Source organism: Ailuropoda melanoleuca, chromosome X (genome assembly GCF_002007445.2).
Source record: "Ailuropoda melanoleuca isolate Jingjing chromosome X, ASM200744v2, whole genome shotgun sequence".
NCBI lineage: Eukaryota > Metazoa > Chordata > Mammalia > Carnivora > Ursidae > Ailuropoda > Ailuropoda melanoleuca.
In genome coordinates this window covers 100,278,109-100,344,972 of record NC_048238.1, presented here as the reverse complement: position 1 = coordinate 100,344,972, position 66,864 = coordinate 100,278,109, and the positions used below count along the sequence as shown (strand labels likewise).

General features: G+C 41.3%; 1 protein-coding gene and 1 pseudogene across 1 annotated transcript; both read right to left on the bottom strand.

Annotated features, from left to right (window-relative positions):
• Positions 1 to 15,356: 15,356 nt before the first annotated feature.
• Positions 15,357 to 46,429, bottom strand: F9 (coagulation factor IX). Its single transcript, XM_011226388.3, has 8 exons — positions 46,298 to 46,429; positions 41,081 to 41,244; positions 40,853 to 40,877; positions 36,928 to 37,041; positions 28,895 to 29,023; positions 26,280 to 26,476; positions 17,663 to 17,777; positions 15,357 to 17,170 (listed from the first exon to the last, which is right to left on the bottom strand). The coding sequence occupies exons 1-8, from the start codon at positions 46,362 to 46,364 to the stop codon at positions 16,623 to 16,625; spliced, it is 1,359 nt and encodes a 452-aa protein (XP_011224690.1). The 5' UTR covers positions 46,365 to 46,429; the 3' UTR covers positions 15,357 to 16,622.
• Positions 46,430 to 49,512: 3,083 nt separating this feature from the next.
• LOC100466737 lies at positions 49,513 to 50,041 on the bottom strand (annotated as a pseudogene).
• Positions 50,042 to 66,864: the final 16,823 nt, after the last annotated feature.

Sequence of the window (66,864 nt, the reverse complement as noted above, 5' to 3'; positions counted from 1 at the left end):
AACAGTATGGTTGAGTATGTTTTTATTGGACCTAGAACTTTCGTGCTTATTATTTTTACCTGTGCAAAATGATACAAATCTCAGAAATCCTTTTGAGGGCATTAGTGGGTCTTTGTTCAGGGCCGCTGCCTTTCATATGTGCCTAGATGAATTTTCCATGAACGTAGTTTACAAATAACAGTATTTAAAAATTATTTTCATGCCGGGCTTTTTCTGAGTTTTTGCTTATAATTCATATAATAAGTTAAATTAGTCATGGTCTGTTATATTTTGTGTAATTCTCTTTTTTGCAAATAAAAATGAATTCTTCAAGTTCAAGAAACACACGTCCCGCTCTGTGTTTGCTCGTTCCTGCCCAAGCTGCTGTAGCCACCACTGTTAACCACTGAAGTAAAAAGTGCGTTCTGCACATCACAGAACATGTAGTTATGCACGTTGTTGTACAATCACATTGGTAATGTAATTTTTCAAAACAACCTTCCAGTCTCCAGGCAAATACAAAGCCCTAGCAGATTGTAGGAAGAGGGGCCCAGAAGACCTCCTGATTAGAAATGGAGATGTCATTCAGTTTCTCCATGAAGATGCTGAAGGTCAATGGTAGGTGTGTTCTCAGTGCTTATGGTGACCTCCGCCGGGGGCACACAGATATCTAATCAGATGTTCTGCTTTACATGTATCTTTGTTATACAGCCTCAAGAAGCAGAAATATCACATTTCTTATCAGTGTTTCATTTTCATTGCTTCAGCTATGCCTATATAGCTCACTGAAAGGAATGTTAACCTTTGGTGAGTGAAAAATGCTTTGAAAGAATGAAATGCTACGAGTCTGCATGCTCTTTGTGGGTTACCTTTGGCTCAGACATTTCAGCTGATAGATCTGGCTTGGTAATGGCTACAGTTCATACTACATTCGGTCACTTAAGTCAGTCATGAATTCATCACATTTTTAATGAATGCCCACTATGTGCCAGGAACCATGCTTTGCTACTCTATAACATAGCCACCCTTCTCTTTATCAATTCAAATATTGACTTCTTAGTCTCACCATTCTATTCTGATGCATTCGACTGCATACAGCACCAATTGCAAAGATGGTTCTGCCAAGTGTACTGTGTAAATACAGAGAACCCAGAGCAGGAAAGAAATACTGTTTGGAAGGGCACTGGATGAAGCTTCCATAAATCTTTTGGAACTTTTATGTGAAATAGTTCTGTCTCTGTTGTGTCAATAACTTGAACTGAAATGCTACATTGACTGTGTACTTTGACCCTAAAGGCGGAAGAGTACACACGTGGGTGAGAAGTAATGACGGATCATTAAAGTAATAACCATTTTTGCTAGTAACCTAAGTCCTTTGTAGGCTACTCAAAGGACTCAAGCACAAGGTCATGAAGGTCGTTGAATACATGCAATAGCTTTGTGAAAATTTGAACTGCAATGCGATGTATTTGTTTTTTACTACCTTACATTACCATTGTTGGCTCCTAATTCCTTTATTATTTAGGTTGGTGAAAAATCTAAACAGAAGAAAAGAAGGTCTGATTCCAGGGAACGCTGCACAGATTTTAATCAGTGACTATAGGTTTCGGAATGCCAAAGTGACAGGTATGATATGAACAGACTGTATTCTATCTGTTTAAAGGCTAAAACTTTTAAAGCTCTACCAAGGATGCAGTTGAACCTCTCTGCACTTAGAAACAGAGCTGCAAGCCTGTTACGTTTGCTGGGATTGAATTTGTTCCTGTAACGGTTTTAAATTAACGAAGAAAAAATTTTAAAACATGTTAAACTTTTCCCTACATGGTTGATAGGTATGGAAGAGAGTTTCAGATACTGTGGTGTCCTGTAAGAGATCCTTCAGAGCTAAATACTGATGATATGCTTTTAAGGTACCGGCCTTAATGTCTAAGAATGCTTTGCCAGTGTGTTTCCACCCAGTTCTAAGAGCACATTATTTCCTTATGGTAGCTTTCAGCTATGCACACGCACATGTGTGCGTGCACACACCTGTGTCTATGTCCAAGGCTTAATGTATGAAGGTAGTATGAAGCAATGAGTGCTAACCTGATATTCCTTTCTACAAACTCAAACCTTAATACAGAAAATTTCTGGATTTTAAAATAAACCAGTATTCTTGTACATTTCCCCCCTAAGTAATACTGAACTATCTATAAAGAGGTATCACAAAAAACAAAAACAAACAGACTTTTTTGTGAACAAGATTATTATCATGTGCACGTACTTCCTTTGAATTCCTAGTTTTGGACTTGTATTAGAAGTCTGGGTAATGGTACACTGGGTTGAAATGAATCTGATACACCGGGAGTGACTTTTTTGGTTCTGAATTTCATTTATGACATGAAACAAAATCTACAGGTGACAGGGCTCAATATAAATATCCAGACATATGGGAGCCCCACAAATAGGGTCACTTCTTATTTGTTTTTTTTCTTTTTAGGTGATCTAAATCTGGATCGCCTTTCAGAGTTTTTCTGTACCAGTTGTTGAATTATTATTACTATTTTTTAAGTAGGTTCCACGCGCGGTGTGGAGCCCAATGTGGGGCTTGAACTCATGACCCTGAAATCAAGACCTGAGCTGAGACAAAAGTTGGACGCTTTATCGACTGAGCCACCCAGGCACCCCAGTTGTTGAATTATATGGATAATTATTGAATTGCTGAATTATTTAAATAATTAGTAATCAGAAGAATCTGACATATCTGAACTAATTGACATTTACTTAAAACCTACACCCAACACTGCAGAATACAGCATTACTTTTAAGTATGCGTGGAACATTCACCAAGATAGATCATAAGCTGGGTCATTAAAATAAGTCTCAATACATTTCAGAAGAGTGCAATCATATAAAGTCTTAAAAAGCATTATAGTAGAAATTGATATCTGAGGGCGCCTGGCTGGCTCAGTCAGTAGAGCATGTGACTCTCGATCTCAGGGTCGTGAGTTCAAGCCCCATGTTGGGGGCAGAGCCTACTTAAAAAGAAAAAAAAAGAAATCGATATCTGTAGGTCTCTGGATATTAAATGACACACCTCCAAAGAACACATGGGACAAAAAAGAAAGCATGAGAGAAATTCAGATTATTTCAAATTTGTTGTTTAAACACTTGTATCACACACTTAAGAATCAGTGTGATTCACCATATTAACATAACAGAGGGGGAAATTATGTCATCATTTCAATAGGTGCACAAAAACGCTTGACAAAACTACATGCTCCTCCATGACACAAACTCTCAACAGATGAGGAATGAAGGGAATTTCCTCAGTCTGATGATGTACGCTCATGAAAAACCGCAACGAACATCACACTTAACGGTGAAATATTGGAGGCTGTTGCCCTGAGATTGGGAATAAGCCAGGGATACTCACTCTCCCCATTGCCATTATAGCCAGTGCCGTACCTCAAGATAAAGAGAGAAAACAAGAGGAAAAGAAGAGGCAGCAGATCACATATATGTACAAAACGATACGGAATCTCTACACAAAAAGACCCTACCAGAAGTAATAAGTGAATTCTATAAGGCCATAGTCTACACAATCATTATACAAGATAAATCGTTATTCTATATTCTGGCCACAAAGAACTGAAAAAACCCTGAAATTTCAAAAAATAATGCCATGTACATTAGTAATATAAACTGTAAAATAAACAGGAATAAATCTACCAGTAGATGTCTAAGGCTTCTGTACTGACAACCACAAATCACTTCTCAGATACATTCAACAGGACCTAATAAAGGGAGAGAGACACCAAGGTTAAGTATTGGAAATCTCAGTGTTGTTAAGAAACCCGTTGTCTCCTGATTGACCTCTAGAGTCCATGCAGTCACAATCTGAGTAGCCCCTTCTGGGAAAAAAAAATACAGATTTATTCTAAAATATATATGGAGAGGCAAAAAATCCAGAACAGAAGAACCCCCCAAATCTGGAGTACTTATATACCTGATTTCAAGACTTACTATAAGTCTACAGCAATGAACGCAGTGTGGTATGGGAGTTAAGTATAGAAAAATAGAGATTTCTAAAATAGGTCCACATACACATAATCGATGAGTGTTCAATCAAGGTACCAAGTCAACTGGGTAGGGAAAGGAAGGTGGTTTTTACAAGTGGTGCTCCAGCAATTGGGTATCCGTATGTTAAAAGAAATGAACCTTCATCCCTACATCTCACTCCATATGCAAAAACTAATTTGAGTTGGATCATAGACCTCAACATAAAACCTAGAGTCAAAGTTTCTAAAAGTATAGGACAATATCTTCTTGACTTTGAGCAGTTAACAATTCTTTCTTGTATTACACAAGGCAGAAAAAGCACTAACTCTAAAAAGAGAGTATCAGGCAAATAGAAATATTGCAGATGCTGAATTGAGCACTTTACCACTTTAAAAATTTATATCTGTTAGGGGGGCGCCTGGGTGGCTCAGTTGGTTAAACATCACACTTATTTCAGCTCAGGTCATGATCTCGGGGTTGTGAGATGGAGCCCTGTGTTGAGCTCCATACTGGGCGTAGTGCCTGCTTCAGATTCTCTCTCTCCCTCTCCCTTCCTCCCTGCTCCCCTAAAAAAAATTATATCTGTTAGAATAAGATAAAATCTAAGCCAGTAACACTATGAGGGCTTTCAGAAGCCAAATAGTTGTAATGAATCACATTTTCCCCAAAATTTCACTGATTCCATTTTCTACATTGAAAAGATAAGTTTGAAAGAAAACATGGCCAGCTTTCTGCTAACTGCTTTATGCTTAGTTAAATCATTAATGAGAGAGAAGAAATATGTGTCACTTAAAGTATGTGTTCAAGAAGCAGTTTAAATTAACGTATATAAATTGTTTTTTATGAAGCAATTAAAAAACCAATAAAGCCATGTGGGTCCTCGAAAATAATGGCCTTACTTGTGATCAGGTCTCCAAGATTCAAAACTGAAAACACCAAGTGTATTCATCTAACTTCCATATAATATGGGAAGACTCGGTAGCTTTTCCCTAACTTGTATCATCATTTTAAATGTAGAGCCAGATGTCCTCCTACTTAATTCAGGACAAAGTTAATGACATTTTAGCTAACTATAATGTGGGACATGTAAAATTACATATTTGATTAGTTTTAATTTGAAGTGATTCCATTACTGTAACCGATCGCGGTAGATTGAATATCACTACCCTTTGAAAATCGCGTGGCAAAACGACAACTTGAATCTGCTTTGGGCCTCTGCTTATGTTTCAGGCGATAAAGAGCTTGTATGTTAACATCTATCCACTTTAGTTGGCAAAAAAACCACATTCTTCTTCTGTAGTCATTTTTATTTTTTCTCATCAGTACTGTTTTTCAAGATCCTTTTCTTTTTTTCAGTGCCATTGGGAGGGTGGAATTGTAATGAATTGATAGATCATCAGCATTGAAAGCGTTTATTACTCTCAGCATGGCAACGCTACTAGATCAAAGGACTAGGTCCCCTTGGTCTCCATTCTCTAGAAAGTTCCGACTTAAGATCTTGTAAAAGTATACAGTCCTTTCAAATAACATGCATTTATGACTTAAGTCAGTTGACAAATTTACACTTATTGGTAGATTTTTGTCGAATGCTATAATGTCAAGTGGTCTTGATCGAGATCTAGCCTATTACATCGCACTGGGCACGTGCCAGTTCATGGATTAGGAAATTACAGTTGACCACATATGCAACTGTCAGTAGCATTTAGGTTTAAAAATTGACATTAGATTATCTTATCTGAAATCTGGCAAAGACAATGTAAAAGTCTCTTTGCAACTTATATGCTTACCATGTTTCCTGTTCTCTATATTATAGCACACAGCATAATTCATATATTTATGAAATGCAGTTTGTCGGAGATGTGAATTCTGTTTGTTTTGCTTCCAGTGAAGTTATACCGTTCATAAAGTAGATGCCTTTAAGAAATAATTTTGTAACAGAATGACGACTTTCATAGTCAGACAACCAAGACATCACCTTTGAATCCAGGATCAACCTTTGGAATCCTCAGATTTAGCGTTAGAAGCCCTAACATGGACAGTTTGGGCCTTAAAAGTCACTTGAGTGTTAACACCATTCTTCGTTATTTTGTAGATGCCGCTCTGAGTAACACAAGGAAACTCAGTTCCCCTTGAATTAAAGGAGAATGAATAGACTTTTTAAAAAAGATTTCCTTTGGAGGTGTGAACTAGATTTTATTTCTTAAAAGTGTGACAGGCAAACAGCACAAGAGTCAGGATGCTCTGTGCTGCCCATGACATTCACAGAACTTCCTCAGGACTGAGGAGGACTTCGTCCTTTACAGTTTGTCTCATTCTTGCAAGAACCATTCAGATTTCATCTCAAAAGCAGAAATCAATGCTTTTGAACACGTGCAGGTAAAAAGCTTTACCTGTAATGTTTTACATAACTTTTCACTAACAAAACAAAACAAAAATCCAAAGAGAGAAGAGAGAGAATCAGAGATTTTAAACCACGTGGTTGGCTCATAGTTTATTACTCACTTCTGTTATCTAGCAGACTGTAACGTACCAAAGGGACATATGGTCCGAAGGACCTCTTTTGCACTTTGGTATTTAGGGTTGTCAGAGCTGTCTTATGGTTCTGGGAAGATCCAAAGCCAAAAATCCTGTAGTTAGGATGTGTGGAAGTTTACATTTTATGCATCGAAATTTAGATCCACCTATCACAGCTTTAAGTTAAATATTCATATTTGCACAAGAGGTGTTCCTGTAACAGAGTCCTACGTTCCGGTGTCTCGAGTTGCTTTTCACTTTTGTAGAAAAACCTATTCTGGTAAAGGTGTTCTTAAGTTATAGTGTGTCTCTTCCTAGAGTTTTTCTTTGATGATACATGTGTGGATGTCTTTCTTTTAAACATGTAAAAAGTGTGATCACTTGTTTCAAAGCCCAGGGCCAGCTGTTGCATGCAGTGTTGAATTTATGCTTGGAGTATTTTGTATTCTGGACCAGTGAAGACAGTGGTTTGAAATTGCTGCCTTTTGAATCATGGATTGTGAGTTTTACTGTCAAGTTGGCATATTAGGTGCATGTTTTTTTATTATTGGTTTTACAATAAACGACAACTATATTATACGTAAATTTATCTTTTAAATAGGTTTGTGTGTCATGTCAAGATCGTAGTTTATGCCAGTGGTATCATTTGATGTAGCAGTTTGTATGACAAACCAATTGTATTTTATTCAAAGGTACCTGCAAATTATAGCTCTTCTAATGTCCAATTTGCTGAATTTATGATGGGTGATTTATAACTCATTCATGAAAATGCCCATATATTTGATAGTTCACTTAATGCTTCTATGACAGTAACAACAACAAAATGAGATTAAAGTACATTTCTTTTGTGTGCTGATCCTGTGGTTAGAAGACAGAATCTGGAGATAAAATGTTTGAATGATGATGCCCCTCTGTACAAAATGTTTTAATTTAATGGTATTAAACTAGGGATTTTAATCCTTTACGACAATACTGAGTTCTATAGATTCAAACATTCAGTTATAGTCTTTTAATGTCTTAATCACTGTACAATGAATGCTACATTTGTATATGTATTTGTATATGGAACCGCACTGTATTAATTTTATTGGGCTATAAATGTGTGTTACTATAAAACATAGCAGCAATTTCCCTTTACGTCTTCAAAATTTAATTACATTGTAAGTGTACTTAAAATGTAAATGTAACTTGTGTTAATTCCACATTAAAAATATTCAACCTTAAATTTATTCATGTATTTTTTTCAGTTGAGTATCAATTATACATTGAAATCTCCTTTCCTCTCATTCATTAGTGACACCCTAAAGGCACCATAAGTATTTTGAGTTAAATGGTTACACTCAGGTTCGTCATAACGCCGTCATAAATAAAACAATGCGAATGAGCTCAACGATAGCCAGATACAACGGAACAGAGAAAAGAAACCAGAAACAGAGTGTTGTGTATATGGAATTTGCTGCGTTACTGGATGTAGCACTGCGTGTGGGGAAACTGGAGACTGTTTAATAAATGATGCTAGGAAAATTGGAAAAAAAAATAGATGTTTACCTTCAGCCTTGCTTCATGATTCTCTGAGAGACAGACAAAGACAGGGAGATCTGCCTAGAACTAGGGTAAAATGTTTCGCTCAAAAAGTTTCTTCACCCAAATTTGTAGGATAGCAGCAAATGAGGTTTTGGGGTTTAGATAGCCACGTTTATGAATGGATATTTCTACACACTGAAAAACAATCTGCTTCCGTAAAATGGAGCCCAAGGAAACCTGGAAGACACTTGAGTATCTGCGGTTGTATTCAGAACCATTGCTTGCTTTCGGAAAGGGCTCGTAGTTGGGTGCCCAGCTCATTAGGGAGCTAGAACTTTGGGCTTAATACGGAGAAGGAATAAAAATCTATCAAGTTAGTTTGACTCAATCTTCCATGTTTTTAAAAACTGAGAATGTATCAGATGCCTCAGTGAGCATCCCATCACAGAATCAAATATTTCTTTTGCCTTTAAATTTATTTTGAGTCCTTTTGAGGAAGTGTGGTCCGTGAACTAGTTAATAAGTTAATCCATCTCCAAAGAGCTCTTTGAAAATTAAAATGTGTTTTTATTCCTGTGTTGGCCAAACAGTAAATGTTATTGTTGACATTTCCAAAATTGTGTGCAAATCTCAGACTACAGAGTATAGAGTTATGAAAGCCACCCTGACATCTGGGTGGCTACAGTATTCTCTTAAAAAGAGAACATTTCTCTGAGTGTATTTTGTAAGTGTAAGGGGGTGTGAGAAATGCGCCACTTGAGAAATTAGTGATTTTGTTTGGGGCTTAGTCAGAAATCAATCCAGTTTCACGCCATAGACTTTCTCTGAGAAAAATGCTTATTATTGATAGGTATTAGAGCACAGGAACCTGCTTCCCATGGGGGCAGCAGACTCGAAAGTACTTAACAAATCAAGTCACAAGCAATTGTGAAAGCAAGTTATTTTTATTACATTTTAGTACATTTCTGTACATGGATTTGGAAGGGTTGGTTTGCATTTGGTTTCATGGGGCCTGCCCAAGGACAGTGAAATACTTAGGAACAAAGCAGCGTTAAAGAGAAAACCTAAACCCTTTATATTGTTCAAAAGAAAATAATAGAAGTGACAGCAGACTTTTCTTTTTAGTTCAAAATGTATCTTACATATTAAAGCTCATGATGTCTTCACGTCTTGAGTTCTCCTTTGCGTTCAGTGAGGGCCTACCTGGTATTTGTTGGTCACCTCATTAGCATATATTGGGAACAGCCAATGACGTTGAACTTCATGAAGATGTATTCCTTCAGCTAAATGAAGTTTTACTTAAACCCAACGAAAATAAAATAGAAACCGTTTCAAAGATACATTTCATCTGCATATTTGTGAGGTAGACTCACTAACTTGCTTACCACCAAAATGGGCAAACAAGTACAGTTCACTGAATGACATTTTATTCGTTCTCGATTGACTTCTCATAGATTGTCATTGTAAAAGAACACATTCACTATCAAACTGAGATTAAAACTTAAGTGAAGTAATCACAGGCCTCAAGAACCTCAAGACGATCTCTTTACTGAGCCTGGGGAACATACAGGGCTATACCTACCTATACATTTACAACTAGTTTCAAAATACCCGAATTCAGTGCAAAACAGCCATTGTACATGCAAATAGTAGTAGCTTAAAAATCTGCCGATATTTCTAAAAATACCAAGTGTTGGGGAGAATATGAAGCAAGAAGAATTCGTACCCATTGTTACTGGGAGCATAAATGGGTACACCCCTTTGGCGAACAATTTTCTAATACTAAGTGAAGCTGAAATGAATACCACATAGCTTAGCAGTCCCATTGCTAAATATCTGCCCCAGAGAAACACACACATGCTTGAGGAGATGTGTGCCAGAATGTTCATAGCACCATTGTAAAGAATTTGGAAACAACAAGAATGACCATGAACAGAAGAATGGAATATTACGGAATATCCTACAACAAAGTACTGTGTGGAGATAAAATGAAAGATCTAGGGAAAAAAAGAGAAAGATCTAGAGCTATGCTATCAACATCAATGATCTCACTGGAAACGGCACTATAGATAGAGCATTCACATAAAATTTTAAAATATGCAAACTGGAGGGGTACCTGGAGGGCTCAGTCGTTTAGGTGTCTGCTTTTGGCTCAGGTCATGATCCCGGGGTTCTGGGATTGAGCCCCACGCAGGGAACCCACTTCTCCCTCTGTTTCTGCCCCCCTACTCCTGCTCCGTCTTTCTCTCTCTCATTCTCTCTTGATCTCAAATAAATAAAATCTTAAAAAATATGCAAAATGTGTACTTTTAGTGGATAATTTAAAGGATGCTAAATAATGATGACCACCAAATTAAGGATGGTAGCCACCTCTGAAAGTAGGGGGAGAGAGAAAGAGAAGGAATGGATGGGTGTTCATACTTGTGAGTTCATGGTACTATTATCTATACATTTTTATGCGTCCAAAACATTGTTACTGTAGAAAAGCATGCTCACTTGAACTCAGTACTGGAGAAGTGCAATCTAATGTCTTACCTCTGGGTGATTGAAAGGTTGTGAAGCCCTGCACAGAATTTATATTCCACTTATCTCTGTGGGATTTTTTTTTTTTAATCTTACATGCTGGCTGAAAATAACCATTAAGATCTCTTTTCCACAGTCTTTGTAAATATCTTACTAATTACTGTGAACTAACATGCCAGCAGAAAACCACCACAGAATAAACCTTTGTCAACCTAACGTGTGAATGTGTTCTGTAGGAGAAATATTTGCATTTAAGAAATGTTTTATTTTACAACATAATGTAAACTACCTGTTGCTATCTGAGAATAACTTTAATGGTCTGACTTTTTAGTATTTTTAACTTGTGAACACTATCCTTCCTTAAATAACTTTTATATTTTAATTTACAGTGTTATTTAGTGCTCACTCATAGCAATAATTGAGTAGCAGGACTGTAAAAAAGCAAATAATCAGATTGTGCCCATTGGTATGTTAGTAAATGTTAAACAGTGGAGTCTCTTTAAAAAACAAAAACAGGGGTGCCTGGCTGGCTGGCTCAGATGGCAGAGCATGTGACTCTTGATCTTGGAGTCATGAATTTGAGCCCCACGTTGGGTGTAGAAATTACTTTAAAAATAAAATCTTGGGGCACCTGGGCAGCTCAGTCAGTTAAATATCCCCCTCTTGATTTAGGCTCAGGTCATGATGTCAGGGTCATGAGATCAAGTCCCACGTTGGGCTCTGCACTGGGCGTGGAGCCTCCTTGGGATTCTCTCTCTCCCTCTCCCTTTCCCCTCCATGCATGCATTCTCTCTCTCTCTCTCTCTCTCTCTCAAAAAAACGAACATATTTGCAGTGGCGTAAGTGTCCCTGCCATGGCAGATTTCAAGCCACTGACATGAAGTCACTGTACTGGGAGTTGGAAAGAGATGTGCAAAGTCGGCATTTGTGAGTTGGCATAATAAGCAAGTTCCAGCACACCACTGATGTTTTTATGAAATACACAGTGGTAGGCCCACAGCAAGTACTCACTAAGATTTCTTATTAGACTGTGCTAAGATTTCAGAATTATAACCCACCCTTATGTCGTATGTAGCTGTCCTTCAAGTGTATCTATAACACAAGTTTACATTTTCTAAGCCAAGGAAGCAGAGATTCTGACCTGAAGCGTGACCATCTAGGACTAGAAACAGTATATGGAAGAGTATTTGGACAATGAAAAATAGGGGAGGCATATTTTAATTGGAAGAAATGAAATCCTTGTGGCCAAGAACAGAAGTTTGATTCAGATATAAAACTTTAAAATCCAAATTAAAGCCAAGAGCTGACTCTATAAAAACAAGATACAACAACAGAACACCTACCTAAATGAGGATACAAAGCACAGAGGAGAGGAAAAGGCCAGGGCTATAAGCATAGTCTTCTAGGCTCATCTTTTTTCACATTTCCTAGAAATTAGTGTTAGCTCTTCTTTACATCCTTTGAAGGAAATGATTGTAGAAGGTCTCTCTCTCTCTGTCGGTCTGTCTCCCTTTCTATGGCATATTCCCTTATGCGTTCAGGATGACGATCTCATTCCTACCTTAGGTGCCTGAGTTTTGCATTGATGTGGGCTGTAGTAGTTTTGTCCTCCCATTTCATTCATGTATTTGTTCATTCATTTAACAGGCGTGTGCTGAGTTTCTCAGAGACTTGTTGCATTCTTAATTTGGCTTCTTTTAGTGCTGAGTTTCAATATCATGAAAATGCATGCTTATTTTTGTCATATGTTCCAAGAGGAAAATAGATTTTTATATATAGATGTTCACCAAAGCATGTAATGTCTAAATCATGGGATCCCTTTATGAGGTCGGTGCTTAAGCCACTTCACGGTTAGAGATCTGGAGAAGTTAGTACCGCGTTTCTAAAAGTTTAAGAACGACAACATTTGGGAGTTTTACAATTTAGGCAATTTTTATAAATTAAGATCTCATATTTGATATTGCAATGAGGCAACCTTTTGAAAAGAAGTTTTTGGAATCAAGATTATCCCTGTTCTTATTTCCATCCTTCTTTGGACCAAGAGGGAAACTCCTACCAGAGGGAAATGATCTGGCCGGGAGTTTGAAATACTGCTGTCGTTCTGTGAGGGTGTGGAGAAGATGCTTTGGCCCTGTTCCAGAAGCTGTGGCTTCTTTATCTATCTGTAAGAAAGTCTGCCGTTCTTCCTTTCTGCTAGAGGTTGAAGTAACTCTGGAAATCTCCAGGCAAGCCATAACTTCAAGGATAGGGTAAAAAAAAGGTCTGCCTTGGAAGTACTGTCAAAGAAAATGAGCCAAGTGGTCTGTGTACCTGCATAGGTTGAAAGTGTGGGGATTCCACAGTCTTTTGCCTCCTGTGACTCCTTCTGTAGCTTCCAGAGCTTGCAGAACATACTGATTTTTGTGGCTTTTAACCAGGAGATTTCTAGATGGCATTAGCCTCAGATTCGGAAAGAGCCCTGATTTCCTGAGTGCTTTGCTCAGACAGGCCTGCCAGCAGCTGAAATCGGTTTGCGGGCCCCCCACGGCTGCATGGCATGGTCAGAAGCTCAGCTGCAGTGGGCCTCCCAGCTTCTGGACTAGCCTGCTGTCTTCGTGTGCCACGTGTGTCTTAGCCAGCACAGCTGCCGTGAACCGAGTGGAAACGGCGCTAGAATGCGTGTGTGCCAGATGACACTGACAGACTTGTTCTAGAAGTCAAATGTCCCATCTGGAAGGCCCCATGCTCACAGCTGGGCTACAAGCCAGACCGGGCACCGCAAGTGTGTTGCCCATGTACTCCCAAGTGCCTGCTAGGAGCCGGCGGCTGCAGCTCCAGCCTGGTCTTTGCCCGCCACTCTGCCTTCCGGACTCCTGTGGGCCTTGAGTCAGTGCACCTGCTTGTCAAGTAGAGCATCCCTGGTAGGAACTCCAGGCGATTTTCAGTCCCCGGTGTGCCGAAAGGATGGCCACTGGCGTGAAAGTCCCCGGCTGCCCTAAAAATAGACGGTGCTCCAGTTGAATGCACTATATGCTTTCATGGTTCAGAGCAGGAGACCTGAGTTCTAGTCCCGACTCCGCCATTGCGTGACTCTGGCCATGGCCGTGGCCTCTACCACCCTCCTCTGTTCAATGGGCAGAGTGGTTTTGATGGTGTCTTAAGGGCCCTTGCAGCTCTGACGTTCTTAAATTGGACGGCAAGGCTTTGGGAGTTGTTGAGAAATTATAATTAAGTGACTTTGTGAACTGGTCTGCCACGGTTTACGAGAGTGGGGAAGAAAACCCTTTCTTCTTCCCTTGACAGAGCAAATTGGACAGTCCTCTGCTCCTGCCATCACAAAACAACTAATCTTCCGAAGAACCAAAACCAGCCCTACTTAAGCAGCAAGTTACAATGACTGCACTGCATTAACACACTTTTCTTCACTCAGCAAGAGCTCTATTTTCATCTGTCACTTCCAATATTGCAGCAGCATGTTTCCGCCCATTTAGGTTAAGTAGCTACAGCGATTTTGAAAGCACTAATGATTCTTCCATGGCGACTGCACATGCCCCAGGTAGTCTGGCGAGGCCCTGGCTCCCAAGTCGCTGGCTCACAGGTGGGCTGAGGGGCCCCACGTGTGTAGTGCTGCAGGTGGCTCGTGATGAATCCAGTTGTGGGTGAGCTCACGGGAAAAAGGATAACTGTGGCTCGGAGCTTTATGGGCCCAGGATCTTCTTTCTCTGCCACAGGGAAGACCAATCACAGCAGGTGTAAAGCCACCCCCATCTCTGCCTTTGTCAGGGGTGGTCTCCATGGCAACCAGGCCACAATGGCACCCTTCTACCAACTGGGGGGCTACAGATCTTCAGTCATTCAAATATGAAGTAACTTGTTTTCCTGTGTGAATCTGTATCCTCCTCCAACCTAAGGCAGACAATTGTTCACAAAACCTGAGTCGCATTCATTATTGTTATTTATTATGGCCTCCTTTCGTGATACTCAATACAAGAGTATCTGGTATATATCTTGTATATATCTTGTATATATCTTGCTCTGGGATAAACAGGGATTCAGATACAGCTAACACTGGTTGGGCATCTACTGGGTAGTAATGTAGCAGGCATGGACAAAGCCATTTATATACATTATTTTAGTTAACTGACAAAATACATAAATGTGGATTCAAATTTCATGAACAGATTGACGTTCGGCACACAGTACTCAGTCCTTGAATATTTGTTGAATGAAGGAATGAAAGACCATGAAGTCACAGACTACCAGTGTCAACAAGGGCCTTTGGAGAGCATCCTGTCAAACTCCTTCATTGTACAAATGGAGAAATCAGAGCCCCAAATGTGGAGTGATTTATTCAAGGCCATATCCACAGCTATTTAAACTTGATTCTGTCCCAGGTGGATCCAGACCACTGTCCTCTCCAGGGCACAGAACACACCCCCTCATATGAAAGCCAGATGACGGCAGAGCATCAAAGCTGTGATGTGTCCTATTGCACAGGGACACGTTATGCTCAGTGTTCTGCTGAATGTGGTGTTCACAATACTTCTCTATGAATAATGCAGCAAGAAACGCTTTTTGAGAAATTTGAAAATACATTAATTGGTACTTTTTTTTGAAAGACTAAAGTAAAAAGGTATTAACTAGAAGAACTTGAAAGAAATCAGCAAGAGTGAGGCCTGGCTGGGGGTGAGGAGCTTATGGGGTCAAAGCGGTCCCAAACATGATTTTGTCAGTGGTCTCACATATCATGAAATACAGGATGACCGATTCACATCAACCAAATTCACGAAAAGCTGTGGTATGAACCAGAACGCCAGTTTATTAATTCACAAAGGGAACCATTCGAACACATCAAAGTACTTGTGTAGGCTGGTCAGCAACCCTGTAGACGATTCAGTACGGAAGGCCTGATTATAATCAAACAGTTGCATGGAGGGCATGAAACCAGAAAAGGGGGAGCGAGCCCCCGGCACACCCTTCTCCACTGTGGGGCTATGCTAGTTTAGGAGACACGATGCTTATGTTCTCTGGTCTAGGGCAACTTTTTCCTTAGCCCTGGATGGTATTGGAGACACATTGAGGAATTTTCCTTGAAGACTGTACTAGCTATAGATTGCAAACTGACTGTTTTTCTCTTTCCGTTAACATTTTTTCAGATGGGGGACGAGACACGTGAGTTGATGTCACCCTTCTTATTTACTTCTATCACAACATAATGGCAAGCTCTTAGGGAACTATTCTGATGGGTCATTCCTTCCATGATGTATGTATTTTGATAACATGACTCTCTCAGAGGAACTTCTCCTCCAAGTTCTTCAGGCACCTTACTTTATCCCTGTGCTCTGAAAAGCAAGTCAAAGACCAAACTGAAAGCAAATCTGGGTTTGATAGACATGTATAACTGTGGACAGCAGTAAAACAGTCTGATGTGCCCCTTCCCTCCTTTTATACCACGTAGGGAAAAGGGGGGAGCGAGAGAAAGAGAGAGGGAGGAAGAGAGAAACTGAGTTCGGGATTAGGAAACGGAAGAGAAAGAGGAAGCAGGAATAAAAGTACAGAAAAGGAATTGGTGTTTCCTGGTGAGTTTCAACCTGTCAGTTGCTCCTGTGTTCTTCCTTTATGAGTGCAGTGCTGGCCTTGTCATGAACTAGACCAAATATCCCGGATATAGGTCGAATACATTTTGATGATTTTGGTGGGAGAGGTAAGAAAGATCTGGAACATGCAACGCTGCTAAGGAGGCAGAATCAAAGAGTTGCCCCAGTGGAGAAACTTAATGCCTGACGTGCAAGATGAAAAACTTAACTTCACAGGTTTGTCAAGGGCTGGACCTGTGGGAATGGTCACAATTTCCTATCACAGTACATTTCTCTAGTGATTACATTTTCTACTCTACGTACTCTAGTAAAATAGGAATTCTAGATAGATTTCTCCCCATAAAAAGAAAAAGCAGTATTTATAGAATGTATACGTCAAATCTAAAGAGATAGGCAAGTGGTTAGTAAAGGACCTTGTCCAGTTTCAACCTCAAATATGTCAACCTTGGAAATACATAATTTTCTTTAAGTGAGCTTTGTCTTTTCTTTGATCCAGTTGACATACCGGGACACCTTGGTATATATTCCATATTTTCCTTTCGTTGCACACTCTTCACCCCAGCTAATGATTCCAGTTAAGAAACTGATGCCTTCCACTTCGGTAACATGGGGTCCCCCACTATCTCCCTGGCATGAATCTTTACCTCCCTCATGGAAGCCAGCACAGAACATGTTATTATAGATGGTGAACTTTGTGGAGCGAAGGCATGTGGCTCGGTCAACAAGTGGAACTTTAAGGTACTGAAGAATTGAAGCTGATCTCCCTCTGTGGAAGACTCTCCCCCAGCCACTCACGTAGCCAGATCCAAATTTGAGGAAGATGTTCGTGTATTCCCTGTCAGCAACGCAAATAGGTGTTACATAGCTGTTGAACGTTAAGGGTTCATCCAGTTCCAGAAGGGCGATGTCATGGTTGTACTTATTAATAGTTGCATTGTAGCTGTGGTGAAGAATGGTGCGAATCACATTTCGCTTTTGCTCTGTGTGTTCGCTCACCTGGGTGTTATGTTCACCTACGGAAAATAAATTTCTCTTGAGTAACAGGTAGACTTACACATGAGGAAACCGATCGGCCAAGATTTTCGGCACCCCTGAATTAACTGGCAGCCAAGTGTCAACAATCTCAATCTTATATTGCTAGGATTTTGGAAAAAAATGTAATGAGGGCCAATGCATACATTTCAGACCAAAAACCCATTCGGGACCATCATGGGGCTGGCTTGTTCTCCCGTGCTGGTACAAACCTTACATTGTTTAGGTGGTGATGAATCTACTTGGCATGGGGAAGGCTCAGCCTGTGGGGAAATGCACCCATCTCACAGGGGTACAATTAGGTATGAGCCTTCCCCAAAGCCATGTCCTATCATTAGGGTCCGGAAATATGGCTCGTCTAGCACTAGCGCAACTCACTTCGCAAAGAACTTAGTAGACCTTCGGAAAATATGCACCAATTATATAGAAGATCTAGTGATACTGCAGATTCCTATCCTTGTTTGTTCATTTACCTGCAACCACGGTAATTTTAACGTCAGGCTCAATACAGTGGGCTGCAGTTACCACCCATTTTTCATTGATGATGGAACCGCCACAGAATGCATCAACTTTCCTAGTCAAAAGGACCTGTGGAAACAAAACCATGAAACTTACTACGTAAGGTAATGGATCCAGGACAAAATGAATACAGGTGCTGTTGACAGGAGTGGGCAAAAAAGTTTGATTCTAGATGCTGGCAGAACGGGAGTGTTTCTGGAGAGTGTCAGCTTTGCAGATGCGTTAGTGTTCCTGGAGTGCAATCAAAACAAGCCATTTCTGTAACTCTTGGAGAGAATGTGCAAGGAGAGCCAGGCGGAGCTATAGAGGAGCTGTGCTTACGGCCATTGGGGCAGCAAGGAACAGCAGGACACACGCACTCCTTCCCTTCCCCCCAGCCATAGTCCACTCCCCTTGGCCGGACGTGGAAGCTGCCTCTGTCCTCCCTACCTGTACTGGGGCGAAGTGGACAGAGTGGTTTGAGCCTGGGCATTGGTAGATAAGAGGCCAATCCATTGTTTCATCTGTACATTTATTGTATAACCAGAGTGGACCCTGAACATGTTTACCACCTCAGTCTCTAGATCAACTTGGAGAATTTCACGTCCAGGGTGCCCAAGGGCCTTGAGCCACCTCTCCAGGAAGAAAGCTGAGAAGTATGGACACTAGAGGGCGCACGGAACATTTGCTAAACCCTACGCAGGAGCCGTCGCGCTCTTGGGGACTCATGCCCTTTTACTAAAGCACACCTCGTCTCAGACATGCATCCGTTTCTAAACTAAGGGAAAAGAGTGGTCAATGCCCTTAAGTGTGAGTCCGAGAAGGTCCCTGGTGCATGTTCTAGTGAACGCCTACTAAGTCGTGGACACCAAAGCATGAGCCTCCTGCCTGGAGACCTCTGGGGCTGACTCACTGCGAGCCTCAGACCCCAGTTTCCACTCTTTAGCTTTCTCTCTCATTCTAGCTGTTGCTTTTTATTTTGAAAAATAGTGAAAACATAGGAAAATTCACATAATAATATAATAAACACCCGTGTAGCCACCACCACCCAGACTTAACAGTTTTCTTGATTTTTTTTTGAACATTTCTTGATTGCTTACTATGGACTAATCACTGGGCTAAGTGTTTTATGTGCATTTCATACAACACTCTGTGGAGTGATAGTAACATATCCACTTACATATGAGCAAACCAAGGTTTAGACATGTACATTAACTCCTTTAAGGTCAGTGAAGGATGTACACCCTAGTCTGCCTGGCTTCAGAATCTAGCTTCCTAAGAGCACAGCGTGTCTCCAGCTGTGGTCAGTGGACCAACTGCAGTAGAACCGCCTGGGATGCTTGTAAAATGCAGCTTTGGGGGCCCACAGGAACTTAATTAGAATATTTGGTGGGTGTGACTGGAGGAAATGGAGGTCTTCCAGAAAATCCTTATGCATATAAATTTGAGAAATTCTGTTTCAGAATTTCCAAGGCTTTGTGACCTTTATGTTTTAAAAGTGCTTAGTCCACACAGAACTGGCTACATAATTTGTGGGGCTCAGTGCAAAATGAAAATGTGGGGCCCCTTGTTCAAAAGCCAGGAAAAAACATGCCATTGAAAATACTTAAATACAATTTTTTTTTCTTTCTTCTCTGGTCTCTTGCAATCTATCATAGAGTTTTTATTTTTTTATTATTTGTTTTTTTTTAAAGATTTTATTTTATTTGAGAGAGGGGAGAGAGAGAGCAAGCACGAGTAGGGAGGAGGGGCAGAGGGAGAGGAAGAGGGACAAACAGACTCCCCACCGAGCGGAGAGCCCAACTCGGGGCTCCATCGCAGGACCCCGAAATCACAAACTGAGCGGAAGGCAGATGCTAACCGACTGAGCCAGTCAGGCGCCCCAACTGGTTTTTAATTAAATTTAATTAAATTTATTTTTTTTAAAGTAGGCTCCATGCCCAGCCTGGAGCCCGACATGGGGCTTGAACCCACGACCCTGAGATCAAGACCTGAGCTAAGATCACGAGTCAGATGCTTAACCGACTGAGCCACCCAGGTGCCCCCATGGTGTTTTTTAATGTTACTACTTAATGTCATGCTTTCTCAGGCCTGGGGGCTATTTGTTGGGAGAGTGCAGACACTAACGGGCGCCCAAGAGCTGCACCCTGCAATCTGGCAAGCAAGCACAAACGCTATTGTCTGCCAGGTCCCCTCTCCCACCAGCCCCATGTCGCAGCAAGGGAGGGTAAGTCAATCTGCCCTTGTCTCTGGCCCACTGCAGCAACCGACAGTGGAGGCAGGATTCCCAAGGGATTACAGCTTCCACGCCTCGACCTCCCAGCACATGGCTGCCCCATTGTCTCATCAGACTCGAGTTACAGAACACGAAGCATTAAACTCCAAAGTTGGGACACTTCCAAAAGCAAGGCCTCATGTAGGTGCACTGCTTACAAACTCATGAAGCTGGCCTTGACCCCAGGTGATTTTTATCACTAAGCAACTTGGGGTAACACTGTCCTACGCGAGTCCTAATGGTCACATCTGAATACATCCGTTCAAGTAACTGGAGTTACGAATTCACGTGCAGTGATAGAATGGTGCTTTTCCTCTATATTAGAGGTGACTGGACATCCTCAGCTGAATGGATTGGTTAGGCCAGACTGAATGATATCCACAGCCCCTGGGCACAGAGGCTGTGATGGAGCTAGTCTGACTCCTGCCAAAGATTTGCTGCCTGGAGCTTCTATTCCTTTCTGGTGGGTGGCTGAGAAATATGATTGTGTTTTTTTGAGCCTGAAGAGCATTTTTTTTTTTGCCAATCCCTGATTGGTATTAGAAATTTTAGCAAACTTCTTTGCCAAGAAAAAGCCCTAAAATATATTTGCATTTAAAGATATTACAAATGACTAGATTTTGGAATGTTTGCTTGGCTACCGCAGGATCGCAGCTATGTAAATATGAGCTATTTGGGGATGAGCTGTCTGCTTGGCCAAGGACAAGTTCTTATAAGACATCGCTTTGGAAAATGAGGGGGAAAATGTGAAAGCATATGTTCTGAGCAAGGCATCCAAGTTCTGATCTGTCAACCCTTTTCATGTTTGTCCTATCCTAATAGGAGCCTGTTTTCTCTCTTTCAGACACATACACAGATGCACACCAAACACACCCACACCCATCTACAAAATACACATTCACATCTCTCTTCGGATGCTCTTCATTGATAATGCCAGCCCAGAGTAAGAGCTGTCACCCTGCTCTTCTCTTCCTAAACTTTCCCTTGAATCTGGCCTTTCCCTGTGAGTTTAGTGAACTCTTCCTCTCTCTACGTGGCCACCTCCAGCTTTACAATAACATATTTTTTTCCTGTTTGCATACTCGTTTTCTCATATAAAAAGCAAAACCATTTCTGCAGGATGTACAACTTACTATGCCCACAGGTGTGATTTGCCAGCCATCAGCCCGACTTCATTTTTCTGGGCACAGAGGGGATGCTCATTTTCTTTTTCATTTTTGGTTTTTAATGGTTAACTAAACTTGTCGTTGAAACAGCTTTCATCAGTCCGTCATAGAGAATAATTATCTAAATGTGCTGTCCAAAACAGTTTTGTGGGGCCGAGTGAGTTACATATGTCATGTTTCTCTTCATTGAAACTTTATCATTTGAGGATTACTTTTTCCAGGTAAAGACATGTCTATAGTCTTAGGCCCTTCATATAAAATCTTTCTCCCAGGCCTCCCCCTTTCCAATAAAAAGAAAGAAAGAAAAAGTTCTGATTCATACATATGGTAACTGCATGCTGTCCACCATAGGGGTGTGTCTTCACCCGATGGAAAGGATTGAGTGTGTGTAGTAGCTGAGCGGGTCAAGAGCTCGGGGATCTTTAAGGATAGCTTCAGGCCAAAGCTGAGAAAAGCTGAGACTGGGAAAAACGCTGAGATGTTTTAAAGATTGTTTAGGCCAAGAACAGAATACGGAATAGACAGACTGCTTCTCAAGACATTTTGCTGGTTAAAACAGTTGAATATTGTCCATTGTATAGGATACAACCTAATAAGGTTAAGGAAAGCTTAACCACTTGGCTTCCATTGTATTCCATTTTTTCAATCTGGTAGAATGATCTCCAAATTATTAAATGTAGAATAACGGCTAATACAGAGCTGAGGCCGCGATGAAACAGCAAATAGAAAGACCAGGTACTTCACATTCAAGGCCAGACAGATCCAGACCCAAAACAGAAGAGGCGGGAGGAGCTCTTGGGGCAAGTTGGCGCATGCCCAGAACTATTGGCTGACAAGGTCAAGGGCAAGGGACCAAAACCAGATTAAAGATTTAGAAAGCCAAAACATGGTGTTGCTTTTGCAAATTTCTCTTTTAAGCTGTTGATGAAGGTGGTCTCATAGTATAGGTGTTTTGATTTCCCTTTTTTCTCCAATGTTCAAAGGTTTGCCTGGCTTCCCTATGCAGCTGTATGAAATTTGAGTCTTGTTTTTGTTTTCTACTCTAAGGATAATAGCGACTCTAGGAACTATCCTTTCTGTCCCTGTGTAGTGCGCTTCACCCTCCAGCTTCCTCTCCTGGCTCCTGGAGTGTCCCTGCGGAGACCCTGCACCATCTCCCTGAGCTCTCCAGAGGCTCTGAGCCCCCCGCGGGCCATCTGGAGGGAAAATGAAGGAAACCGGCCTCACTCACGCCGCCCCCCTTCCCCACGGCAGGATAGAGGTCAGGCAAATCCACCTGCGCCTTTGGCCTTAGGAGTGGGGGGTGGGGCTGGCCTTGGCTGGGACCGGAGGGGATTATGGGAATCCCCCGGGGCAGGGGGCCAGCCCAGTGCAGCTTCACCTCGGGCAGGGAAGCTGAAGGGAGAGCTCTCGAATAAGGTAAGGACTGAACAGGGCCACCACCACGCTTGAGCTGGGGGCAAGGTGAACCCTCACTTCTTACGGTCTCAAACCTAATGGAGTGGCAACGGTCCCCCAGCTTGCTCTAGTCTCCCGCCAGATGGACCAAGGCCCTTGACACTCTCCCCACGGGTTTATCAGCCCTCCCCGGCTCTTCACATTAACAGTTCAACAAACAACTGAAGCTGCCGCCCAGAACTGCCCAGCCAACACTGGGGTTGGAGAGGACTTTCTTAACCGGGACCAGAATCTGCTTGCCTGCCTCTAACTTTCACCCCTAAACCCTCAAAGAAAAAGTCGCTGTCTCCCTTCCTCTGTGGCCCGTTAGCTCTTGCATATAGCTACCTCAGTCCTTGTCCTTAGCCCGCTAAACCTTTCCAGCTTGACGCCGTTCATTACTGCAGATGAAAGTGACCTCCCTGTGTTCTTCTTTGTGCAGTTTGTTCACCCAGGTGGTCGCGTTATCCCCTGCTCCCCCACCCTTTCAGGAAGCCTGGGGATTTGGAATCCTTTCTGGGTGATATTCCTAAACCATCTTTCTGGGCCACAGATGTACCGTTTTGGGCACGGAAACCCCAGCTGTGGCTCACCTTCTCTTGATGCCTTGGCGGCAGCAGGTGCACTGCAGTCTAGCCTGCAATCAAACCAAATCTTTCCACCTTGCAGATTAGCGTGGCTGTGGAGCTGGCTCAACCACACAGGAGAGATTCTGCTTTGTTTCATTTCCTGCTTCGTCCTGGAAAGTGACTTTTGTACACCCAGTTTATCTCTTGTTTTTGAAAACCAGTAACCTTTTGTGAGGAAGTGGGTGGAGGTGAGTGTAGAGAGCCAGCCTTTGGGGGAGAAGGAAACAGTGTGGAAGTATGACAGGGTCTTTCTCGAGGACTCTAGAAAGGAGCTCAGCTCTTCACCTTTGACAAAGACGAAAATTTAGTGCTTTTGCCTCTGCAGTCAGTAATCCTATTTCATATGGATGAGGTAGGGAGTGCGCATGTGCAAGAGCGGTCTTGAGCCTTCCAAACAGCTAGGCTTGGAGGGAAAGAGTCAACAGGTGTGCTAACCTCGGAGTGTGCAGTGAGGACATGAAAAGATTTGTTACAACTGCAACCATCATCTAATAGTTTCTTCTTCTTAAAAAAAATAGCTTGCTAGAGTTACTAAAGTTTCTATTAGGAAAGACTTGCATTGTTAAAACATTGGCAAGCATCTGGCTTAAAGGTGGTGGGTGGAGAATGCAGAGATTATGTGACCAAATTGAGATGACTTTATACCCCCCCCTTTTAGCTCTTATTTAAGTGTATTTGCCAATTTCATTTCTGGGTTGACAAGGGGACAATGCTAAGCCCACAACGCGTGCATCCTGGGATAATTTTTAATCCTGTTTTGTTTTTTTAAAAGAGAAGTCATCTTTTAGCTAATAAAACACACCTGGGTTTATGGATTCTCCACTCTAGGGAGTGCTTTCTGTCCCACAACCCCAAGGGAGGTAATTATTATAAAGTAGGATCTTTTGTTCCAACCACCTATCCATGGAAGTTGGATACATAATGAATGAGAATGCATAAGAACGCAAGTAGTAAAATTAGATAGAATTTGATACATGGTTGTTAAAGAGAATGAAAGCGTAATTAGAATGGCTGGATCCAGTAGCGATTGTTCAAAGAAAGGTCAATGGCGATGATTCCTATGAAGAGTCATGAAGGAGAATAGAGATGTGGGTGAGTGAAGGAAGAGGTCATGGTGGATGAGGGAAGCAGTGCTGGTAGGATGCCTAAACAGGGGATAGAGGAGGTATCAAAGAACACACAGTGTATTTTCGTGGATCAAGTCCAACAAATATTCTTAAAAGCAAAGCCAAGGTGGAGCGCCTGAGTGGCTCAGTTAAGTGTCTGCGTCTTCCTCTCTCTCTGCCCCGCCCCCTGCTTGTGCTCTCTCTCTCAAATAAATAAAATCTTAAAAAAAAAAAAAGCAAAGCCACAGTAAAAGAACAGAAGATATAGTCTTGGTGGTGAGGGCCAACCACCCTTCAGTACCATTCTCTACAATGTCTGTGCCGAGCCCTACCTTCCAGGCAAATGTTCAATATCTTTAACACCCATTATATTGGAAAATGTCAGGCATTCTGAAGAATCCTTAATAGATACGTAGTTTCAGAGAATTCCAGTGGTGTTAAACCTGGGACATTTACCTGATCCTGGCTTAAATTGTTACTGGTTTGATGACTGAAAAGGCTTTGAAGCTACTGGTCCATGATGGCAAAAATTCAAACCTCAGTAGAGAAAATATGTTGGACTGATAGCCACAAAATCATATGATTGTGGCTACTAGGGAGTTTTAAATTAGACTAAGCTATTATAAGCCCTGTCCAATAGAACTTGTTGCAATGATGGCAGTGTTCTGTATCTGTGCTGTCCAGTACCGTAGCCACCAGCCATATGTGGCTATTGTGCACTTGACATGTGGCAGGTGTGCCTGAGATGAATTTTTAATTTTAATGACAATTATTTGGATTTAAATAGCTACATGTGGTTAGTAGTTACGTTATTGGACAGCACCACTTCATATAAGGACCAGCCTGGCTCCTGGCCTCGGGGGGGCCCCCTTCTTCTTTCAGATGCAATCACTTAGACTTGAGCCGTTGGGTCAATTACAAGTTTGGCTACAAATCTAGCTCTTGGCTGTTGCCTCAGAAATGTGCACAGGTGATTCTCATGTGTCTACAGATCACACCTGGAGAAATGGGGGACTAGGTACCCTGAGTTTGCTGTTTGGTGTTTGGTTCCTTTGGTGTCTCTGGGGGACAGCATGCACACCTCGAGGGGACTAAGGGTTGTTAGGAAAAGGTCATTTATTACTGTCTCATAAAACCTGAGTCATGAGACCCTTCAGATGTGTATCGGTGGACATATGCTTGGGGGATGATTGCCAGCATGTATCTTGGAGGGTAGAGATAAAGGAAGTTTCCAGAGGCATTTTTCTGTGCTTCAGTAGGTCTGGGGTGTGGCATGGAACTGTGCATTGCCAACAAGTTTTCAGGTGATTCTGATGCTAGCACACTGTGAGCCTTGGACCGAGCCCCTGTTTCAGACCCTGGTTCCACTAACCCAGTTCTTGCTTTACTCCTTCCTACGTGAGTCCTTTAAAAAATCCCTTCAAGGACGCCTGGGTAGCTCAGTCGGTGAAGCGTCTGCCTTTAGCTCGGGTTGTGATCCCAGGGTGCTGGGATCGAGTCCCACACCAGGCTCCCTGCTCAGCGGGGAGTCTGCTTCTCCCTCTACCATTCACCCCTGCTCGTGATCTCTCTATCTCGCTCTCTCCTCTCAAGTAAATAAATCTTTAAAAATACCTTCAAAATAATCCAGTTTCTCTGGGCCTAGAGACTTTCTCTCACCAGTTCTCCCACGAGCTGACGTAGTACCCTGCACCCCAATACCTGTGACCTCACTTCCACGTGTCCCAGTTGCGGTTCTGGAATCCTGCTATGCTTTCCTTGACATCAGACTCTCCTTGACCTTGTATGGTAGCTGTCCCTGGACTTCTCTTTCACTAGCTTCCCACCACTGAGGGTTTCTTCATATTGCTCAGTGTTGAAACTTGCCTAAACCCTTCCCTCACCACAGTAGGCCTGTCTACTGCCGTCGCCTCAGCCCCCACGTGGCCTGTCCCTTGCCCTCTGGGCTCCAGTTTTGACACACCATTAATATAGAGTACCTGCCAAGGGAATTGACCTGGTTTGGCATCTTTTCCACCAACAACTCGAGTGAGGTCGTTGAGCGGTTGGGTGAGGTTCTCGAAATTTTTTTCCACTTCAGTGGAATTTTCATAGTCCATATTGGAAAAAAAAGTTTCAGCACGGGTGCGTGTCGTAGAAATGTGCGGGACAGAAACTCTTCCACATGGAAATGGCACTAGAAACACGGAAAAAAAAATTAGTATTCTGATATTTCCCATTGGCAAGCAGAGTGTGTATTACAGAAATCGAGAATGAGGCCTGTCCTTGTCACTTCTGAGAAGCAGGCCCATCAATATTTTAAAAAGCTAATCAATGAACATAGTCTCAAACTAAAAGGTTAATTGCATTATTTTCATGGAAAGTTTTCAAACCCTTCATGAAAAGAACATTTGGCTCAGGAACCCGTCATCTTCACGGAAATAGAATAGGTGTTCCAGAATCAAATTTTGTAAGAGTTTTATAAAGTCTAATGACTTTGGTTTTTTTTTTTTCTTTACTAAAAACTCTTACTCCCAAGTACTGTCCCTAAATGGGAATCTGATGACTGGTGCCCTGTAACTTTAACTTCAGAATTAGGTAAATGGGACTTCTGCTGCTTATTGTGAGCCAGGCTTTCTTGCGTAGACGAGAATGCCTTCTAGACTCCAAGGTGGATTTAGGGATATGCTGGGAAGAAATCATGACTTAATTATTTAATTTGGTTAAGTATTAACGAAATAAATTACTGGGGCACCTGGCTGACTCTGTTGGAATAGCATGCGACTCTTGATGTCGGAGTGGCGAGCTTGAGCCCCACGTTGGGTGTAGAGATGACTTAAAAAGAAAACCCCTTTAACCAAAGAAATTACTAATATGATTATCATAGCCACATCTGCTTGGGAACTGGCCCACTTTTTACCTTGGGTCTGTTTATTTCCTAAAGACAAGAAACCGTCTCCTGATACATTGGGGACAACCAGAATGAAAATTTGTAGTCAAGCAAAGTCACCTCACATTTCATTTTCATTCTCACTTTCCTTCTAGCCACATTCCCTCTAACAGACATTTCTATAGCAACCGGCTGTGGCAAAGTATCATGAAGACACCATGTGGTTGGGAAAACAGGAAATTAGTTCAAAATACTTATGTATAAATACACATCATCAACAATGGCTAGAGAAAAGGGACCATTACTATCGAAAGACAGCAAAACTTATTTTAGGCTTGGCCTACTTACTCTGTTAAGGATAAGGCTATATTCAAATATAACACTTAATGGTTAGAGGTGGTTCTCAATTTTTTTTTCTTCTAACAGAGAAGGGCTTATAAGGGTTTAGCTACTATGCCATCTGCCTACACTGCAAGTTAGATTTTGAAGGTTAAAACATATAGAGCTTCTTCTCCGGAGCTGGGGTAGCTGTGAAGCTCTGCATGTGAAGAACCAGGCAGAAGGATGGGTGGGGAGGTCCTTGAAGCTTTCGAGACCCTTCGTTTTAGTTGCAGCAGCGTGTATACTCTTGGCTTCTGCTCCTTTCTTTAATTTCCTCTGCCGGGTGCGTTGGTGAGATAGGTATCGAACCCAGTTACAGAGGAATGGTGCATGATTTAATGTACCAATTTAATATCAGGCTTTGAAAATGCAAAAGAGGGGCGCCTGGGTGGCACAGCGGTTGAGCATCTGCCTTCAGCTCAGGGCGTGATCCCGGTGTTATGGGATCGAGCCCCACATCAAGCTCCTCTGCTATGAGCCTGCTTCTTCCTCTCCTACTCCCCCTGCTTGTGTTCCCTCTCTCGCTGGCTGTGTCTATCTCTGTCAAATAAATAAATAAAATCTTTAAAAAAAATGCAAAAGAAATTATATCTAGTTTGCTTCAAAAAAGGCCCCTCATTTATCAAATACAATTGATCCTGCAGTCTTTTTTTTTTAATCAAAGTTTCTATTGCCTTCATTTCAGAGAAGAGCGATAGGAGTGTAGAGTGGAGGGGTTCTGAATGCACCAGTCAGCTGTCAACGTGGTGGCCTGTTTGACATGACTGGGAAACATTGTTTTGTCCACTGCTGTACAGACTGACTGTGTTGGTCAGTCTGGCACAACTTGAAACAGATGGTTGTCGGAGCTATTCTGACGCCAAGCATGTAAACTCAGCCCGACACCCAAGGACAGGAAATAACCTTCGCAGAGTAAGCCGGCCACACCCTGACAGAATCAGGCTTAACATTCGTCATTCCTTGTACTAGAAGCCTATCAGTCAATCATTTATGTATCTTTGATGGCCTGGGATTACTACAGTAATTTGACTCGATGAATTACAAATACACAGAAATCACCCAGATTAATTGCTTCATGATCTGAAAGTCAGAAAAAAAGGGACAGGGAAAAGAATTCAGACTGAAGACAGTTACAGCATTTCTATTTAAAATGATGATGCCATTTGGCAAATTGTCCAATTCAAGCTACTAATCTTTTCTATGATCTCAAAAGGAAGTAGAAACAAATAGGGATTATAGAAGTATGTAGGCTAGTTAAAATGCCCTGAAGGTTCACATATAGATTTGGAGGATGGATCTCCCCAAGTTAAAAAAAAAAAACACAAAACTTATTTAGATTTTGACCTGCTGGTTCGCAAGACCTTTGGTCTTCCGCAAGTTGGTACCCTGCGGTACAGGAACAGACCACCTTGTTGTCGGCGCCCAATTTACAAAACTGCTTGCACCTGCCATTCTTAATGTTGCATGTTACATCTGAAAGAGAGCAAAATCAATAGTAATCGCATCATTCCGCATGCATTGCTCGAGAGTACATGAAACCACTGACTCACGTATAGGTCAAATACGAGCAGAGGGCATTCCGGAGAGAAGCTTGGGAGCCTCGAGCTCAGAGTAGAAGGAAAGATAAAATTCTCAATAAGGCATAAAAATGGCAGCGATGTATTTGATTCAGCATCAACTGAAGGGTTGGATATTCTACTTTCACTAAACCTGGAACTGCAATTTTAAGAAGCTGTTTATTCAAGGATAATGTGTATTCAGAGAAGGCCCTCAAAACTTCCGGGTGAATTTTCACAAAGTGTGTGCACCTGTTTGAACACTAAACCCATCAACGCGTAGGACATTCTCCACATCCCAGAAGCTCTCCCAGCGCCCCCTTCCACCGCTACACTGGTCCTCCTTTCCAAAGTTGCCATCCATTGCCAGATTCTAAGTGGGAGTTTTGTCTGTTCATGAACTTTGTATAAATAGAAGCTCACGCTCTGCAGTGAGAAGCATCCTTTTATCTGTACAGCGGCGGTTCATTTGCACGCTGTGTAGCGTTCCGTTGTGTAAATATTACTGTTTTTATCCATTTTACTGCTGATGAGTATTTGAGTTGAGTTTCCAGTTTTGGGCTCTTAGGTGTAATGCTGTAGCGAACATTCTTAATACATACCTTTTGGTAATACGTGCATGAATACTGGGTATATACTTATGAGCGCAATTATTGGATCATATGTTCAGGTTTAGTAGATACTGCCAAGTAGTTTCCTGAAATACTTGTACAAATTTAAATTCCCAGCATCGGTGTGTGAGAGTTCCAGTTCTTGGACAAATGTATTGCTGGTTTCTTCTCCCACTCTGACTTGCCTTTTTGTCCTAAAATAGTGTAGTTTGCTAACTAGAATTTCATAGGTTTTTTTTTAAAGTTTTATTTATTTTTTAGAGATTTTTATTTATTTATTTATTTGAGAGGGAGAGCACAAGCAGGGGAATGGCAGAGGGAAAGGGAGAAGCAGTCTCCCCACTGAGCAGGGAGCCCGATGTGGGACTCAATCCCAGGACCCCGGGATCACGACCTGAGCTGAAGGCAGACGCTTAACCAACTGAGCCACTCAGGCACTCCCATAGTTTTGTTTTTTGTTTTTTGTTTTTTAAGATTTGTTTAATTATTTTAGAGAGGGGGTTAGAGGGAGAGAAAGAATCTCAAGCAGACTTCCTGGTGAGTGTGGAGCCTGATGCAGGGCTTGATCTCATGACCCCGAAATCATGACCTGTGCTGAAATTGAGAGTTGACACTTAACCGACTGAACCACCCAGGCGCCCCACTGAAGTTCATAGCTTTAATATAATCCAGTTTATCTAAGCACACTTGAAGCTGGCTGAGGTGGGTATATATCAACACAAGAGGATGAAATCAGGTCCTTTAAGGTGGCTAAATGCCAAAGACATTAGTGTGGGCACTGATGAGCATTCTGGTGGCCCACATTTTCTTTACTTCCCTATACAATCTCCCTTATTAATATGAAGTGTTGTTCTTTGTCTCTTGTAATCCTTTTTGTCTTGGGATCAATTTTGTCTGACATTAAGATTGCTTCACCAGTTTCTTTTTGTTAGCATTCACCTGAAAATCTTTTTATGTCCCTTTATTTTAGCCTCCTGGTGTAATTTTATTCTGGGTGTCTCTTTTGTCAACAGCATACAATTCGATTTTTAACTCCAGACTGAAAATTGCCATTAATCCCAATTCACATGAACTCCGACTTCTGATATGTTTGGTTTATTCCTACCATCTTATTTTGTATTTTTTTAAAGATTTTATTTATTTATTTGACAGAGAGAGAGACAGCCAGCAAGAGTGGGAACACAAGCAGGGGGAGTAGGAGAGGAAGAAGCAGGCTCATAGCAGAGGAGCCTGATGTGGGGCTCGATCCCAGGACTCTGGGATCATGCCCTGAGCCGAAGGCAGACGTTCAATGACTGCACCACCCAGGCGCCCCTTATTTTGTATTTTTTAATTACCGTGCTCTCCCTTTGTCTCTCCTATGCAGTCTCAATAACAGGAAGTAGCACGGTTCGGGGCTGGCCAGCTGAGACCTGCTGAGTTAAGAGAAACAGGCTGTCTCTAGAGCAGCACAGGAACACAACGGATAGGAGATGCCTTCCCCCTTACCTAGCTGTTCAACACCAGTACCTCCTTCAAGAGAAATTCTCACTTGTTGGTGTAGTGAGACCATGGAAAGTTTGAGAAAGAGTGCCTATATTAGACACCTGCTATGCGCCACCTTAGTTCCTCTCAGCCTCACGGGTGTCTTTGCCAGCGCTGTGGGCATCCGCTCTGCATTGACTTCTGACCTCATACAGGTGCAGCCTTGGATTGCCTTGGCTCGTATCTGCCCTCTGTGCCTCTCCCCTCTTACCTTGACACTTTCCTGTTGATGCTGAGGCATGGGATGTCGCATCACCTGTGCGGGCCCCCCAGCGAGTACAACCTGGAGATGTGGGGGAGTTAACGGCCCCTCGGCTACACTTCTGACCACTGGGAGAAAGATGCTGATGGACAGATTCTTTCACCACTTCTCCCTTCCCAGATGGACCGTCCTGAGGCCAGTTCCTATGGCTCCTTGGAAAACAGTCCCAGGAGATCCAGCGATCAGTTGCAGATGAGGAGAGATGACTCTCTCTATGACCGGTTCTCCTTTCCTCACTGCCTCATGCCCCTGACCCTGACTCTTGCTCCCTAGGATTGCACACCCTAATAAATAAGCTTGAGCCACAGACTTTTTTTTTTCCTGGGGGAGTCCAGGCTAACAGAATGACTATATGGTTTTGGAGTATATTATGGATTTTTGAGTGTCGGATCTCAATTTTCGAATTCTATTTTACATAGGCTAGCATAGGTTAGTGTAATAATTTGCTCATGCTCCTTATTGCCACTTCAGGAATTAAGGGGAGGCAAATCAATTATTGCCAGGTAGGCAAAGGAACCCATCTGAGCTTTTAACCTGTTCTGCCAATAATCTACTCAGTGCGTGATCCAAAAAGATGGCACCTGGTCCTTTGTATTTTACTTTTAAAAGACCTTTCTCCTTACTCATGATTATATCCCTGGCTCCTTTCATGTTATTGGGTATCATTTTGTTGTTATAAAGCAGTACTAAAGTGTTCAGCCAAATCAAATACCACCTGTATAAGCATGAGAGACTATGGACTCTGAGAAACAAACTGAGGGCTTCAGAGGGGAGGGGGGTGGGGGAATGGGATAGGCTGGTGATGGGTGGTAAGGAGGGCACGTATTGCATGGTGCAATGGGTGTTATACACAACTAATGAATCATGGAACTTTACATCGAAAACCAGGGATGTACTGTATGGTGACTAACATAATATAATAAAAAATATTATTATATATAAAAAAGGAAGTGTTCAGTCAATATGAGATTGTGGTGAGTTAACAGAGGTAGGCGGTAGGTGCAGCCTGGCGTGGTTTAGGGCATGTACAACGGGAATGAATAAACTCAGTGTGGTTTCCCCAATTCTGATTCTGTGTCCTTGGCTAAGTTACTAGACCTGTCTACCATTTTCCTCATTTGATTTTTCTTCATGGCTTGGGTTGTGTGTGCAGTGGGAAATATTGCTGTCCAATCAGCAGTCTTTTGCTCTCAGAGAAAGGACTCAAGGTTCTGGAAATAGAATAGTAGCACAAGGAGTTCCAGGGGGGAGGTCTGTAGTCCAGGATCTAAGGAACAGTCACTATGGGACTCATTCATCATGCTTTACTGAGCATTTAGGCGTCTAGCACTGTGTTGGCTATGGATTCTCCCTGGTCCCGAGGCTGGTCTCTGTGCCTAGAATATCTGTTGAACCTCTCAAAGCATCTGTTCCTGTTCCCCTTCATGTTAACCCAAACACCTCTTTCTAATTCCGCTCATGCTTATGACCAAAGTTATCCTGTTCTGCTTTATTTTCCTCTGCCTTCATCTTGCCTCATATGTTCAGTGATGTGAAAACCAAAGCTCAGACAAAAGATGTTCTGTTTAACAAGCTTACCATAGAATATACTGGTATTCAGCTAAACTCAAGATATTTTCTTTTTTTTTCTCCATTCCACAGAAATGCTCAGTAAATAAGTGTGTGGTGTCTACAACGTGTCAGCAAGGTATAAAAAGTGTTTATGTGCTTGTGATTTTTCTCCTTCCTGTCTTACTGTGGGTATCAGATGCCTCTTGTACTCTCTAGAGGGGACAGGAATGACCCAAGTTCTTACAGACCTTGATCTATCTGGAAAGGCCTCAGACGTGAGGTGTAAATGGGGACATATCGTGGTCATTATTCTAACCACAGGGACACAGTAGCCAATTCATTATTCTTTTAAGTAGAAATCACACCCTGAAGGTTTGTACCTCTTTTTCCCGGAGAGTAGCCTGATAAACACAGGAAGAGGCAAATAACAAAATCGTAACAGTGGAAATCCCCCCTTCTTTTTTTTTTCCAAGACTAGGGTGAGGCAAGAAATTTGGGGCTTCATTGCTCTGTAAACTGTGTTGTCTAGCAGCCTTTGAGGTCAGTCTACAGATCAGTTTGAAGCACCAGCTTAAATGGGAGTTTGTACATGCTTCTGCTTTCCTCTAGTGTCTAAAAAGATTTTTGAGAGAATTCCCGCTTTGTCTCTGAACTAACTGCCCCAAGAGGATTTTTCCCGACCTTGGTCAGGTAGGCTAGGGGAGATCCATGCTCCCTAGAGGCCAGATATGGCAGTAGACGCAGTTGCAAGAGCAGAGCCCTTCCCAAACCATTGTGCAGGGAACCTGAGGGCTGAGGGGGTGGCCGCTGTAGGCTTAACACCTCTGCCCTGTGGCCCACAGCCTCACACGGCTAGCAAACCCTGTTACAGAAGTTTTGTGCTTATATTTACATTCCTTGGGGTAATTCTCCTCCATTCGAGTGCCTTCATTTTAAACTAAAGACATTTTGGAATACTTAATGCTAAACACTATTTTTAAAAAATTGCTCCTAATTTTGTTTTTTTAAAGTAAGCTCTACACCCAACATGGGGCTTGAACTCACGACCCCAGGATCAAGAGTTGCATGCTCTACCGACTGAACCAGCCAGGCACCTTGCTAAATGCCATTTACGATTATGCTCCACTACAGCGTACTCCTCATTTGGAACGGAGACTGATTGAGTTAGTCATTCCCTCAGCTCCAATGGCTATATCATCTAAGCTGATAATGAGTAACTACTCCAAAGATTTCCGTAGGCTTCCCTAAGAGCAGGATCGGATTTATCTATGGAAATCTGAATGGGAAATTAGAACCTTTCAGATGAAAGTAGCCGGGCAGAGATCTTGAGCGAGTTGCCACACCCACAGGAAAGGTAGCCCGGCATTGGTTTGCCCCCATGCTGGGAAATCTGAGGGGATGGGAGCCCAAGCCAGAGGCACCACTTCATCCACCTGCATCCGTTCTTTTCTTCCTCTTTAAATGTTTTTGCCCTGCCACCTTGCCTTTTGTTATCTTCTATTCTTTTTTATCTTTTAGATCTCAAAGGAAGATGATCAGTGGAGCTCTCTTGAGTACCGAAAAATTTCTGAACGACATTACAGATGACTTTTTTTCCTTTCGCTGTAGGACAACCGCAGCTTCCGAGTTTCATTTTGTTTTATGCCTTTTTCATCTGTGTGTCAGGTGGATTGCTAGAAAGTCTTAATAGAGTCCTGCCAATTTTCTACTCTTTGCCCTTAGTCACGTAGCCTGTGCTGTTGAATTCTTTCCCTAGGATTGCATCTCCATTCTTCTGGAGTTTCAGAGAAGACAGAGAATCTGTTATTAGCATGGTGTGCCTTTCACAACCGTAATACCAGTAATCCTGCATCCAGAGATAATAAGCAAGTAGGAGAAGGACATGGGGATATACTACTCCAATGGCCAAAATCCCAGGGGAGAAAAAAATTCTAGGCTATGAGGAGAAAAGATGCACAGTGCTCCTAGATTTGCTATGTAACTCTTTCTTTTTTTTTCCTTTTTAAAAATTTTTTATTATGTTGTTAGTCACCATATAGTACATCATTAGTTTTTGATGTAGTGTTCCCTGAGTCATTGTTTGCCTATAACACCCAGTGCTCCATGCAATACATGCCCTCCTTAATACCCTTGACCAGGCTAGCCCATCCCTCCCAGGCACACTCCCCTCTGAAACCCTCAGTTTGTTTCCCAGAGTCCATAGTCTCTGATGGTTCATCTCCCCCTCTGATTCCCCCCCTTCATTTTTCCTTTCCTTCTCCTACCGATCTCCCTGCTATTCCTTATGTTCCACAAATGAGTGAAACCATATGATAATTGTCTTTCTCTGCTTGGCTTATTTCACTTAGAATAATCCCCTCCAGTTCCATCCATGTCAATGCAAATGGTGGGGATTCATCCTTTCTGATGGCTGAGTAATATTCCATTCTATATATGGACCACATCTTCTTTATCCATTCATCTGTGGAAGGGCATCTCGGGTCCTTCCACAGTTTGGCTATTGTGGACATTGCTGCTATGAACATTGGGGTACACGTGCCCCTTCTTTTTACTACAACTGTATCTTTGGGGTAAATACCCAGTAGTGCAATGGCTGGATCATAGGGTAGCTCTATTTTTAACTTTTTGAGGAACCTCCATACTGTTTTCCAGAGTGGCTGTACTCTTTCAGTGTAATCCATATAGTAAAATTCAGGAGTGAGCTCTGATTTTTGTCAACAAATTTCACATGTGAAGTGGTTAGTATGTGCAGAGAAGTACCTATTTTGTGGAAAATTGGCCTCACCATATCTCAATTCTATGTTTCATTGACTTCCACTGCCTCTGTTGATAATGATTTAGTCATGAGTTCAAGCAATTTTATGGGCTCAGTTTTCTTTGCACTTTGTGGATAGGAGAAGCGTGGGTTTTGGTCAGGCTAACTGAAGTTCAAGTTCTGGCTCAACCATGTATTGCCTCTGTGATTTTGAGCTGTCTGAGCTATAGTTTCCTCATCTGCACAGAATGGAGGTGATAACAGTACGGAGGGCATGTGGTCAGATTGAGGATTAATAAGTGACGGGAGTATCATTGCCATTTAATATTAGCTACCAGATATTATTATTGCTCTTACTATAGTTTCTTGAACTCATCCAGGAAACCAGGACTACAGACCAAATGAATGCTTATAAGCTTTGAAAGTATATGCTTTATAGAATGGAATATTATTCAGCCTTTAAAAAAAAAAAAAAGGAAATCCTGTCACATGCAACAGCACTGATGAACCTGGAGTCCATTACACTAAATGAAACGATCCGGTCACAGAAGGACAAATACTGCAGGATTCTACTTACTTGAGGTGTCTAAAATAGGCAGACACATAGAAACAGAATACAGTTGTGCTTGCCAGGGGCCGAGGGAAGGGGAAATGGGGAGCTGCTATTCAGCAGGTATAAACTTTCAGTTCTGCAAGACGAAGGAGTTCTAGAGATGTGCTGTACAACACAGTGCCTAGAGTGAACCGTGCTGCATTGTACACGTCAGCATTTGTTGAAAGTATAGATCTCCTGGGACACCTGGGTGGCTCCATCAGTTAAGCGTCTGCCTTTGGGTCCGGTCATGATCTCAGGGTCTCGGGATCCAGCCCCACGTGGGGCTCCCTGCTCAGCGGGGAGTCGGCTTCTCCCTCCGCCCCTCCCCTTGCTCATGCTCTCTCCACCACAAGTCAATAAAATAAAATCTTTTAAAAAAGAGTATAGATCTCCTGTTAAGCGTTCTTCACCACAGTAAGAAAATGTTTTTAAGAGAAAATTATGGTACATAAATATTGCATTTCCCAGTTTTATCTGGTTCCACAGGGAAACATGGAACCACGAGTAATGAAAAAATACTCACCTAATTCACAGTTCTTTCCCTCAAATCCAGCTTGACACCAACATTCATAGGAATTAATGTCATCTTTGCAGATGCCGCCATTTAAACATGGATCGGACTCACATTGATCTCCATCTTAGAGACAGGTTAAGAAAGGTGAATTAGCAAATAAACTGCTTAGAATGCCTCTGTGCACAGACTCACGGGGAGGGGAGCCTGATTTGAGGGTCAGAACTGCGGATGCTGCTGCTTATGGGATGCCCCTGTCTTCCTGAGCTTGTTGGGCTCCTACCATCGTCGGAAATTGCTCTGAGGAAGGCATGTATGCAGTTTACGCAACCCAAGGGAAGAGGAAGGGGGAGAGGAAGAAGAATGTCAGAGGTTAGAAATGGACTGTATGAGCACAGTGGGGGAAGGGTTTTCATTCCTTTCTTCTAGAATGACGACAAGTCAGTTCTAAATCAAATCCCCTCCCTTCAACAGGTCTTGCAGAACATGCTGAGATGGGTGGCAGATGGTGCCTCCACTCAGAGAACTGGCAGCCTCCCTCAGCTTGGAGCAAATGCATCTACTTCCTTCGGGGATCATTTAATTTTTTGAAGTATGGTATGCAGTAAGGGTTCGAAACTATGGAAGAGACGCCGGAAGCATCTCTCGCTGCTGGAAGACAGTCTGCTGTCTCTGAGTTAGGCCCCAAATGGTCTAGGTAAAGGGAGAAACAACTTTTCTTTGTAAAATTTTTTTTAAAGTGTTAATTTTTTAAATTTTTATTATCTTTTTAAAAGTTCCTATTTTAATTCTTGTTAGTTGACATATTAGTTCCAGGTGAGAAACTGCTTTTCCCATAAACACTCGAAAAGGGTCTGAAGATCTGCTTTATTTATGTATAGGTTGGCTGTGTTTCCTCTCTCCGTTTCCCGAGGTTTGTACATTCACGGAGGGCTTGAGAGCCTTAGAAGACACCCGTGGTAGGAAACCAGGAGGAAGGAATAGGCAAGAGCGGAACGGTCAGGATGAGAAGGGATCCTTTGAGGCTGGTTTCTGAAAGCTCTTGCTCAATCCATACTTTTAAGGCAGCCGTGGGAGAAAAGAATGAATAGAACCAGAAGGGAGAGGGGTACATACTTTGAGCTAAGAGAAACAGCCCTGAAGAAAAAAAAAAAAATAAGAGCTAGGTTGTCAAGAGTAAGAGGTAAAGATGACCTAAGAGTGAAAGAAAGAGAAAGGGGGGCTATGAGAGAGAAATTTCTCATTCTTGGTCCTACTTTAGAGCAACCCTCCCCCCCCCCAGTGTGAAGGTTGCTTGCCCTCGGGGGAGGAGAGGCTCATCGGTCAGTCTCCGTCAGTAGTAGGCACCCAGCTCCCATTGACTAAGGGCTCCTGTCCCTTTGTCAGAGACAGTCCCTCTCTGGAAAACCTGCGTGTTGTAAAGATTGGACCTTGTCCCCTCTGCCCCTTGATCCAGTGTGCTTTTGCAGAGATAGTTCAATTTGTTCCAATTCTATGAAAACAAAATACGTTATCTCTGGTTTATTATTACTGATGTGCAAACTGGTCTAAAAAACGAGCTACATTTGCACTTTATATTATAGACCAGCAGATCTGAATTATTTAGGATGTTTCACTGAAAGGGTCTGGGCTTGCAGCCAGCTACACAGCAACTCATTTGCTGAGACATATCTTTAAAATGAGTGTCGTTTTATCCTGCATTTAGTCCTCCGTTGGGTGCTTGTCTGTGTGCACTTTGGGCTCAGGCAAAACCAGGGACAGTAGGGGTCAAAGACAACAAGGGATAAGACCTGTCAAGTGAGAGATTCCGGCTGAAGGCTACTAGGGGTGATCATGAGAGCAAGGGCTTGCTCGTTAGAGAAGTTGGGTTCTCTTCTGGGCTCTGTGACTCCCCAACTGGTGACCTTTGGCAAGTCTTTTAGCCTCCCTAAGCCTCAGTGTCCTCTGTAAACTGAGGTTAATAATGCTTTGCTCACTGGGTTGGTGTGTGAGTTAAATATGACAGGCTCTCTGTAAACTGGAAAGTGCTAGACCGATGCTGGCTCATGTGCTTGGACGGTCTTCCTTCTTCAACCAGACTGTCGATAGTAGAGGATAAGGCAGGCGTGAGGGGCCTGCGCCCTGCAGTCTCTGACAGCCCATAGGGTAAGAAATAGCATCGGCTCTTTTGGGGTGGTTAGGAATCTTGGTGCAAGTGAAAAGAGGCAGGGAGTTCTTTTCTTTTTGCTTTTTTGTTCTCGTTTTTGGTGGATGAAGCAGTAGTGACAGAATCGTGGCCCTGAGGTTTCCGAGATATCTTTACCCCAGATACAGTAGACGTGGCCTTTGACCTAGAAGGCAGGGGCTCAGATTCAAAATACGGTGCTTAGGAGGTTCTGACCAACCCCTGCTGGGGAGTGGGGTGGGCAACGAAGGGGTCATGGGAATTTAAATACAGCCAGGATTTTTTGGGGGGGGGAGTGTGGGGGGGTAGAAATTGATTTGCTTTAAAAATCTATCACAAGGGGCACCTGGCTGGTTCAAGTCGGTGGAGTGTGCAACTTTTGATCTCGGGGCTGTGGGTTCGAGCCCCATGTTGGGGGTAGAGGTTACTTGAAAATCTTTAAAAAAATCACAAGATTTCAAGTTTCAAATATAATGGAAATAAAGAATAAAAAGACTCATTTGGACTAACGGTGGGGGAATAACTGAATAGGGAACTGGCCTGCTAGGCTTCATTACTAACAACAAGGAAAGGCCGAGAAAATAAATGTAATGGAGTGGACCTCATCCTCCGTCAGGAGTTAAAAACAAAAGCGGAGAAACTGAGTGAGTGGAGTGTGAACACGTTCCAGAATAGCAAGTGGAACGTAGCACAGGAGCTCCACTAGCTGGAACTCAGTGCACTCGTTGTCTAGGTTCCGTCCCTGTGGATGGTCTTAGATAAGTCAACCTCTGGAACGTATGCTGCCTCAGAATCCCGCTGCTGGATTTTACAGTATTAAAGCTCAGTTGTCACAGAAGTTTTGACTTTTCCTCCTTTTGGTCAATTCATTCCACAAGTGTTTACTCAGTGCTTCTGTACCAGATAGTGTTCGAGGTACCAGGAATACATCAATAAACAAAACACTTGAACACCCCTGCCGATGTGAAGCTTGCATTCTAATGAGGTGGGGAAAAGAGATGATAAACGGTAGAAGTAAGAACACTCATTCTGTGTTACCTCAGGTAGCGAAAAGTGCTGTGAAAAGTAAGGAGGTATCTAAGTGACGGGGTTAAGGGGGGGTAGGCTGAAGTACTAACAGATGATCAAGGTAGGTAGGCTTCATGGAGATGGTGACATTTGGGTGAAGAGCTGAAGCAGATGAGGAAGCGAGCCTAGGGGAACCTGGCAGAAGAGCATTCCATGTTCAAGGAACAGTCCGGTCAGAGAGCAAAGCGGAAGCATGCCTGGAGTGTGCCTGGAACAGCAGGGAGGCCAGGACCGCTGCCCCTCTCCCCTCCCCCAACCCCCCACCCCCGCAGGTGAGGAGGAGAGCAGGAGGAGAGGGTCTGAGGGCCAGTGGAAAGGGAGGGCAGGGGCGATCATGGGGGGCCTTGTAGGCCACCATAAGGAGGGGGACCTCTAAGCAATAAGCATTGAAATCAGTCAGCATTCTCCATTCTCTCCCGGGGACTGCCGACCCCCACTCTGTCCCCAGCTGCAGTCACCTTAGTCTCTCCCTTCCAGCGACCTGGGGAGCACGACGTCTTTTTGAAGCCCTAGGGGGGAGTCAGCTTATCTGCCAGCCGATATCCCCCATGCTGGCGTAAACCTGTCACATGTCACCACTCCGTCTTGGGTAAAAGAGTCGGACCCTTTTGACAGGGTTTAATGTATTGTCTATTTATACAGAGAAACGTTACGTAATTCTCAAATGTTTCCTATACCAACCAGAGGAAAAAATGAATTGCTTACCAACATATTGCTTCCAAAATTCAGTCTATAGAGAAAAAGAGGACAAGTTAGTGGTAGTATTCAAAACATTTTGGATTTGATTCCTTCCCTTTTATAACATTTGTCATACATATGTATGGGTAGACATTTTAAAATTCCAAAGAGAAGTTTCTTTCTTTCTTTTTTTTTTCTCTTTTCATTTTCCGTCCTTTGCGCCACATCTGAAGAGTATTATGTGGAAATACTCACGGTTTTTTCAGTGTTTTCAAAAACCTCTCGAGCTTCTTCAAAACTACACTTTTCTTCCAGACACTCCCTCTCAAGGTTGCCTCGAACAAACTCTTCCAGTTTACCTGAATTATACCTCTTTGGCCGATTCAGAATTTTGGTGGCATTTTCATGATCAAGAAAAACTGAAATTCAAAAGAACTGTCCTTTAGCTTTAGGAAAAAGAAAACACCATGAAAATTAAATACATCTCTTAAGAAAGGCTTCGTTTTTAATCCAAGTAATCCCAAAGCCAATTTATCTTTGGGGCACGGAGCCAAAATCTGTGATGTCCTCATGGTACTGTATCCACGTGGAGATTTAGGAATTAAAATTCAATTTGGCTTTTAGTCAAGAGAGTTCCAGTAATGAAAGGTCAGATTTTCAACCGTATTTGAATTTACTTTGGATGAAAAAGAAAGTTCTCAAATAAGCAGTTAACTTCACACTTTGTCATCATTTGAAAATAGCTAATTGCAGATCCTTGCAAGGTGATCCATCACCCTGGCCGGGCTGCGTTCTCAGGATGCGGTTGCCCAAATGACTTTGCAACAAATTTCTCTTGGAAGAACAGAAGCCTAATTGTGGTCCAGCTCCAGATGCAACCCCAGTGTCTCTCACTAGATGTTAAAGAAAAACCACTGCAGTAATTTGTTTATTTTCAGACTCACAACACCTTTGGTTGGCATGTGTGAAGGGAATTCCAGTGACCTAAGTCTTTCTCTGGGAGTCCGGATGTGACTGATTGTAGCTGTGACTGCCTAGCCTTTAGGGACACCCCTGAACTCGGGAGGATCAAGGTCTCTAACCTAATTCTCTCCTTCCCTGCCTCTCTCCCCACATTCAAATCTCACTCTCTCTGTGTCTCTGTGTATGTCTCTCTAGGTAGATATAGAAAACGTATCTATATCTATTATTAATAACAGGAACTCAAGAAGTTGTTGGAATTGTTCCTTTCTTCAAGGGACTATCTGATACGATCTCAACAGGACCAGGTGCTTATAAGATGAACTTTCCAGGGACGCCTGGGTGGCTCAGTCGGTTGGGCGTCTGCTTTCAGCTCAGGTCATGATTTCAGGGTCCTGGGATCGAGCCCTGCATCAGGTTCCCTGCTCAGCAGGGAGTCTGCTCTCCCTCTGCCTCTCCCCCCTGCTTGTGTTCTCTCTCTCTCACTCGCTCTCTCACCAATAAATAAATAAAATCTTAAAAAAAAAAAAGGTGAACTTTCCAGGCATTTGGGGACTGCTTTCTCATGAATTCCAAAAAGAAGACGACGAAGAGGAGCTAAACTGTATTCCCTTATTTTCATGCAGCTGTTCACTTTACGGAGACTTTGAGTCCTCTGACAACCTCGCTTTTCTCTTGCTCTGCGAGTCCCCTTGGACTTCATTTATTTATTTTTTTTTGGAATTTAGCTTAGACTTTTTCTCTTTAACTCTTGCCAACTTTCTCAATTCCCTTCACTCCTTCCTCTGTGCCGCAGTACCCTGCAACGCCAAGCCCTAGATCACTGCGGCCATCTGCCTGTCTTCCGTCCCCAGGCAGCTGAGCACTGTGGGAGAAAATCGCCAGGCTGCAGATGGCTGCCGTCACATGGCGGTGCCTCCCAGCCGCCCCGCTGGGCCCTCCTCTCTGCTTGGCCCTGGGCACCCCGATGATAGCATCTATGTCTGCCTCCAATTACAGCGTGGCTGGGTGGAAAAACAGGGGTTCGCAGTCAGATCAGACACACCTGGTTCTCTCTCTCCCTCCCCCCGCTCCTCTCATGCTGGCCTGCCTTCCTGTTTCTCAATTCCCTCTAGTGCCTTAATGCACTTTTCTGTGGCTCTTTCCCTTCTTTACTCCCATCCATGTAATGAAATGACTATTGTCAGGATCAGCAAGGACTTCCTAAAGGATAATTATGAGTTTATGTACTTCTTGACTGCTCTGAAACATTTCTAGTGCTTGACCTCTCTCTCTCTCTCTCTGTGTCTCGATCTCTCTCCAGGGTACTCTTCCCATGAAGTCACTCTACTGGTTCTTCTAACTCTTGTTATTCACCCACCACTTGAGTCAGTGCATTGCCCCTTGTCTGCCTGCCCCTTCAATGTTCAGAGTTCCTCAGGTTCCTGCCTCAGCCTGGTCATGCCAGACGTCTGTACTATGGGGCTGGGACTAGGGTGAGGGAAACAAGGCATCTAGGGCACAGAATGTGAGGAGACCCTGTCTCTCGGTGTGCAAGCAAGAAGAGGAAGAGTGCACAGTTACGCTCTTTGGACCTTGCTTGCCTCCCCCCAGGCTGGCCTGGACTCTCTCAACACCAGTTACCGAGCGCTGGCCACAGCCGGGCCCTTTGCCAGCCGCCACATTACCCGTGCTCACTCCCGGGACCCTCACACGCACCGTCGGAGCTGCTCTTTCTACAACAGTGGGTTCCAAATATCCACCTCTGGTCAGATGTATCATCTGAATTCCAGATCCTCTTTGCAGCTCCCTAGCTGTACATCGTCCTGCGACGAATCAGAGCTGCCGTTTATCTAATGCTTCTAAAGGGCTGGACCCTGTGCTCAGTGCTTCGGGGCCATGATTTCATTCCCTCCTCAACAGCAGTCCCACGAGACAGGGACTGTCATCTCATTGTAAGTGAGAGGAATGGGGCTTCGGAGAGGGGAAGTCACTTGGCCCAGGTAGCGTACTAAAGTGTCAGAGCCGGGATTGCGGCGTTGGCACTCAGACCACACAGCCCGTGCTCCTAGGTACCATGCTGTGTCTTGTAATCATGTCACAGGCCCAGGGTGCATTCTTCATGCTTCTTGGAACCTGTTCCCCTTCCACACCCAGATGGTGACAGGGGGACTAAAGAGTACACGTATCAGGATGAGCGCACAGTAATGTATACAATTGTTGAGTCGCTGTATCGTACACCTGAAACTCATGTAACACAGTGCACTACCCATACTGGAATTGACATGAAAAACTTAATAAGAAAAAACATAGTAAAAAAAAAAAAAAGAATGTTGCCAGACTGAGCATTCTATCAGCCATCAGCGCTATTCATGTTTACATGTCTAATGACCCAATAATTGGGTTCTGTTGTCCAAACTCTTTCATTTCAGAGCTTCATTATCTGATGACCTCACCCTGTCTAGCTATCCTACCTCACTTGTCATAGTTAATATTCAAAACCTACTGAGTTTCTGAAAGACCTCACATTCTTTGTGGATCTGGATCTTTGCACACATGTGATTCTCTCTGCGTGTGATGGCCTGAATCAGACGTTTAAGGAGAGTGGACCTACTCCTCTTTTAAGACCCAGCCCAAGATACTATGTCTGTCAAGTGTTTCCCCAGTTAACATATTCGTTTCTCTGTGGTCCTTTAAACCCTGGCACACCTTTTGTCTCCTTACATTGAAATCTCTCCCTTGACTTCGTGGTGCCTTAGGTCAAAGAGGGAGTCTGGGTGATCCCTATGCCCCTGACCCTTTACGCCAGTCTCTGGCACCATGGTAGGCGCTCAGTTGTGTGGAGTTTTGTAAAGTGTGTAGACCAAAGCTGTCTTTCCTTCGTTCATTTCATGCATTCGTTCGGAATGAAAAACCCCTTCAGCCCATACACCTTATAAAAATGAATTGGTTGCACAGAACAGTTTTGATTTCAGAATTCTAAACTGATGCAAATAATGCCTAAGGGCAGCAGTCATGAAAATGCAACGTCTCTGTAAGTCATTCATAGAAACAGCTTTTAGAAGCCAGTGACGGTTTAAGAGCAGAAGAGAGAGCGGCAAGAGTGCCGGCCATCCTGAGGGAAATGCCCCTGGCTCTCTCCTCAAGGGCCTGTTGTCTCTGACTACAATGGCTCCCGAATCACACTGCCTTTCTCCTCAGTATTGTCTGAGGGTCATATATTTAGCCTCTCTTTGGGTTTATCTCTTCTAGCCATTATTTCCCCAGAGCTCAAATCCTACTCCCCCCCCATACACACCCCATATCTCTCCTTTTTTCCAACATCTGAGGTCTTGAAGGGAGCACTAGCCCTCTTGAAATGTCCATTATCTCACCACTTTTCCTGAAGGAAGAGCTTGGATCTTTTGTCCTCCTAGATCTCACACTGATATGTATAAAGACTTAGCTTTATGTCCTAGTTTGTGAATTTTCCAGCTTAATTTCTTTATTTCTTCACTCTACCCACTTGGCTAGTTTGATTTAACCTTTGCATTCTCGTATCATCATTTCTGCATTTCAGTCTGACATCATGTCTGGAGTGGGAAACACAGGGCCTGTCTGCTTTCTGGGGACCCTTAGGGTTGGCACCCCTGATCCTGGCACTGTCAGCTACTAGATTTGATTATAGTAGGTTGACAAGTAAGGGTGATAAATGCTTCCTGTGAGAACACACTGTTTGCCTAAATGGGGTAATTTCTTTCCTGTGTGCCTTCCTTTGGGAAATGCATAAAGTCATTGAAGTTGTGAAAAAACCAAGGGCTACACATTGCATTAACTAAGTTCCTACTCCTTACGTCAATTCTTGGACTTGTTTTGCTCAAGTGAGTATTGGGTTTCCCCATATATTAACTCTGCGATGTTAAGAATCAGAGACAAAATAATTTTCCTAATTCACAAAAAACTTTAGGGATGAGTAAAACTTAGTAATGAAAAATTTGTTGTAAGTAAAACTTAAAATTGTAGGTATATGATTTTAGGAAAATTTAAAATTAGAGGCTTGCCTCATTATATAGTTCTAAAATTTTGAAACATGTCAGATATCTTAAAATCAAACTGTGTGTGTAAATAAAGCCGTTGTTTGTGGCTTTAATGTGGCACATCCCATTTTGATCTCAAAGTGGTGAATTAAACCCAAAATGACAGAGTTAATGTCTTTTCTTCATTGTCTGCTGTTTCCTGGTTAAAACATTTTCCCACTCTTTTCTTTAAACAAGGAGATGGCTGTTTTCTAAGCAGAATTGCATTGTCAAATCACAAGCCTAACAGTGTTCATTTAAAAAAAAGTACCGTAAGCATTGTAGATCTATCTAGTTTTAACAATTAAGAAAACACAGCTACCAGAGAACCAGTACTTACCAACCCACATGCTGACAACTAGGATCTTAAACGTTGCTGTCAAATCCTGTAATGGTTATTTAGTGGAGAAGATAGCACCAGACATTTCCATATCCAAAAGACAAACACACTCAATGTATCTTTAAAAAGGAAACAAACCTGTACATTCAGCACTGAGTAGATATCCTAAAAGGCAGATGGTGACGAGGCCCGGTGATTCTGCCATGATCCGATTCAGGCACTGCCTAACCTTTGCGGACAAATTGTGCAAGTAGCGAGGTTGACCAATTGTTCCAAAGTACAAGCTGAGCTGTATTTACTTCTGGGAAATGATGTCCATCTCCCTGAGTGGGTCTTTGGGCTATTTCCAATGGCCTCTTGGGTGAAATGAAGAGTATAGGCAGTGTTCATCTTTAAACTTCACATCTGATTCCGTGGGCTTCTGTCACTGTGGCTGATGGGAGGCTGAACCAGGCAATGACACATCATCAGAACAGGGGGAGGTATAATGGCAGTTGCTGTGGCAGCCAAGTTCATCAGTGGGATCCATCTTTATCCTTCTCAGGGAGCGCTAATGTCATAGAGTTTAAAAGTAAAGAGACAGGGGCCTCTGGGTGGCTCAGTCGGTTAAGCCTCCGACTCTTGGTTTTGGCTCAGGTCGTGATCTCAGGGTCGTGGGGTGGAGCCCCATGTTGGGCCCCAGGCTCAGTGCAGAGTTTGCTTGGGATTCTCTCTCTCTCCCTCTGCCCCTGCCCCTCCGCTAGCACTCTCTCTTTCTAAAATAAATAAGTAAATCTTTAAACAGAAAAGTAAAGCGACAGAGCAAAGTCATTTGGTTATCTACCTTAAAACACTCCCAGTGCTTACATACATTTAATCACCTGGTGGATCCTTCATGTTCCTCCTCATAAGGACTTTATCAACTTTCTTGTGCCATGTACCCATAGAGTGAAACGTGAGGACCCTGTCTCAGAACATAGGTATGTATGTGTGAGCATATGTGTTTGCATGTATACTTATATAGTATGTATATGAAATCAATGTATGAATATTAGCTTATAGTAGTTTGTGTTAGGATATTATACCACTTCATGTATAATATAAAAATGATACTATACCAACATTTACCTACCGTTCTTTGTGCTGTTGTTGTGATACATTTTATTTCTACATGTTATAAACCGTATATTATTCTGCTTTGAGCCATCAAGTCTTTCAAGGAAATTTAAAAATGTGAAAAAACATTTTATATTTAGCCACATATTTACCATTATGATAGTCTTCATTTCTTTGTGTAAATCCAAGTTTCAATCTGTTAAAAATTTTCATCACTCTGAATAATTTTCTTTAATAATTTTGATACTATAGGTCTTCTTATGATGAATTTTCTCAACTTTTATTTGAAAATATATCTATTTTAGCTTCTTTTTTATTTTTTAATAGCAATTTTTGATTATGTTAGTCACCATACAGTATATCCTTAGTTTTTCATGTAAAGTTCCATGATTCATTAGTTGCGTATAACACCCAGTGCACCATGCAATACGTGCCCTCCTTAATACCCATCACCGGCCTATCCCAATCCCCCATCCCCCTCCCCTCTGAAGCCCTCAGTTTGTTTCCTAGGGTCCACAGTCACTCATGGTTCATTCCCCCTTCGTTCTTGGTCCCCCCCTTCATTATTCCCTTCCTTCTCCTACCAATCTTCCTATTTCTTGTTCCATAAATGAGTGAAACCATATAATTGTCTTTCTCTGCTTGACTTATTTCACTTAGCATAATCTCCTCTAGTCCTGTCCATGTTGCTGCAAATGTTGGGTAAATAGTTCTTTCTGAGGGCTGAGTAATATTCCATTGTATATATGGACCACATCTTCTTAATCCAGTCATCTGTTGAAGGACATCTCAGCTCCTTCCACAATTTGGCTATTGTGGACAATGCTGCTATGAACATTGGGGTGCATGTGGCCCTTCTTTTCACTACATCTGTATCTTTGGGGTAAATACCCAGTAGTGCAATTGCTGGATCATAGGGTAGCTCAATTTTTAATTTTTTAAGGGACCTCCACACTGTTTTCCAAAGTGGCTATACCAACTTGCATTATAATTTACTTACTCTCTGTATATCCTCTTCAGTGAAATGTGTGTTCATGTTTTTTGCTTATTTTCCAATAAGACTGATATTTTACTGTTTTATTTATTTGTTTATTTATTTAGATTTTATTTATTTATTTGACAGAAAGAGAGACAGCCAGCAAAGAGGGAACACAAGCGGGGGTAGTGGGAGAAGAAGAAGCAGGCTCCCAGCAGAGCAGGGAGCCCGATGCGGGGCTCGATCCCAGGACCCTGGGATCACACTCTGGGCCGAAGGCAGATGCTTAAAGACTGAGCCACCCAGGCACCCCTACTGTTTGATTTTAGAGCTTTTTAAAACAATATTATAGCTATGTGTCCATTCTCAGATACATGGTTTGCAAATACTGTCTCCAAGACCGTAGCTTATCTTTTCATCCTCATAACTGAGTCACATAGCCCAAGTTTTAGATTTTGATGTAGTTCAATTTATCTTTTTGAAAAAAATTTATTTATTATTTATTTAGCATGCATGTGAGCTGGGGGAGGGGCAGAGGGCGACAGAGAGAATCTCAAGCAGACTCCACGCTGAGTGCTGAGACCAACACAGGGCTTGATCTCAGGACCTGAAGATCATGACCTGAACCTAAATCAAGAATCAGACACTTAACCGACTGAGCCACCCAGGCGCCCCTCAGTTTATCACTGTTTAATGGATCATACCTTAATGTTCACATTTAGAACTCTTCCATTAACGCTAATATGGAAGCCTTTTCCCATTCAGAAAATATTTTATAGTTTTAAGTTTTACATTTATTCTGGTGCTTTGTTTTGAGTTAATTTTTATAAGGTATGAGGTTTACGTTGATTTTTTTTCTGCCTATGGATTTCTGAGTCCTCTAGCACCATTTATTAAAAAGATAATCCTTGCTCTGTTGAACTGCTTGTGCAGTTTTTTCACAAATCAGTTGAGTATGTTGGTTTGGGTATATTTCTTGGTTTCCTATTCTGTTCCATTTCTGTATGGGTTTATCCCTCTGTCAACCCCACACTGTCTTGATTACTGTAGCCATATAGTGAGCTTTTATATCAGGTAGAGTGATTTCTCCCACTTTAATCTTTTGTGGCAAGATTATTTGGGGGGGGTTACCAAATTATTTTGAAGGAATGGTGCAAATGAAAGAAATTAAGTAGATGTTTTGGTACAACTTATGGAAAAGGTAAATGTAACCCCAACATGCATGCACTGCCTTGGTGACCAGGGAAGTCACCCTGGAGGCTATGGGGAGACAGCCTAAGGCTTAGCTCTCACTATCACTGTTTCTAAAGTGTGCTTGTCAGAGAGATGCTCTGCCGCGCCAGATTCAGGAGCCCCCATCTTGCGCAGGTTGGTTACATGGTCACCCAATCCTTTGATGGATTGCACCTGTTTATTCAGGTAATAAGTGTCAGTGAAGTCCCACATGGGGTCATTTTTATCGATGACCAGTTTGTGCGGTTTCCAGTAGTGACTGATTCACGCTGTTTTCCAAGCGTAACGCACACTGCATTGCCTTCAGTCCGTTTTCCCAGTAATCACGGTCTGGTTTCTTGCTATTGTGAAGGAAGATTCGGTAACTTCATCAGTTTCTCGGCATGTGCCCTCTCCTCAAGAGATTGGTGAAGAAAATATTTGACAAAGTTCTTCAAACCCACATCTTTGTGGTCAAAGTAGTAAGGCATGGACAGGTAGACACAGGCATAGAGCTCCGGGCTGATCTGGCAGTTGGGGGTGGCCTCTGAGTCCTGGTGGCAGTTCTCATGCACCTGCAAGGGGAACGCAGTCATCATGGCAGCTGCTGAGGAGAGGCAGTGTCTAGTGGCGGTGGCTGCATGGCGCTGCAGTGACAATGGGGGCCTTGGGACGGTCTGTGGCACTGTGAGGGGATGGCAGAGGGTTGACTCTGAGCAGCCACCAAGGTGGGGGACGAGTGCCGGGTTCTGTCCAAATGCTGTTGAAGCAGGGAACTGCAGTGACTTTTGGTGGAGACTCAATATTCTGGGGCAAATTGCTTTAATTATTCTAGGGCCCATAACACCTTATATCAATTTAAAAATAATCTTATCTGTAGCTACAAAAACTTTTGCTGAGGTTTTGATAGGGATTTTGTTAAACCTGTATGTAAATTTGGAGGAACTGACATCTTCACTGTGTTGTTTTCCAACTGATGGACGTGGTATGGACATGTATGTCCATTTCTTTAGGTCTTTGATTTCTTTCACCAGCATTTTGTAAATTTACCATACAGATTTTATATAGTTGATCTTTGAACAAGACAGGTTTGAACTGCACAGGTCTATTTATATGTGAATTTTTTAAAAAGATTTTATTTATTTGACAGAGAGCATGAGCATAAGCAAGGAAGGAGTGGAGTGGGGAGGGAGAGGGGGAGGCAGACTCCCACTGAGCAGGAAGCCAACCGGGGATTGATCCCAGGACCCTGATATCATGACCTGAGCTGTAATCACATGCTTAACTGACTGAGCCACACAGGCCCCCCTGCGGACTTTTTTTTTTTTTTTAGTATAGTTGACACACAATGTTTCGTTAGTTTCAGATATATAGCATAGTGATTTGACAAATTTACACATTATGCTATATTCACTGCAAGTGAAGCTACTATTTGTCCTTATACATCGCTATTACAGTATCATTGACTGTGTTCCCACCCCAAACCCCCTCCTCTCTGGCAACCATCAGTTTGTTCTCCGTATTTATAGTCCGGTTTTGCTTTCTGTTTATTCTTCTTCTTTTTTTTTAGATTCCACTAATGAATATAATCATATGGCATTTGTCTTTCTCAGTCTGACTTATTTCACTTAGCATAATACCCTCTGGGTCCATCCACGTTGTCTCAAATGGCACAACCTCATCCTTTTTAATGGTTGTATAATATTCCATTGTATATAGATACACCACAAAGTCCTTATGCATTTGTCTGTTGAAAGACACTTCAGTATTGTAAATAATGCTTCAGTAAACATAGGGGTACATATATCTTCTCAAATTGGTATTTTCATCTTCTTTGGGTAAATACCCAATAACAGAATTAATGGTTCATATAATATTTCTGTTTTTAAGTTTTTGAGGACTCTCCATACTGTTATTCACAGTGACTGTATTAATTTACATTCCCTTCAACAGTTCGTTTTTCTTCATGTCCTTGCCAACACTTGTTGTTTCTTGTCTTTTTGATTTCAGCCATTCTGTGAGGTGTAAACTGATATCTCATTGTGGTTTTGATTTGCATGTCCCTGATGGTAAGTGATGTCGAGCAGCTTTTCATGTGTCTCTTGGCCGTCTGGATGTCTTCTTTGGAAAAATGTCTGTTCAAGTCTTCTGCCCATTTTTTAATCAGATTTTTTTTTTGGTGTTGAGTTGTATAAGTTCTTTATATAGTATAGATATTAACCCTTTTTCAGATGTATCATTTGCAAATATCCTCTCCCATTCAGTAGGTTGTATTTTTGTTTTCTTGATGGTTTCCTTTGCTATACAGAAGCTTGTTATTTTCAAGTAGTCCCAAGAATTACTTTTTGCTTTTGTTTTCCTGGCCTCAGGAGACACATCTAGAAAAATGTTGCTATGGCCCGTGTCAGAGAAATTACTGTTTTCTTGTAGGATTCTTACAGTTTCAGGTCTTACCTTTAGGTCTTTCATCCATTTTGAGTTTATTTTTGTGTATGGTGTTAAAAGGTGGTCCAGTTTCATTCTTTTACATGTTGCTGTCCAGTTTTCCCAGCACCATTTATTGAAGAAACTCTCTTTTCCTCATTGTATACTCTTGCCTCCTCTGTCATAGATTAATTGACCGTATAATTGTTGGTTTATTTTTGTGCTCTTTATTCTTTTCCACTGATCTATGTGTCTATTTTTGCCAGTACCATATTGTTTTGATTACTACAGCTTTGTAGTATATCTTGAAATCTGGGATTGTGATACCTCCAGCCTCGTTCTTCTTTCTCAAGTCTGCTTTGGCTATTTAGGGTCTTTTTTGGTTCCATACAAATTTTGGTATTATTTGTTCTAGGTTTGTGAAAAATGCTGTTGGTATTTTGATAGTGATTGCATTGACTGTAGATTGGTTTGGGTAATATAGACATTTTAACAATTAACAGTATTCTTTCAATCCATTATGAAATATCTTTCCATTTGTTTGTGTCATCTTCAGTTTCTTTCATCACGGTTTTATAGTTTTCAGAGTATAGGTCTTTCACTTCTTTGGTTAAGTTTATTCCTAGGTATTTTATTCTTTTTGGTGCAATTGTAAATGGTGTTGTTACTTTCTCTTTCTGCTACTTTGTTATTATATACATGGATTCTTTACACTCCTGTAAATGTATTTTTTCTTCTGATTTTCTTATTAATATTTTTTCTCTACCTTATTTCATTGTAAGAATACAGTATAAAATACATAAAACATACAGAATTATGTGTTAATCAATTGTTTATGTTGTTGGTAAGGGTTCCAGTCAACAGTATGTTATTGGTTGTTAAGTTTTGGGGAACTCAAAAGGTATACAGGGATTTTCAACTATGTGGGGGTTGAAACCCCAAGCTCCATGTTGTCAAGGGTCAACTGTACATGTTTTGGTAGTTGTATATCTGTCTATTTCATTTCCTTTGGAGTAATTTTAAATACTACTGTGTTTTTGTTTTCACATATTCCTTCTTAGTAAATAGGAATGCAGTTGATTTTCACACATTGATTTTGTATCTTCCGACCTTGATGAAATCACTCCTAGTTCTAGTAGTTTATTTTTCTTTTTGCAGATTGCTTGGGGTTTTCTATGATGAAATCTATAATTTCATATTATTTGCAAATAGGTATAGTTTTTTTCTTCATTTCCAATCTGTATGCCTTTGTGTGTGTGTGTGTATGCAAACATGCATATATATATCATGCTGTAATTGTTAGAACTCTCAGTACTGTGTTGAATCACAGTGGTGAGATTAAAAAAAAAAACCCTTGTCTTAAACCAAGAAACAGATTCTTGACTGTAGAAAACAAACTAATGGTTACCAGAGGGGATGAGGATGGGGGGATGGGTGGACTAGGTGATGGGTATTAAACAGTACATTTGTCATGATAAGCACTGAGTAACGTATAGAATTGTTCAATCACTATATTGTACACCCAAAACTAATATAACACTGTATGTTAACTATACTGGAATTAAAATGAGAAACTTAATAAAAAAAAAATCTTTGTCTTGTTCCTGATCTTCGTGGGGAAAGTATTCAGTCTTTCTACAGTAAGTACCTTTTTCTAGATGTTCTTTATTGAGTTGAGGGTAATATTCCTCTTTCCTGAGCCAAGATTTTTTTTAAATCATGAATGGATATTGGATTTTGTCATACTTTTTCTCTTTTGATTGATAGGATCATAGCATTTTCCTTTTTTAGCTTCTTGATAATGTGGATTATAGTGATTGACTATCAAATGCTGAAACAGCCTTGCATACCTAGGAAAATGCCACTTGGTCATGATATATATATATATATATATATATTTATACATTGTTAGGCTTAGTTGCCTATTGTTTTCTTGAGGATTTTTCATGTAATTTCATTAGTAATATTGGTCTTTTCTTTTTGTACTTTGACAGATTTTGGTATATGGTAATAATGGCCTCCTAAAATGAGTTGGGAAATGCTCCCTCATTTATATGTTCTGGAATAGTTTATGTAAAGTTGAAGTGAATTCTTTGTATGTTTGGTAGAATTCTCTGGTGAAACAATGTGGTTCTGGAGATTTCTTTTTGGGGAATTTTTAAATTACAAATTCAGTTTCTTTCAGGTTGTAGGGCTATTCAACTTATTCATCTTGTTTGAGCTTTACTGATTTGTTGTTTCTAAGGAATTTGTCTATTTCTTCGAAGTTGTTGAATTTATGAGCATAAAGTTGTTTGTAATTTTGTAATCCCTTATTGTATTTGATGGTTGCAGGATCTGTATAGTCTCTATTTTATTCCTGGTATTGGTGATTTGTTTCTTCTCTTTTTTCTTGTCAGTGTTGCTAGAGGTTTATCAATTTTATTGATTTTTTTTCAAGAACCGCCTTTTTGTTTAATTAATTTTCTCTATTGTTTTGTTATTAATTTCCTTGATTTCTGCTCTTCTATTTAGTATTTTCCTCCTTCTGCTTGCTTTGGACTTTTTTTTCTTGTGTCTTCTTGAGATACGAATGTAGATTGTTTATTTGAAATCTTTTTTCATTCTAATGTAATGATTACTGCTACAAATTTCTTTCTTGGCACTGCCTCAGCCGCATCCCCAAAATTGATGTGTTATACTTTTATTCAGTTTGATGTATTTTTGCATGTCCCTTGAGACTTCTTCTTTGACACATGGCTTATTTAAAAGGTAGTTGTTTGATTTTCATATGTTCAGATTTTTTCCCGTTGTCTTTCTGTTATTGACTTCTGGTTTGATTTCATTATTGTCAGAGAATACACTGTGTAACTTTGATTTAAAAATTTGTCTTATGGCCCACAATATGGTCTATATTTGTAAATATTCCATGGCTCTCGAAAAAAGATGGTATTCTGCTGTTGGGCGGAGTGTTGATTGTGCTGTTCACATGATCTGTGTTGCTGATTTTTTGTCTAGCAGTTCTAGGGGGTGTTGAAGTCCTCAACTATACTCTGGGATTTGCCTATTAATCTTTTTCCACTTGATCAGTTTTAGCTTCATGTGTTTTGAGGCTATGCTTTCTGGTGTACACATTTAGGGTCTTTATGATTTCCTGGCAGATTAATCATTTTAGCATTCTATGTCCCTCTTCATCACTAGTTTTTTTTTTCTTTGCTCTGATGTTTACTTTTTTTTTTTAAGTAAACTCTGCCCCCATCGTGGGGCTTGAACTCACGACCTGAGATCAAGAGTCACATGCTTTACCAACTGAGCCAGCCAGGTGCCTGATGTTTACTTTGATATTAATGTAGTCACTCTTGCTTGTTTTTATTATTAACAATTACACGAAGTGTCTTTCTTCTATCCTTTTACTTTCATCTTACCTATGTTGTTGAATTTAAAGTGAGTGTCTTATAAATAGCATCTAGCTGGGTTACTTTTTTTTTTTAAGATTTTATTTATTTATTTGTCAGAGAGAGAGAGAGAGCACAAGCAGGGGGAGCGGCAGGCAGAGGGAGAAGCAGGCTCTCTGCTGAGCAAGGAGCCTGATACAGGACTCGATCCCAGGACCCTGGGATCATGACCTGAGCTGAAGGCAGGCCCTTAACCAACTGAGCCACCCAGGCATCCCGGGTTACATTTTTTTAACCACTCTGCCAATTTTTGTCTTTTTGTGTATTTACACCATTTATACTAAAGATTATTGATATGTTAGTACTTAAGTCTGCCATTTTATTATTTGTATTTCCCTGCCCCTGTTGTCATTCCTTGATTCTCTTTACATGCCTTTTTGTGGGTTACTTGAAATATTTTTAGAATTCCATCTTGATTTATTTATAATTTTTAAGTGTACGTTGTGTCATTTTTGTAGCTGTTGCTCTGCATTTTACAGTATACATATGTGACTTATCACAGTCTACTGGCATCGGTGTTTTAATACTTCAAGCAAAGTATGGAGCCTACCTTGATTTTGGTTCCTTAACCTTCCACACTTTTAAATGTCATTGTCTTGATAACCAGATGGTGTTATTTTTTTAATTATCAAATATGGTTTATGAAACTCAGGGGAGGGGTAGCCTCATGTATATATATATATATATATGCTTATATATACACATGTACATATATATAATACATATACATATATATATATATGTCTCTCTCTCTATATATATGCTTTTTCCATTGCTGCTTCTTTCTATCCACTTCTTTCATCATTTGCTTCTCTTTTAAAAACTTCCTTTAGCCATTTTTAAAGGATAGGTCTCCTGAGAGCAAAGTCATTTTCCTTTGTCTGAAAATGCCTGTATTTCTCCTTTCCTAAATGATAGTTTCACTATATAGAATATAGACTGTAGATATAGATATAGGGTTTGTGGGTGACAGTTTTTTTCCAGGACTTGAAAAATGTGCCATTTTCTTCTGGCCTCCATGGTTTCAGATGAGAAGTCTACTGTCATTCAAATTGCTCCTCTTCTTTAAGTAATATATCGAATATATCTGGCAGCTATCAAGACTTTTTTCTTTGTCAATAGTTTTCAGAAGTTTAGTTATGATATGTTTTGCCATGGACACCTTTGGCTTTATACTATTTGGGATTCATTCGACATTTCGAATCTGTAAGTTTGTTTCTTTTGCAAAAATTGGGAAATTTTCAGCCATTATATCTTTGGCACCACTTTCTTTCTCCTCTGCATCTGGAATTCTGATGACATGAATGTTCCATCTATTTTATTGTCATGCAGGTGTCTGAGTGTCTTCTCATTAGCCTGTATTTTCTCTTATCAGATAAATTCTGTTCACTGTTTGGTGAGTTCTCTTGCATTCTCTTTAACTTTGCTGAGTCTATCCTCTGTCATCTCCACTCTGCTTTTGAACCCATCTAGAGAAGTGGAGGTTTTTTTTTAAAGTTTATTGTTTTTTTCAACTTTATAATTTCCATTTTCTTCTTTTTTTTCTAATGTGTACATTTTTGCTAAGATTTTCTACTTTTTCATAACTTTTTTTAGCTAATCTGTAATTGTTGAAATGTTTTTATGATGGCAGCAATTTCAATATTTGATTCATTTCAGCATTGGTATCACTTGATTATCTTATTCAAGTTGTGATCTTCCTGGTTTTCCATTCTTTGTATAATGAGTGATTTTTCAGTTGTTTCCTGGACATTTTATCTAGTATGTTAGGCATAGCACACATATTCTGGTTAATTTTTCTAGGCTATGATTCCAATGGCAATTTAGCTTTCAGATCCTTTGTAGTAGTATTTAGTAGTATTTTGGTAATTAAAGTTCCAAGTCAGTTGATGCTATGAAACAGAGATTACCTGAATGGGCCTGACCCAATCAGGTATGTCCTTTAAAAGCAGAGTACATAACAGATTCGGTGAAGCATTGGTAACTTTGAAGATTTGGGGTTGGGCGGGGAGGGCATGTGGAAGGACCAAAGAGTGTTCTCTAGGAGCTGAGAGCCATTTGGCTGAGAGCCAGCAAGAAATCAGGGATTTCAGTCCTACAGCCAAATGAAATTTAATTCTGTCAACAAACTTAATGAGTCTGAAAGCGGATTATTCCCTAGAGCCTCCAGATAGGAATCTAGTTGGCTGACACCCTGACTTTAGCCATGTGAGACTTGAGATGGTTTGTACTTCTGTTTACTCAACTGTGATATAATAAAGAGATATTGTTTTAAGCCACTAAGTTTATGGCAGCTTGTTTTGTGACAATAGAAAACTAACACTCCATTATTAGTGTTTCATTTGTGATAAACATTGCTTTCTCATGAAATTCCTTTTGAACTGTTTGTACCTCTGGGAGGGTAAACGTTCCGTTTTGAGAACATTAATTTGAGTTTATAAAAGCTTTATAGTTTTAGCTTATTTCTTAGTCTATGATAGGTCTTACGTGGGGCTTGAACTCACAACCCCGAGATCAAGAGTCACGTGCTCTACCGACTGAGCCAGCCAGGTGCCCCTATGATACATCTTGAATAAATTTTTGTGTATGAAGTGAGGTTAATATTTAAGATTAATTTTTTGTTCTTTACAAATATGTATTTTTTCCAGTACTGAGGCTTGATAAGACGATCTTTCACCCCTCATATTACCTTGCTATCTTTGTCAAAAATCAATGGACTCTGTACATATGAGTTTATTATTGAACTATCTATTCTGTTTGTATATGTTTGAATTTATGCAGATGAGTGTGTATTATATATCTCATTGTATTTCTTAAATTTTTGAATTCAGTGCCTTCATATTAAGATTCGTTTTTATCACTATGCACTTACCTAGTCTAATGCTTCGAACTGCTGCCTGCTGGGCATATACCACATTTTCTCCCCTAACATCTCTCCCAGTTATTGACATCTAGATTGCTTAAAACACCTTGCTTCCAGATGGAAGCCACAATGGACACCTTCTCATGAATACCCCTCTGGAATAATGTGGTAATTTACTTGGACTGTATATTCAGGAGCAGAATATCTGGGTCTTAGGATATTCATATTCCTGATCTGTCTAAATGCTGCCAGATTTTTTTTCAGATTGGCTGCACCAATCTACAGTCCCACCAGGTGTGTGTGTAGATTTCTATACTGCACATTCATGCCAATTCCTGGCATTATCATCCTTTGTAATTTTTGATAGTTCAAAAGAGAAAGTGCTGTCTTACTCTTTTAATTGATGTTTGCTTATTACTATGAATTAGGACATATCTCTTTATTCCTTTCAGACTTTTGGGTTTCCTCTTTGGTAAACTGCTTGCTTATAATCTTTGCCCATTATTGTACTGGATTTGAATGTTCTAGATATTATTCCATTACCGGTTTTAGACATTGGAAATAATGTTTTCCATTCTGTCATATGTCAACTAACTTTGTGATTTTCTTATGCTCTTTTGAAGAGAAGTCCTCAATATGAATTTATTAATTGCATCAGTTTTGTTATATAAATCTGTTTTTTTTAAGTTTTGAGAAATAATTCTCTGCCCCTAGGTCATGAAAATATTCTTTTACACTTTTATACTAACTTTATAGCTTAATCTTTCACATCTAAACTTCTAATCTATAATCTAAGTCTAAAATTTGATAACAGGATTGATGAGAGTGTGAGGAAAGCATACTCACACATACTGTTGGTGGGAGTATAGAATTCTGGAAGTCACTTAGGCCTTATCAAAAGACTCAAAAATGCATTTTTTACATAGAAATTAAGGAGATAATTATAAATGTACAAAAAATATTTGCCTCAAAGGATTTATTTTGCGGTTATTATGATCGTGAAATACTGAAAATAACCCAAATATGAGAATTATGGTACCAATTAAACAATTGACTATTGACTATTGAGTTATTAACATGATAGAGTTTGCCAGAATAGCCAAAACAATGGAGAGTTGCTGTTCAATGGGTATGAAGTTTTAGTTATGCGTGATGAATAAGTCCTAGAGTTCTGCTGTATATCGTTATACCTATAATTAAAATAAATAAATAAGAGCAAATTTGGAGGACTTATGCTTCCTGTCTTAAACACTACAAAGCTATAGTAATCAAGAAAATATAGTATTGGCATAAGGATGAATGGATTGTATTAGTTTCGTATTACTGCTGTAACAAATTGCCACAAACTTGTAGTGGCTATAAAAAATTTATATCTTATGCTTCCAGAGGTCAGAAGTTCAAAATCAGTCTCTCTAGGCCAAAGTCAAAGTATTATCAGGGCTGGCTATTTCTGGAAGCTCAGAGAGGACAATTTATTTTCTTGACATTTTCAGCTTCTAGAGCCTGCCTGCTTTTCTGGCTCATAGCCCCTTCCTTGTGTTAACTTCAGCCTTGCTTCCGTTGTCATGTCCACTACTGACTATGATCCTATTGTCTTTCTTTTATAATGATCCTTGTAATTATATTAGGCCCACTAGATGATCCTGGAAAATCTTCCCATTTCAAGATCTTAATTGCATCTGCGAAGTCCCTTTTGCTATGTAAGGCAACATATTCATAGTTTCTGGGGATTAGAGTGTGGGCACATTTTGGGGACAGTATTCAGCCTATCATACAGAACGATGGATTAGAACTGAGAGTCCATAAATCCTCAAATTTATGGTCATTGATTTTTGACGGAGTCTTAAGACAATTCAATGGGGGCAAAGAACAGTCTTTTCAACAAATGGTGCTGGGACAGTTGGATATCCACATGCAAAAGAATGAAGCTGAATCCCTACCACACATTATATATAAAAATTAACTAAAAAATGGATGGGTCATAGAACTAAATGTAAGAATGAAAACTATAAAACTCTTAGAAGAAAACTTAGACGTAAATCTTCATGATCTTGGATTAAGCAATAGTTTCTTAGATATGACACCTAAAGCACACACACACAAACAAAGGAAACAATTAACAAATTGAATCTCATCAAAATTTAAAACTTTTTGCATCAGAAGACACTATTAGAGAATGAAAGTACAATCCACAGAATAGGAGAAAAAATTTACAAATTATGTATTTGATAATTTTTTACAGATTTATTTATTTACTTGAGAGTGAGAGAGTGTGCTCATGTGGGGTGGGGGAGGCAGAAGGAAAGGTAGAGAGAGAATCTTAAGCAGACTCATGCTGAGCGCAGAGCCCAACATGGGGTTCCATCTCACGACCCTGAGATCACAGCCTGAGCCAAAACCAAGAGTCTGACGCTCAACTGACTGAGCCACCCAGGTGCCCTAAGGGACTTTTTAAAAGATGTTTTTAAGTAGGCTCAACACCCAACATGGAGCCCAACATGGGGCTTGAACTCATGACCCTGAGATCAAGACCCAAGCTGAGATCAAGAGTCAGACACTTAACCAACTGAGCCACCCAGGCACCCTTGATAAGGGACTTTTTAAACAGAATATATAAATAATTCTTACAACTCAGCAATAAAAACACAACCCAATTTAAAATTGGCAAAAGATCTGATCAGATATTTCTCCAAAGAAGATACACAGGTGACTAATAAGCACATGAGAAGACACACAACTTCATTAATCATTAGTGAAATGCAAATCAAAACCACAATTAGAGACTACTTTAAACCCATTAGGATGGCTATAATCAACAAAATGAAAAATAAGTTTGGGGAAGATGTGGAGAAATTGGAACCCTCATACATTGCTTATCCATTCATCTGTTGATGGACACTTGAGTTTCTTTGAGAAAGAGAGAGAGAAAAAACTAGTGGGGGAGGGCAAAGGGAGAGGGATAAGCAGAGCATATTGGAGGGGGCAGGTCCACAGGAGAGCATGGGGGTAGGGTGTGCTGTTAACAAGTTAGGTGGAGAGTGTTGGTGCTGCCCTAGTTCCTTCACGTGTCCATGGGTCCAGGCGGAGGGGATGGAAAGGGGAATGGCACCTGCCAGCTCCTTTGTTTCTGGACAAGTCTCCTAAAGATCCTTGGCCTTCCAGCATACTCTGTAAGATTAGTAAATAAATCTCCCTTTAATATACCCCATGTGTTTTCAAACTGCTGCTTCGATGCTGTATCTCAGTGGGGCCATTTGTTGTGCTGTCTCTTTAAGGGTGAGGACTCAGTGTCCTCTGCCCTGCTGGCTCTCCCAGAGCAGAGCCAACTGATTTTCAAAGTTCTAGGTGTTAAGTCCTGCTGATTGTAAGAACTTGTGAAATTATGTCCCTCTGGTTTTCAAAGCCAAATGTTACTCGTGTGGGTTCCCTGCACCTGGGGTGCCTGGTGTGCGTGTCTGTTTCTCTCCCCTTTCTGCACCTGCCCTGTCCCTCCTTCCCATGGACAGTCTTGTGGGTCTATTTAGCTTCCAACCACATCTCTGCCCTTCCTACCCTCTTCAGTGTGGTCTCTTCTCTACATTTAGCTGTGGACAGCCTGTTCTGCTAGTCTTTAGGTTGTTTTCTGGGTTATTTACACTGATGTGGGTGTTATCTAGGTGTATTCTTGGGACAAGGCGAGCGTAGGGTCCTCCATCTTCTCTGGAAGTGGATTACCCCAAAGTTTTCAAAGTGTGTTTTTCTTGATGTAGGTTACAGGTTTTTATTTTCCCTTTTTTCTTATTTATAATTTAATTTTTTATAATAATTTTTTGTTGTATTATGTTAGTCACCATACGGTACATCCCCAGTTTTTGATGTAATATTCCATGATTCATTAGTTGTGTATAACACCCAGTGCACCATGCAATACGTGCCCTCCTTCATACCCATCACCAGCTTATCCCGGTCCCCCACCCCCTCCCCTCTGAAGCCCGCAATTTGTCCATTTTTTGTAACGACCATGTATTTTTCTTAAGATTAGAACTTCTAAAGCTTATGTACTCAGGTATAGGGGTGCTTAGGAAGTAGAAAAGTCCTAAAACCTCAGCTCTTCCCCTATTGCCTCTGCTCTGGAGCAAGTGTGAGGGAAGACAAACTTTGCATCATTGATGTGATAGAATGAGCCAGCTTCTCTCTAGAGCGCAGTGGAAGAATTGGGGGATAATGGGCACAGTGTAGCGTTCTCGTTTGTTTGAGGTAAACCCTCAGAAGAGTAGGCATATTCACAATCAAATGTAAGCATCCAAAGCACCCAAAGCTAAATGGAAATGAATTTTAAAGTGCCTGCTATTTTTCTGATTAAATTCCCCACATCTTTGTTAATTTGTATTAGGACAGTGGTATATTGTTTGGCATTTGTTGGTAAGTTGTTTCATTTCGTATGTTTGGTGCCCCTGAGCAGCTTGTGAGTTTTTCAAGGGCGTGGGATCTTGGCTTTTATCCCTGTTCTTGCTCTCCTAGAACCCAGGAATGGCACTCTGCATCCAGCAAGGACACGGCCAATAGAAAATGAAATGGTTATATTGGCAGAAATCATGAGACACTTTAATCAACTAACCCTGCTATCTATTTGTAGCCAGAAAGATTTTCTGTGTTTTATTCTAAAACTAAAGTTTTTATTTTTGGCAGGCGGTCCTCACCATCTAACCGCCTTATAATTAACAAATGAACTGCTGTTTTGGCATACATTTTAGAATAAGTCTATTTTCTTATGTTAGGTACTTATTTTTGTACAACTAATTACCACAAACTGAATGGCTTAAAACAACACACGTTTATTATTTCAAAGTTTTGGTGGGTCAGAAGTCTAGGCATACCTTAGCTGGGTCCCCTTCGTAGGGTCTTGCAACGTGATAGTTGAGGTCCCCACCAGGCTATGTAGTCATTTGGGGACTTAACTGGGGAAGAATCTGCTTCCATGTTCACTCAGGTGATTGTCAGAATTCATTCCTTGCGGCTTTTGAAGACAGAGGGCCCCCTGGCTTTACGTTGACTGGCAGCTGCCCTCAGGTCCTAGAAGGCTGCCCACAGTTGCTGGCTATGTGGGTTTTTACCAATATGGCCACTTACTTCATCAAGCCAGCAAGGAGTCTCTAAAGCCAGGCTGCTAGTCTGTACAATGTAACGTAATCACGGGAGTAACATCCCATCACTTTGGCCATTTGTATCGTTTAGAAACAAGTCACAGGTCCCACCCACACTCTGGGTGAGGGTATTATACAAGAAGGATTTATTTATCCGCCACACTTCGTGATTTATTTTAAAGTATATACCAGGAATTTATGCTGCCCTAGGTTAGATATTTTATGATTATTTTATATATATTTTTAAATGACCGACATGAGTATTTGATTTACTATAGCTAGACTCACTGCTAACTTACAGGAGTGTGTGCTTAATTGGTAGTTTGAAAGAGCTCCATTTCAGTGACTTGTCAGGGAACATTTCCTCAGACGTGCTGATGCTAAAAACCAAAGCTCAGTTGTAGGAACCATATTTATGGAGAATTGCCTACCAATTATGTCATCAACCCATTCCTACAGAAATTCTGCAGCCTTTCTCTAAGCCAGACCTTTGTCGATTTGCTTGCCTGAGTCCAGTCACTCTGCCTCCCTGCGGAGTGCTTTGGCAGGGTTGCGCTTGGCTTGAAATCATCAGCCTCTGACGAGTGTTCCTATAGGAAACAGCCCTGGGGAATGTGTTGCTATAGATGGTGTAATGTAATGTCTGGTCTCAGTACCGGGAATACTCGTACTTCTCTTGTTTGGCTTATTTCTTGAAGGCACTGTAAACCACAGAACTGCTTTTCTTCCTTCATACTGAAGAGTTCTGTGGCTTTGCTCTTAGCAAGTCTTCCAGACTTTGAGTAGACATTTTGTGTACTAACCTTTACTCCTGGCCTTGTTTTTACCTTTCTACCTTTTTTAAAAAAAATCTTGCCCTGATTTCCTGACCTTTTGTCTTATTTATAATTTTTATTTTATCATGAAATAATGTATATCATATTATGCATATAGTAAGCTACCTTAAATCCTTAACAAGGAGGAGTAACTTGTTTGAATGCTGCAGAAATCTCCAAGTGAACATTGTAGCTATGCCCATAGAAACCGAAGTATTTTTCTTAAATGGAAGGGTAGATATTGTGCTGGACGATTTGAACCCACAAAACTAACTGCTATGTTCAGTAGTGAGTCAGAAAGATCATTCTTTCGTGGCAGTCACTTGCCTTGGCTAATGGGAATACCAATCCAAATGGCTAGGTGCTGAAGAGTTAGAGAGGAGACATTAGGTTGGGGTGGTAGTGGGGGCTGATCTTAAAAGAAACTAGGGCTGGTACAATGCAAGGAGGAGGGGTGAAAACAGAGAGGTGGGGGGACCCTGAGAGGAAGGTTTATTCCTTAAGAATCCTGTTTGCCCTCAAGTTCCCGCTTTTTGCAGGGATGATTGTTGGGTCCTGGTCCCCCTCTCTTAATCATTCCTGTCAGTTCAGGGCTGTATGTAAGCTCTGGCAGAACAGGGTTGAGAAGCTGCGCACAGGGGCAGCGTTTGGGCAGAATTTTCTATGGAGCCAGATTGATTGAAACATTTGGCCAGGAGGGAAGCCAAGGCTGAACGTTTGGAAGGATGAGATCAGCTGTCCAGCCGAGGGGGTGATTTAAAGTTGGAAAGGTCAGGGGCCAGTGGATGAAAGAAGTCAGAGTGAAGAAAAAGGTATGGAGCGAGCGAGGGTGGGCTGTTGAGGAAACGAGTTTGTGCGCGCTGGGAATGCGGCAGATGGTGGCAGGAGAAGCTTGTTAAACCACTGTAAAGGGCTGCACCCTATTTCTTCCTGGGAAAAGGCCAATTAGAAACTTTCTGGGAATTGACAGTTGTAACATGTTACCATTAAGATGGAGTTAGCCATTCAATTAATGTCTGACTCTGCTTGCCTGACATCTACATTGTCTCTTTTTGGCCAAAATGGAGCCTCTAAAAATGGTTTATTCAAATGTCCCACAATGCTTTCTTCCGGTAACCACGACCGCAGAGAAGAGCTGTAGAAGCAGTTGTTGTCAAGTGAATAAAATTGAGAAATAATGCCACATTCAAATAAAAATAGCACTTTTTTCTGGACTACCATTGGAAAAAGCTAAGCTAAAAATCTTTCAGATTTCTTTCCATTCCCCCCGACTTATTCCAAGATGGCTTAATTTTTCATTCTTTTTCTTTTCTTTCCTATATTGCTTTTTTAAATAATATTTTTTATTATATTATGTTAGTTATGGGTAGTAAGGAGGGCACGTATTGCATGGTGCACTGGGTGTTGTATGCAACTAATGAATCATCGAACTTTACATCAAAAACCAGGGATGTACTGTATGGTGACTAATATACTATAATAAAAAATATTATTTCCTATATTGCTTTTGACAACTCTTGGTTTACTTTTTAAATGTAAGGAGAGATGAGGTAACATAAGCACGCTTTTGCCTGTTCCTTATTAAATTAGAAAGCAAGAAGGAGGCCTAACATCGAATACCTGTTAGGTGCCAGGATCTTTATATACATTAACCCCTTAAATCATAGCAACGGCCCTGTGATATAGGGATGAGATGTTTATTACAGATGGGGGAAATTGGCAATCTGTAGTTAGACAGGGTCTAAGTTTGTCCAGAGTCACACAGATGTTAATTGGGAGAGCCACAAATCAAATCCAGAACTTTCTCATTTCAGAACCCTGTGGTTAGCTACTCCGTTGACGCCTACGTCTTAGAGTTACCAGGATTAAATAAGACAATGACTGTTAAGGTACTTAGCAGGGTAATGTACATAAATTACATAAATAGCTCAATAAAGGGCAACTGCTATAACCACCAGCACTGTTCTGCTTTCCACATAGTTGAGACCGGCTGGAATACAGGATGTGTGAATAACTCACTAGAGTCTGAATCATTAAGATACATTTACTGTACCAGTGATCCTCACTGAATGTGAGCCATATACCAGCGCCTTTTCTCACATTCTTATTCTCTTTTCATCCTGACAACATTGCAAAGTTGGTAGTTTTGCTCTCTCTACTTTACAGGAGGGAGACTGAGCCTGAGAGAGATGAGGTAACTTGTTGAAAGTTATACCTTGGAAATGGCAGAATCAGAACTTGGCTCCAGGTTGGTCTAATTCCCAAATCTATGCTTTCGGTGCTCCACCTTCCTGCCTCTCTGTAATTGTTACCATCAAATTATTGAGGTTATTTCTATATCTCACCCACATGTTGTACTACAGAAATAATACGCTCCACTCACTAGGCCATAATTTATGTTGGATCCATTCAAAGATCCCACTAAAGAGAGTTCGTTGTGATTGCAAATTTTCAAGGACCATAATAACTTCTATTGAAACTGATTTGTTCAGTTTTTCTATAATGTGACATAATGCTCTGATTAAAGTCTTTGTCAGTCACCAGTTCTGATCTCTGTGGCTTCAAAATGGGATCAGAGGGTGCTTCAGAATTTAACGCAGACCAAATTCTCAGAGCATGCTTAGGGTTCAAAGCGTAGTCCTGAGAAATTCCCACATTACACTTTCATGGTCAAGATAACTCGGAGTCTTGAGTAGTGAGGCCTGTGAAAGGGAAGCAGTTCTCATCAATTCATCAGCAAAGTCTATGGGATGAGAATGATGA

Bases quoted from the DNA above. Each gene is read 5' to 3' on its own strand.
- F9 (XM_011226388.3), bottom strand. From the start codon at position 46,364: ATGGCAGAATCACCGGGCCTCGTCACCATCTGCCTTTTAGGATATCTA. The intron at 40,878-41,080 runs GTGAGTATTTCC...TTTTCTCTATAG, and splicing joins TTGAAAACACTGAAAAAACC to ACTGAATTTTGGAAGCAATA. The intron at 37,042-40,852 runs GTAAGCAATTCA...CCTGTCTCTAAG, and splicing joins ATTTTGGAAGCAATATGTTG to ATGGAGATCAATGTGAGTCC.